Consider the following 72,089-nt stretch of genomic DNA (forward strand, 5'->3'; position numbering starts at 1 on the left):
TCAATCTAAGACTGCTTCATTTTCCTCAACTGTAAAAAAGTATGATAGTAGCACTTACCTAACAAGATTGTTATTGTGAGGATTGAATGAGATAATATTTGTAAAACATTAGCACAGTGCTAACACATAATAGACATTTATTAAGTATTTAGTCACTCTCCTCAAAAAATATTGTGGGAGAAGAGAGATGGAATTTACTCAAATATGGAGCATATTGTAGTGGTGACTTGCAAAAGTTTAGCCTAGTAAAATAGGCCAGAGGCTGAATATAGATAGGAAAAAAATTGCAAATTTGAGGAGAAATTGAGGAACATTTGAAAAATCTCAAAGTTGAGACAATTGTTCAGATTCTACTCTAGATCATTAAGGAAGTTTAAATAAAGAGAAATAAAAACTGTATGAAAGGATTGAGCAGGATTAAGAAGAATGACAAAGGATTAGGGAACAGTTTGAAAAAGTAGATTCAAAGAAGATAACTAAAAGTTGCTTCCAAAGAAAAAAAGCAGGACAAATAAGAATAAGTAGACCAATTAGAGGATTAAGCAAACTGACAGCAAGGACTGATGGATTAAGTAAATGAATGGTGGATGTACCTGTGACATTATTCAAATAAAGGGAAATAATTTGGTTTGGGATAATACCATTATGAAGAAGTGACAAATGCTGTAAAAGGTTTTGACAAAGTTACTAGAGTGGAGGTATAAATTTTCAAAAGTAATTTGGGGAAAATAAGGCAGTGTGGAAAATAGAGGGAATTGTTCAGTGACTCATTATGTGATATTTGTTGTTCTTTTACAGTCAAAAGACTGCAGTCTGCTTTCAGATGTCTCTTGAGCTTCCTCTGGAAGTTGAAGGGACTCAAGGAATACCTCTTCTCATTCCAGGTTGATAGGAAAAATAAAAAAGTTCTTAAAAGAAGCCAAAACAAACCTCAAAGGTATATAAAATAGAGAAGGGAAAAAATTTTACCACTCTCAGAACATTGAAATAGGACAGTGTTTTAAGAGGAAAAAGAGAAGGGGGGGAAAAAACACTATAAGTGGAGCTCAAAAACAAAATTGGAGCCCTTCCTGAAAAAGTAAGACCTGAATACTTTGAGGAAAATAAGAGGCATATCCTCTCAAGAATGACATAGTGGGCATCTGACTACAAGATAGAGTTGAGAAAGCACTCAGCTGAGCTCTCCCAACCTCCCTCTCAAAACAACTTTAAAATAATTCCTCAAATCAAATTCAGGAGTGGCTAAGACAACAAAAGGTCTAGGTGAACATTTTTCCAGTCCAAGATACCCAAGAAAACCAGAAGGTGAGGTCTAAGAAAGTACGGTGGAGGATGACATGCATTGTGGCAAAAACAATTGCTAGATTTGGAAGTAGTAGTAACAGGAATAGCAGCAGGAGCTTCAAGAGTTCACAGCCAAGAAACAGTAAGGGAATTGGCCAATTGGTCAGAAAGTGTTTACTGTAGATCTGTGCACTAAGCACAGTTCTTGGCACTGTTTGTCAAATTGATCGCCTATTTCCACTTTTGGGTCAAAGATGGCAGGATTAGTCATTTTAACTGTGAATGGGAATGGGATAAACTCTTCCATAAAATGGAAGCAGATAGCAGACTGGATTAAAAAACAGAATCCTACAATATGTTGCTTAGAAGAAACAAATTTAAAGCAGAGTGATACATTTAGCATAAAGGTAAAAGGCTGGAGCAGAATTGATTATGCTTCAGCTAAAGTAAAAAAAAAAAAAAAAAAAAAAAAAAGCAGGGGGTAACAATCCTAATCTTAGATAAAACAAAAACAAAAATAGATCTAATTAAAAGAGATAAGGGAAGAAACCATATCTTTCTAAAGATATTACCACAGATAATGAAGTCATATCAGTACATATAAACACCAAGTGGTATAGCATCCAAATTGTAGATGAGAAGTTAAGAGAGCTGCAAGAAGAAATAGACATCATAACTATACTAGCGAGGGTTCTCAACTTTGCTTTCTCAGAACTAGATAAATCAAATCATAAAATAAATAAGAAGTTAATGAGGTAAATAGAATTTTAGAAAAATTAGATATGATAGATCTTTGGAGAAAACTGAATGGAGACAGATGAATATACATTTTTCTTAGCAATCCATGGAACCTATACAAAAAATGACCTCATATTAGGGCATGAAGACCTCAAAATTAAAGGCAGAAAGGCAGAAATAGTAAATGCATTTTTCTCAGACCATGATGCAATTATATTGCATATGCATATTATATTATATGCAATAAAATATGCAATAAAAACCTAAGAGAAAATGGACCAAAATTAATTGGAAATGGAATAATCTAATCCTAAAAAATGAATAAATCAATAAATTTGATAATCTAAATGAAATGAAAGAATGCCTACAAAAAATATAGATTGCCCAGATTAACAGAAGAGGAAATAAAATAATTAAATAGTCCCATTTTAGAAAAAGAAATAAAACAAATTATTAATCAACTCTCTAAAATAATCTCTAGGGTGAGGTGGTTTTACATTTAAATTTTGCCAAACATTTAAGGAATAATTAATTCCAATACTATGAAAACTATTTGAAAAAATAGGGAAAGGAGGAGCTTTACCAAATTCCTTTTAGTATATTGAGAACCTAAACCAGGTAGGATGATAACAGAGAAAGAAAATTATAGACCAATTTCCTAATGAATATTGTTGCAAAAAAATTTAAATAAAATATTAGCAGAGATTACAGGAAAGTCATGGCCAGGATAATACACTATGACCAAGTAAGATTTACAATAGGAATGCAGGGTCAGTTCAATATTAGGAAAACTGTTAGCATAATTGATTATATCACTAACCAAACTAACAAAATATGAATATCTCAATTGATGCCAAAAAAGTATTTGATAAAACCCAACACTCATTCCTATTAAAAACACTGAAGAGTGTAAGAATAAATGGATTTTTCCTTAAAATGATCAGCAGCATCTCTTTAAAACCATTAGCAAGCATCATATGTAATTGTGGCAAACTAGAATCATTCCTAATATGATCAGGAGTGAAGCATGGTTGAACACTATCACTGTTACTATTCAATATTGTTAGCTTTGGCAATAAAAGAAGAAGAAAAGATTAAAGGAATTAGAGTAGGTAATAAGAAAACCAAATTATCACTCTTTGCAAATAATAGATGGTATACTTAGAGAATCCTAGAAATCAATTGAAAAACTACTCATAACTTTAACAAAGTTGTCATTTTTACATATTACCAACAAAGTCTAGCAGCAAGAATTACAAAGAGAAATTCAATTAAAAATAACTGTAGATAATATAAAATATTCAAGAGTCTATCTGCCAATACAAAGTCAGAAACTATATGAATACAATTACAAAACACTTTCCACACAAATAAAGCCAGAGCTAATCAAATGGAAAAATATCAAGTGCTCATGGGTATGCTGAGTGAATATAAAACTGACAATACTACCTAAATTAAATCTATATATTTAGTACTATACTAATTAAACACTCAAGAAATTATTTTACAGATTTAGAAAAAATAATATCTAAGTTCCTCTGGAAGAATAAAAAGTAAATAATATCAAAGGAATTAATGAAAAAATTCCAGTGGAGATAACCTAGCTGCCCCAGATCTAAAACTATATTACAAAGCAGCAGTCATCAAAAACCATTTGGTACTGGCTAAGAAATAAGAAATAAGAATCAGTGGAATAGATTAGGTTCACAGGACAAAATAGTCAATGACTGTAGTAAACTAGTATTTGTCAAACCCAAAGACTCCAGCTTTTGGGATAAGAATTCAGTATTTGACAAAAACTACTGGGAGAATTGGAAACTATTATGGGAGAAACTAGACATTAATCCACTTCTAACACCATATACCAAGATAAGGTCCAAATGGATTCATGATTTAGACATAAAGAGTGATATTATAAGCAAATTAGAAGAACATAGGATATTTATCATTCAGATCTGTGGAGAAGAAAGAAATTTGCGACCAAAGAAGAACTGGAGATCAATAGTGAACAAAAAATAGATAATTTTGATTATATTAAGTGAAAAAGTTTTTTGCAGACAAGATTAGAAGAGAAACAATAAACTAGGAAACTATTTTTATATTCAAGATTCTGATAAAGGCTTCATATATATTTTAGAGAGAGAGAGAATTGACTCGAATTTATAAGAATTCAATCCATTCTCCAATTGATAAATGATCAAAGGATATGAACAGAAAATTTTCAGATAAAGAAATTGAAAGCATTTCTAGTCATATGAAAAGGTGACCTAATTACTATTGATCAGAGAAATGTAAATTAAGATAACTCTGAGATACCACTACTCAGATTGGCTAAGATAACAGAAAAAGATAATTATGAATATTGCAGGGGATGTGGGAAAACTGGGACACTGATGCATTGTTGGTGGAGTTGTGAACAGATCCAACCATTCTGGAGAACAATTTGGAACTATGCTCAAAAAGTTATCAAACTGTGCATATCCTTTGATCCAGCAGTGTTACTACTGGGCTTATATCCCAAAGAGATCTTTAAAGGAGGGAAAGGGACCAACATGTGCCAGAGACCATGCTCTTCAAGACCATGTCCTTGAACAATGCCAGAGGCCATGTCCTTGGACACAGGAAACAAAGAGCTAAGAAGATTAGCAAACACCCTAAATTCCTGAAGATTAGATAATGTGTGTCCCAAGAAATCGGTCATCTCCGCCCAAGATCTAGATAACAGTATACTCTAGGATTTCCGCCACACCTATGGTCCGACATTCTTCTCATTGTAACCCCCCACTCAGAAATCCTATTTAATTAAACTCTCTTCATTCATTAAACAGAGACATTCACCATCTTAAATCTTGAGTTGCCTCTCTGTCTCTCCTATCCTGTCCCCAAGCCGTAGGCTTTACAGACTGATTGTCTTACAGCACCTTTGCTCTCCTTCGGCCCCAGCTCCACTCGATGACCCTCTGTTATTGTCCTGCCGGACAGGACAAACATGTGCAAAAATGTTTGTGGTAACCCTTATTACAGTGGCAAGAAACCGGAAATTGGAGAATGGCTTAATAAATTATGGTATATGAATGTTATGGAATGTTATTGTTCTAAAAGAAGCAATCAGCAGGATGATTTTTTGAGAGGTCTGGAGACATTAAAATGAATTGATGCTGAATGAAATGAGCAGAACCAGGAGATCATTGTACATGGCAACAACAAGATAATACAATGATCAACTCTGACGGACGTGGCTCTTTTCAGCAATGAGATGATTCAAACTAGTTCCAATTGTTCAGTGATAAAGAAAGCCATCTACACCCAGAGAGAGGACTGTGGGAACTGAGTAGGGATCACAACATAGCATTTTCACTCTTTTTGTTGTTGTTTGCTTGCATTTTATTTTCTTTCTCATTTTTTTCCTTTCTGATTTGATTTTTATTGTGCAATAAGATAATTGTATAAATATATATGCTTATATTGGATTTTCACATATATGTTTACCATGTTTCACATATTTTGGATTACTTGCCATCTAGGGGAGGAGGTGAGGGAAAGTGGGGAATTTGGAACACAATGTTTTTTGTTTTGTCTTTGTTTCTGGTGTTTTGTTTTGTTTTGTTTTGTTTTGCTTTTGCTGGAGCAGTTGAGGTTAAGTGATTTGCCCAAGGTCATACAGCTAGGAAATGTTATATGTCAGAATCCAGATTTGAACTTAGGTCCTCCTGACTTCAGGGTTGGTGTTCTCTCTAGCTAGCTGTCCCTGGAACACAATATTTTGCAAGAGTTAGTGTTGAAAAATTATCTGTGCATATGTTTTTTTTTTAATAACTAAACAGTAAAAAACAATAGTCAACTGGTAGAAAGAGAAACAAAATTTCATTGATGAAAATAATCTTTATAAAGAGAAAGTGTCCAAATAAAAAAATGATTTTTAATAATTCACCAAAGAAAATAATTCATTGAATGAGATGCCCATCAATTGGAAAATGGTTGGGTAAATTGTGGTATATGAATGTTATGGAATATTATTGTTCTGTAAGAAATGACCAGCAGGATGAATACAGAAAGGCTTGGAGAGACTTACATGAACTGATGCTAAGTGAAACGAGCAGAATCAGGAGATCATTATATATCTCAACAATGATCCTGTATGCGGTTGACAAAGAGATCTAACTCAGTTTCAATTGATCAATGATGGACAGAAGCAGTTATACCCAAACAAAGAACACTGGGAAATGAATGTAAACTGTTTGCATTTTTGTTTTTCTTCCTGGGTTATTTCTACCTTCTGAATCCAATTCTCCCTGTGCAACAAGAGAACTGTTTGGTTCTGCATACATATATTGTATCTAAGATATACTGTGACATATTTAACATGTATAGGACTGCTTGCCATCTGGGGGAGGGGGTAGAGGGAGGGAGGGGAAAAATCAGAACAGAAATGAGTGCAAGGGATAATGTTGTAAAAAATTACCCTAGCATGGGTTCTGTCAATAAAAAGTTATTTTAAAAAAGAAGAAGAAGAAAGCCACATCTGGTGCAGAACCATTATTAAAGATAAATCTGACCTAGAACTATTAAATGATTTATTTGGCACTTAAAAAAAAGTAAATAATTCATTAAAAATTAGAATTGAAGTAGTGGAAGATAATGATTCCATGAGACATCTAGAAAAAATAAAGTAACAATTGTGAAAAAAAAAAAAAACAGCAGAAAAAATGTGAAATATTTCATCCAACAACAACTAACCTGGAAAAGAGATCAAGGACTGATAATTTAAGAATGATTGGACTACAAGAAAGCAATGATCAAATGCAGAGTTAGACATCATTTTCCAAGACATCATAAAGGAAAATTATCCTAGAATCAAAGGGAAAATAGAAATCAAAAGAACTCACCAATCACATTCTGAAAGAGACCTCAAAATGAAAATCTGAAATATAGTCACATTCCAGAGCTTCCAAGTCAAAGAGAAAATATTTCAAACAGCCAAAAAGAAACCAAGTCATGCAAGATGTAGCAGCCACCATACTAAATAAATGGAAGATTTGGAATAGGATTTCCATGAGGCAAAAAAGCTAGAATTACAAAAAAACAACAACAATAACCAAAAAAAAAAAAACATATGGGGTGGCCTCTGCAAAATTTAGAACTCAAAATCTTATAAAAATGAATATTGAAAACCGTTAACATGTAATTGGGAGAAAAAAGTAAAATACTAATTTTTTTTTAAAATGTCACCACACTACACCCCCCCAAAAAAAAAAAAACAGACAGCCCCTCCCACATACAGAATCAAACAATACATTGTTTAGAAGAAAGACACTTGAATCAGAGAGTGATGCAAAGTTAAAATAAGGGGCTGGAGCTCAAATTGTTATATTTTAGTTGAAGTAAAAAAGAACAAGAATAGCAACCCTGATCTCAGATAAAACAAAATTAAAAAAAAAAAAGATCTAATTAAAAGAGATAGAGTGAAACTTCATTTTAGTGAAAAAGCTTTAGTAATATTGAACATATATATATATGCACTAAAAAAACATGACATCCAATTGCTTTAAAAATAGTTATATGTAACTTGTAAATAAAAAGCTATAATTTAAAAAATTTTAAAAAAGAAAAAAAGAAAAATTGTAAGATATAAAATAACCCCCCAAAATAATTATATGTGTTATAGAAGGAAATAGTAAAACTATACAAGTGGCAGACATCAACTTTATCCTCTTAGAGCTAGATAAATCTAATGATAAAATACATAAGAAATAATTAAGGAGAATAAAAAGAATTTTAAGAAAGCTAGATATGATAGACCTCTGTAGAAAATTGAATGTGAATATAAAGGGGTATATATGGCACCTTTATAAAAATTTACCAAGATTGGGACAAAAAACCTTACAAACAAATGCAGAAAAGAAGAAATATTAAATGCATCCTTTTTAGACCATAATTAATAAAATGCACATTCAACAAAGAGTCATGGAGTCAGATTAAATATTAATTTGAAAATAGCATAAAGAACAATCAAAAGAAATTATAGAAGCAATCAATAATTTTCTTAAAGAGAATGAAAATGAAACAACATACTAAAATTTGTGGGATGCAACCAAAGCAGTATTTAGGAGAAAATTTGTATCTCTAAATGTGTACATCAATAAAAGATAAAATGAGAAGATTATTAAACTGAATATGCAACTTTAAAAAAGAAAGAAGAAATTAAATCCCCCAATTAAATTAAAAAGAAGAGATTAATCAACTTGAGATTAAAAACAAATTGAACAAATACAAATTAGGAGTTGGTTTTTAAAAAAAAATTAATAAATAATTGTTCGGTTTGATTTTTTTTTAAATAAAGAAGAAAACCAAATTACCAATCTCAAAAATGAAAAGTGTGAATGAACCACCAATGGGTGGATAGAATGACCTTGCATAGTCTTTCCTCACTTAAATAAAATTTAATCCATTATCATAAGTTCAGAGAGGATTTGCAATATTAGAAAAATGATAAGAGCATGGATACAGTGGATAGAGCACTGGATTTGTAAGCAGGAAAACTAATCTTCCTGAGTTCAAATCAAGTCTCAAATCCTTGCTAGCTGTGTGACCATGGGCATGTCACTTAACCCCATTTATCTCAGTTTCCTCATTTGTAAAATGATCTATAGAAGGAAATAGCAAACCACTCCACTATTTGCTAAGAAAACCCCAAATAAGGTTGCCAGGAGTTAAATACAACTGAAATGATTAAATAGCAAGAGCATGAAGACTTGCCCTCATTGCAATGTGTTGCATATATTTGAACAAGTTACTTCTTTAGTCTTCCGTTTACTCTGCTTTTATTCTGTAGGGTGAAGGGGTTGGAATAGATGATGTTGAAGGTCACTTTTAACTCTAAATCTAAGTACATCAGAGATGATTTTCAAGGCCCTACAAGATTATTTGCACTAAAATCTTTTGAGTCCTAGCTTATGCCATCACTTACAAAAGACATTTTCTTATTCACTTACATTTTCTTGGTCTCCCTAAATATTATTTTGTATTTATTTTTATGTGTTTTACAGAGAGTTATCTTTGTTGCTGTCCAGTAGAAATTAAGCTGCTTGAGGGCTGGAATGGTTGCATTTATATTTCTGTGTCTCCAGTAGCTAACACATAGCTGACACATAATAGGTACTTAACATTGAATTTATTTGGAACTTTGGTGGATCAGGACTTTTTTGAGGGTTATGGATTCTATTAATTTGAATATTAATCCCTCTTTTGATTCCTAATCTTTGGTCTTGTCTATTTTTTCTGTACCTCTTTCATAAAGAGCCTAGTGGTTCTTTTCAAATTTTTGAATACTAATGTTGTCCTCAGACTATTTGTTTACCTTTTTTTCTCAAGTTAACTGATGTAATCCATACTCAGTCTTTATCTTCTTATATATCTATATTATTATTATTTTTTTAATACAGAGTGATGATGAACTGGGGAAGAGTTTCTGGACGAATCATTTTGCCACTATCTGCCTCAGTTTCCTTATCTGTAAATTGGGGATAATTTTACACCTACTTATACAATTGTTGTAAGGATGAAATGAGATAATATTTATAAATTATTTTGTAAATAAAATAAAAAGTTCTAAATAAATGCTAGTTATTAATAATTAAATTGATCCAAATGAAAGACTGTTACCTTATCAATGAGAACTTCAGGATTCAAGAACTTGTGAAGTAAAAGAAACAAGAACTATATGCTAATATATATATGTAAATTTCCTTCTTTATTTCCTTCCTTTGGTCTTGAAATTTGAACTTTCTGGTCAATGTAATTATCTGTGGCAATTAGAATTTGCTACTGAAATCAAATTTACTAATTACCATGGAAACATCTGGAATTGGAGGTAGCTATTATTTTCTTGGGAATATTGGACTTCTATCAGGGAGACTGGAACTGACTCCCTGTTTGCATGACTGAGATTTTGTACAGCAACATGTGACACATGAATTTTTTTCTTCCTGTCTCCTTCTCCCTTCCCCTCCCCCCCCAAAAAAAAACTTCACAGAACAAGTATGAGAAAGTTTTATGAAATGATTAGGCTAGTTGCTTCATGTAGAATTGTTTATTGCATTCCTCTTCATTTTTTTTCTATTAGAACATATAATCACATTGTATTAAATATCAGAATCCTGTTAATAAATGGACATCATGACCTAAGAAAAGAACATTTAGATATGACATAGAGACTCTACAACTATATATAGATTTTAGGTTTCAAATTTTGAAATATGTATGTTCAAATAGATTAAATTTTCTTTTTTTAAATTTTATTATAGCTTTTTATTTACAAGATATATGCATGGGTAATTGACAACTGCAACTTTTGTTCTAACTTTTCTCTTCCTTCCCCCTACCCCCTCTGCCAGATGGCAGGTTGACTAATACATGTTAAATATGTTAAAGTATAAGTTAAATACAATATATGTATACATGTCCATACAGTTATCAAATAGATTAAATTTTCATATGAATATCACCACTTGAAGTTAATGGCTCAGTCATGTCTTCTGCCTGCATGCTCCCTAATGGCAAATGGAAGTACTGCAATTTAAAAAAAAATCTTTTTTTTCTTTAGGAAAGTTATCCCATTCATTAGCCAGAGACTAGTGAGACCATTTAAGGTAAGGCTCAAGTAAAGAGTCATCATTGGACAACTAACATATGTCCTTATTTTTTATGTAATATAGTGGCACTCTCCCTTTAGTCTTGGGGATAGTGATCCATGCTTTGATTCACTTAGTGCTGCAAGTAACTGAGGTGTAACAAAGGCATTTACTTAAAAATTTTCAAAATGCTTTGTAATACAGCAATCTTTTGAGCTTCACAATAACCCTGAGAGGTAGGTACTACAGATAATAATATCCTTATGTCATATATGAGGACACAGAGATTGAAAGAGTTTAGATGGCTTGGCAGATAATTGGCAGTGTTTAGGATTACTACCAGAACTGCCTAACTTAAAGTCTAGCATTCCATTACTATGCTACCCTGTTTTAATAAATGAACAAACTCCATACATGTCACAGCCATACATGTTTTTTATGATCACTAGTTGTGGCCTGTGCTATGTTATATAATTCATTATATGTCCTTGAACCAAAATATGCATCATTGAGGTATTTCTTTCTTTAGAATGGAGCTTAACAATATTTCTGTTCACATATGATCTCTAGGCTTAATTATCCTGGGTTTGATTGTTTGGTTTATTTCCCACTGCCTAGCTCTACAAATATACCCATTATAAAGATTTAACTCAATTATCTGAGTTGAATAGGTAACAGAGAAGTATTTTAGATAATTAATAATTGGAGGCAGTTTTTTACAGGGGAGATAAGTGGAGGGAACTATATAGGAAACTTTCTAAGAAGATGGCACATAATGCATATGACTCCCCCAGCAGCTTTTCTTTTCATTTCCATAGGAAAACATCTCCCCACTGAGTATAAAGTAGTTATTCCCATCCAGAATTATACTGCTTGCTCTCTCATGCTAGATAAAACATTTGGATATAAAATGAAGTAAAACTGAGTAAGCAATGCATCATCAGAAATGTATTAAAGAGTGTTTATTGTTTTTTTATTGTTAGTTTCTTTCAAAAAACAGAACTTTGGAAGGAGTTCATGCCAATTTTAGGCATACCTCCATACACATATAGATATACATGCACAAATACATAGAGATATCTAGATATCAATCTACAAATATATATATATTATACATATAACATTTAGTAGTTACAATCATGTCTGACTCTTCATGACTTCTAAGTTTTCTTTAACAAAGATACTGGAATGGTTTGCACATTTCCTTCTTCCACTCACTTTACAAATGAAGAAACTGAAGCAAATAGAGTTAAGTAATTTGCTTAAGGTCACACAGCTAGTAAACCTCTGAGGCCATATCTGAGCTTAGGAAAAGGAGTTTTCCTGACTCCAGGCCTGGCACTCTATCCCTGTGTCACCAAGCTGCTCAATACACACACACACAAACACACACACACAATCAGTTCTCAACTTTCACAGGAGTATTATTCACAATATTCACAAAATAGCAAAAGTAAAAAATATAAATGTTGATAAATTGAATCAATGGGAAACAGGGATTAAATTCCTATAACTACCCCAAACTATAATCTTTCACTAAAGATTACAGGACATATATTTTTCTGCATATAATTCTTTATAACAAAACATAAAGTTTGATGACATGTACTTTTTCGAACATGTAACTATGAAATAGCCCATATAATGCAGTATACAAAATAAAATTGGTAACATGCAAAACATTTTTGTTGCTAGTAATTCCCTTAGAATTATGTGACCTTTTAAAGTGCTAATAACTCAATTAAAAACAAACACCTCTATCTACCAAAAAACATTGATTTGAGACAATATTTACTTTTCATAATTCATGAAATCTACAGTATCATATACCCTTAAGTTCCTAGCAGTAAACACATTTTTTTTTAACCTGAATCTTACGTTCTATTGTGTGAGATGGCAACATGAGGGTGTTGTACTACAAATTATATTGTTTTAAATCTTTCTACCTTGATTGCCTTTTGAAAACCAAAAGAGAGGTTTCAGGGACCTTAGTTACTATTTCTGAAAAATACAGACATCACCTCTGACACTGTCTTTCCTTCTTTTTTTTTTTTTAATACCTTTTAATCTTCAAAATACATGCAAAAATAGTTTTCAACATTCACTCTTGCAAAACCTTGTATCAATCTTTTTCTTTCTTCGTTCCCTCTACACCTCCCTTAGACAGCAAGTAATCCAATATATATTAAAAGTGCAATCCTTCTGTATATATTTTCACAATTATCATGTTGTGGAAGAAAAATCAAATCAAAAAAGGAAAAATTAGAAATAAAAAAAAATGAAAACAAATTACAAGCACAACAAAGATGAAAATACCATGTTATGATCCCCAGTCAGTACCCACAGTTCTCTTTCTGGATGCAGATGGCTCTCTCCATCACAAATCTATTGGAATTGGCCTGAATAAACTCATTGTTGAAAAGAGCCATGCCCATCAGAATTGATTGTTGCATAATTTTGTTCTTGCTATATACAATGTTCTCTTGGTTCTACTCACTTCATTCAGCATCAGGTTCCTGTAAGTCTCTCCAGGCCTTTCTGAAATCATCCTGCTGATCATTTTTTGTAGAACAATAATATTCTATACCATTCATATGCTATAATTTATTCAGCCATTCTCCAGCTGATGGGCATCCACTCAGTTTCCGGTTTCTTGCCATTATAAAAAAGTGTTGCCACAAATATTTTTGTGCATGTGGGTTTCTTATCCTCCTTTAAGATCCCTTTGAGGTATAAACCCAGTAGAAATACTGCAGTATTAAAAGATATATACACTTTGACAGTCTTTTGGGCATAGTGCCAAATTGCTCTCCAGAATGACTGGATCAGTCTACAACTTCACCAACAATGTATTAGTGTCCCAATTTTCTCACATGCCTTCTTATAGAGGGCCACAGATAGTGGGGAACTATGAGTAAAATATAAGACCCTTTAGTCCAGTAAAAGGAACCCTGCTGACAATGTCTGATTCTGAGAAGTCAAGTAGTGTGACAACCTGTGTTGCAATTAAAGCAGAGTTATACCAAGTGGCAAAGAGTCATCTACATACAATAGCAAATTGTTTATGTGGTCCTTCATGCCCAATATGTAGTTAGTGCATGCACAGTCTGCTATAGTTATGTCAAGGTATTAGGGTATATAAGGCTGAGAGAATTTGGAATAAGTGGATTCCATATTTGACCATCTTTGCGAATCCTACATCTTCACTCCTCTTCTGTGACCAAGGACTCCAGCTGATACCGAGATCCTCCAGAGAGCTAATCCAGACACTACACCTGCCAACATTTATCATTATTTTTCCTGTCATCTTAGCCAATCTTAGAGGTGTGACACTCTGTCTTTCATAGCTGGTGGATGGTGTTGAAGATAATGAAGACTATATCAGTTTGAAATAATCCTTTTGTAATGTCTGCTTCCTGTGATATTTGAGATCCTTGAGGATTTTGGAATATGGGAAAGTAACAGAGTTGCATTGATATTTAACCTTGAATCTTGGAGAGATAATGGGATAAGCAGGCTCAATGTCTTTAGCCAGCTGCTCGATTAGGCCAACTGCAGCTGCAGATATTTAGAAATAAAGTTTATTTAACACTTTCATTTTCTCACTAAGTCGCACCACTGACTTTGTACACTTGGGCTTAGAGCCCAAAGGACTTGCCCTACACTTTGGAAGTTTAATTGCAACTCAAAACTTCAGTTTTAAAAGCAAATAATTTAAAAAAATGAAGGCACAGGGAGCTTTTTATAATGGTAGGATGAACAAGATCATTGAAGTTCCTAGTAGGATACCAGCTGCTCTATAAATCTGGGTGCATCCTATCTTTTATTTTTTTTTCTCTATTGTGCATAGCTGTTAATGTGTGCAGTTGCCAATAGAAAAATAAAAATGAGGTTACTGATAAAATTACCTGAATACTTGAAATTTCTTTTTTTTATTATAGCTTTTTATTTACAAGATATATGCATGGGTAATTTTACAACATCGATAATTGCAAAAACTTTTGTTCCAACTTTTCCCCTCCCCCCCAATATGGCAAATTGACCAATACATGTTAAATATATTAAAGTATAAATTAAATACAATATTAGTATATATGTCTAAACGGTTATTTTGCTGTACAAAAAGAATTGGACTTTGAAATAGTGTACAATTAACCTGTGACGGAAATCAAAAATGCAGGCAGACAAAAAATAGAGGGATTGGGAATTCTATGTAGTGGTTCATAGTCATCTCCCAGAGTTCTTTCTCTGGCTGTAGCTGGTTCAATTCATTACTGCTCTATTGATTTGGTTCATCTCATTGTTGAAGAGGACCACATCCATCAGAATTGATTATCATATAATATTATTGTTGAGGTATATAATGATCTCCTGGTCCTACTCATTTCACTCAGCATCAGTTCATGTAAGTCTCTCCAGGCCTTTCTGAAATCATCCTGCTGGTCATTTCTTACAGAACAATAATATTCCATAATATTCATATACGACAATTTATTCAGTCATTCTCCAATTGATGGGTATCCATCCAGTTTCCAGTTTCTGGCCACTACAAAGAGGGCTGCCACAAACATTCTTGCACATACAGGTCTCTTTCCCTTTTTAAAAATCTCTTTGGGATAAAAGCCCAGTAGTAACACTGCTGGATCAAAGAGTATGCACAGTTTGATAACTTTTTGAGCATAGTTCCAAATTGTTCTCCAGAGTGGAGGACAGAATACTTGAAATTTCAAAAGTTAAAGATTGGTGATGATTAAATGTACATATGTATATCTATAGTTTTATATCTATTTAAGTTTTTCTGCATATATAAAATAAATTATATAAGCATATAGACACCTATATATGTAAAATATCTCTTTCCCTCCCTCCCTCCCCCCTTTCTCTCTCTCTCTCTCTCTCTCTCTCTCTCTCTCTCTCTCTCTTTCTCTCTCTCTTTCTCTCTCTTTCTCTCTCTCTTACTCTTTCTCTTTCTCTCTCTTTCTCTGTCATTCTCACTCTTTCTCTCAACACAGAGATACTTATGCATATTCCCTGGTCTCCAATCCCTTCACAGAATCACAGGATACTTCAGAGATCTTCTAATAAAATTCCATGCCAAAAAATTGTCACCCAGGCTGCATTTGAACTCCTAGGGAATTATAACTTCCTAAAAAAGCCTTCCACTTTAGATCAACTCTGATTTTTTTCCTATATATCAAGCTGAAATTTCTCTCTCCCAGAGGCAAAGAGAACAATTCAGAGGCTTCCTTAAAATATACTTGAAGGAAGTTATCAAATTTCCCCCCATGTTTTCTCTTCTTTGATCCAGATTAATGCTGTGGTGAATAGAATACTGAGACTGCAGTTAAGAAGATCTAAGTTCATATCCTGTCTTACACACTTAGTTGCATGTCCCTAATCAAGTCACTTATTCTCTGTCTCAGTTTCTTTATCTTTAAAAAAAAGGAAAACAATAGCACTTTCCTCCTCAGATAATTGTGAGGATTAAATGAAATAATAATTTTAAATATCAAACACAGTATATTACACATAGTATGATATATGGATATAGATAAATGTATTTATATTTGTATGTGTAGTTATTATTATTATTCATTATTATTATTTTCTCCAAGCTAAGTATAAATGATTCCTATAATTAATCTCTTTGTAGCACATTCTCCATTTTCCTTACCAACATGGTCACACTATATCGGATTCATTGCAGTTTAGGAATCAGCTTGCTTAGTTGTTTCCTTGCTTTGGTTGCAACCTAATTAGCCACTGATACATAATAATTACTTTCTAGCTGTTTGATGAGGATGGTAACATAATTATATTTTCTATTCCAATATAATTTCATCCAAAACAGGGATAAAAAAGTTTTTGAGAAAGTAGCACTGGATTGAATCTCAAAGGAGATATACACTAGAGATAAATAAGTACAAAATAATTAGTTTCAGAAGTACAGGATATGCTTTGATGTATTGATGCCTGAAAACAATCTAGGGGGTTTAGTGGGTTGCAGACTCCATATTAGTCAGCAGTGTGATATAGGAAACAAGTAAATAATACAGCCATCTTAAGTTATCTCAAAAAGGTCAAAGGCATGACTTCCAAGAATGAGGACACAATTTAAGAAGGACCCTGATAATCCAATGAGTGTGACAAGGAGGGCAACCAGGGTAGTGAAAGATCTCAAATTCATGTCATAATGAGGCATGAAATAAAATGGCCTGTTTAACCTTGGGAAAGGAGGATTTCAGGGAAGCATGATCACTGTGTTGAAGTATTTTAAAGTCTATCATGTGAAGAATTATTAGACATTTTTCTATTGGGCAGAAGTAGGAAGAATAATGGTTGAAAGTCTCTTGGTATCAGAAAATAATACCTAACAATTACAGCTATCCAAATTTTGAATGCTGCCTTACAGTTGGAGGTCTGCAAGGAAACTGGAATGATTACTTATTAAATATGCCATAGTAAGGATACTTTTGGGGTGTAAAGTAGACTAGATAAGCTGTGTGATTCCTTCTATTATTCTCTTTGTAAGTGTCAAAGAAGTGGGCAGCTGTGATGACCACATATTTAAAATCAGCCAGAGTCAGGAATTCAGGTTAAAGGAAAAATCTTCAATCTTTATTGAAGAGGTGCAGAAGGATTGTGATAGCAATATGGGCAGTTGCGACAGGAAGCCAGCTAGCAGAGGGGGATTGGAGATGAAGGGCAGTCACGATAGCAATGCGAACAGCTGTGTCAAGACGCCAGCCAGCAGTCTCTCTTTCCACTTCCCTTTCCACTCCCCTGCCTCCACCCACCAAAATCGTCATTTCCTATGCAACACATCAGGACTTGCACAAAGAGTGGGCGGGGGACCATTCCTTCTCCAAGCATATATATTAATAGAGTATGGTCCAATTACTATTTAGCCTCACGTGCTTGGGACCTCAGTGCATCAACTCCAGCCTCAGCCCATTACAGGCAGCAATGAAGACTATGACTTAATCTAGGTAGCAACTTTCTATTCTTTGATTCTTTTTAAAATAAAAAATAATTGGGGCAGGTAGGTGGCACAATGGATAGAGCACCAGCCATGAAATCAGGAGGACCTGAGTTCAAATCTGGTCTCAGACACTTAATACTTCTTAGCTGTGTGACCCTAAGCAAGTCACTTAACCCCAATTGCCTCAGCAATAAACAAATAAATAAGATTAAAAATAACTGTTGAAATTTCTTCAAATATATAAACTACATTTCTTCCTATATCTCTCTCCATGATAAAAAGAAAAGAAACCATCAAAATCAAAAAGGGAACTAACAAAATATGACATTTATGTGATTTTTCCATGCTTGTAGACCACTACTTCTACAAATGAGTTCTACAAAAGGGGGAGATGAAGAAGGTGCATATTCACATCTATTCTTTGGGGCCGGTTTTGGTTTTTATAGTTTTACAATTTGCTTTTTGAATGTTTTGTTTGTTGTTTTATTGTTGTTGTTTCTGCTCTTTCCAAAGTTGTAGTCATTGAGCATATTGTTTTACTTTTTCTGTTACTTTGCACCAATGCATTTATGTATTTCTATGATTCTCTGTATTCATCATTTTTATTATAATGAATGACTTACATTACATTTGTGTAATAACTTTCTGCTCTTAATGGGACTGAACTTATTTAATCTAACCTGATTGGATTGTGTGATGGACAGGACTCTACTGTAGCAGATTCATCTGTTATTCCCTTGAGAATTTTTTAGATGATTATAAGAGGTGGTCATTTCTATTTCAGCCTAATTGTACACTATTTCAAAGTCTGATTCTTTTTGTACAGCAAAATAACTGGACATATATACATATATTGTGTTTAATTTATACTTTAACATATTTAACATGTATTAGTCAGCCTGCCATCTGGGGGGAAGTGGGAGGGAAGGAGGGGAAAAATTGGAACAAAAGGTTTTGCAATTGTTAATGCTGAAATATTACCCATGCATATATCTTGTAAATAAAAAGCTATAATAATAATAATAAAGCAATGATCAGCAGAATGATTTCAGAAAGGCCTGGAGATACCTATGTGAACTAATGAATTAATGTTAAATGAAGTGTGTAGAACTAAGAGAACATTGTATACAGCAACAATGTTGTATTATGTGATAATCAACTCTGATAGACTTAGCTCTGTTTAATAATGAAGTGATTCAGGCCAGTTCCAATAGACTTGTGATGGAAAGAGCAATCTGCATTCAGAAAGAAGACTGTAATGACTGAGTGTAAATCACAACATAGTATTTTTACCTTTTTGTTGTTTGCTCGCTTTTATTTTTTCTCCTTTTTCCCTTCTTCATCTGATTTTTCTTGTGTAGCATGACATGTGGAAACATGTATAGAAGAATTGAATATATATAAAACATATATTGGTTTACTTGCTGACTAAGGTAGGGGTAGGGGAAAGAGAGGGAAAAAATTTTGGAATACAAGGTTTTACAAGGGTGAATTTTGAAAACTATCCTTGCATATATTTTGAAAATAAAAAGCTATTCTTTAATTTTTTAATTCATAAACTATTACAAAGCAGTATATCAAAAATGTATTTTATCGATTTGTATATTATTAGTACTGAGCTATTTTTTTTTTTTCTAAAAGCCCGGTATGCTTGACAATCCTTATGAAATATTCATCTGCTTTATTTAGTAGGGTTCAAAACAACCAAACAAGAGTCTGCTGGCAAAAGGGTCCCAAATGATTGATTGGAAAGGAGAGAACATAGATTTCCTAATCTCTTATCAAGGGAGTGGATTAATTTCTTGGATAAAATATAATCATGGACTTCTTATTAAATACTTGTTTTTCCCAAAAAGGAGTGATTGAAATTGAACACAGGACTCTTGATATTACATAACCAGGACAAAATAGATAAAGACTATAATCTGTCTTGTTCTATATTCTATATTTATTTTACACTATTAAACTGGCCAGTCAAGAAACATTTATTAAGTGCTTTCTATGCATCAGGCAAAAAAGTAGGAATACAAAGAAGCAAAAAACTGTCACTAACCTCAAAGAACTTACAATCCATTGGAGGAGAAAATAATCAAAGAAATATGTACAAATGAAGTATATGCAGGATAAAAAAGGAAATAATTAAAAGAAGGAAGGCACTAGAATTAAGGTTTGGGAAAGGGTTCCTGTAGAAGATGACCTAAGATCTTGTTATATTTTGGGGGCACAATGCCACACATCTTGTTGATTTTACTTCATTGATATATCTGACATTCTTTTTCTCTTTCCCTTTCCCATTGCTGACACTATAGTTTGAGACCACTTTGTCCGTAATTTATACCATTGTTCAAGAGTCAAAGGGCACTATATGCCAACAAACGTGACAATCTAATTGAAATGGATGAATTTTTACAAAAATATAAATTCCCCACATTAAAAGAGAAAATAAATTACTTAAATAACTCCATTTTAGAAAAAGAATTTGAACAAGCCCTCAATGAACTCCCTAAGAAAAAATCTCCAGGACAAGATGGTTTTACTAGTGAATCCTACCAAATATTTGAAGAACAATTAATCCCAATACTATGTAAACTATTTGGGAAAATAGATATAGAAGGAGTACTGCCAAATTCTTTCTATGATACAAATATGGTTCTGATACCTTAACTAGGAAGAGTCCAAACAGAGAAAGAAAATTAGAGAACAATCTCCCTAGTGAATATTGATGCAAAAATTTTAAATTAAATATTAGCGAAGAGATTACAAGAAGTTAGCAGTAAGATAATACACTATGAAAAAGTAGGACTACCAGGAATGCAGAGTTGGTTCAACATAAGGAAAACTATTAGCATAATTGGCCATATTAATAACAATAGTCAAATGACCCATCATTCTGCTTCTAGTCTCTCCCTTCTCCAATCCATCATTCACACATTTGATAAAATAGTCTTTTTATTGATCAGTTAAAATATTGGCACTCACTGCTTCAAAAATTAAAAAAATAAAAAAGATGAAGTCAATTTAAATGACTTCTAAGTCCCATCTGGTAATGATGATACTACCATATGAAATTCTACTAACTCCCCTTTATCTATAGAATAAAACACAAACTTAACTTAACAATTGGACTCAAACCTATATTTTTGGTCTTGCATCATTCTAATTTGCATTTAATCAATGTAATTTTCAGCCAAATTATAATAACAGCTCCCTACACTACTGAGTTGTTCTATCTCCATTCATTTACATAGATTACTCTTAACAAGAAAATATATACTTTACTTATTTTTTTTCATAATTATAACTTTTTATTGACAGAACCCATGCCTGGGTAATTTTTTTACACCATTATCCTTTGCACTCATTTCTGTTCCGACTTTTCCCCTCCTTCCCTCCATCCCCTTCCCCAGATGGCAAGCAGTCCTGTACATGTTAAATATGCCACAGTATATCCTAGATATGTGTGCAGAACCAAACACTTCTCTTGTTGCACAGGAAGAATTGGATTCAGAAGGTAAAAATAACCCAGGAAGAAAAACAAAAATGCAAACAGTTTACATTCATTTCCCAGTATTCTTTCTTTGGGTGTAGCTGCTTCTGTCCATCATTGATCAATTGAAACTGAGTTAGATCTCTTTGTCAAAGAAATCCACTTCCATCAGAATACATCCTCATACAGTATCATTGTTGAGGTATATAATCATCTCCTGGTTCTGCTCATTTCACTCAGCATCAGTTCATGTAAGTCTCTCCAAGCCTCTCTGTATTCATCCTGCTAGTCATTTCTTACATTCCATAACATTCATATTCCACAATTTACCCAACCATTCTCCAATTGATGGGCATCCATTCATTTTCCAGTTTCTAGCCACTACAAACAGGGCTGCCACAAACATTTTGCCACATACAGGTCTCTTCTTTAGTATCTCTTTAGGGTATAAGCCCAGAAGTAGCACTGCTGGATCAAAGGATATGCACAGTTTGATAACTTTTTGGGCATAATTCCAGATTACTCTCCAGAATGGCTGGATGTATTCACAATTCCATCAATAATGTATTAGTGTCTCTATTTTCCCACATCCCCTCCAACATTTTACTTATCTTTTCAATGAATTCTTGTTATTAAAAAAATAACTTGGAAGTTTTTCTTACAACATTCTAATTTGTATTATGTGTATCTGTGTAAGTGTAATTTTACTTATTAAGTTAAAAACTTCTTGAGGGCAGAGACTACATTGCTTTTTCTATCTTTGTATACAGTGTTTTGAAGCATGATATCCAGAACAAGGTAAGCATGAAATTCAGAACAGGTTCATTGTACTCCACTCTGGTATCACATAGGGAGTATTGTATTAGGTATTGGGCTTCACATTTTAGGGAGGATATGCACATATATATACATATCTATCTATATCTATATCCATCTCTCTATGTCTCTGTCTCTCTCTCTGTTTTTGTCCCTCTATTTCTGTCTTGTGTGTCTCTGTCTCTTTCTCTCTCCCTCTGTATGTCTCTCTGTGTGTGAGGGGTCTGTCTCTCTGTCTTTCTGTGGTTGTCTCTTTCTATTTTTGTCTCTCTCATCTATCTTTCTTTCTGTGTGTCTCTATATCTCTCTCTCTCTGTATCTCTCTGTCTCAATTTCTCTCTGTGTCTCTGTCTATATTTCTCTTTCTGTGTGCCTCTCTGTCTCTCTCTTTCTTTCTGGCTCTGTCTTTCTGTGTGTCTCTGTCTCTTTTTGTCTATATCTCTTTCTCCTCCCAAACCCTGTAGTAAAGCCAGAGAGCACGCCCAGGGTGAGGAAAAATGATGAGCAGGAAGGAAAGCTGGAATCAGAAATAATTAGGTCAAATCTGCTTGAGATACTTAGTAGCTATGTAGTCCTGGAGAAATCACTGAATTTTTATGATTATTGCTTTCCTAGTTTGTAAAATGGAAGAGAAAGCTAGTAAGCACAAGGATTTCTAATGTCTCTTCCATTTTTAAATCTATGATCATTTGTCATGCTGTAATATGCAGGGTCTGAAAACTGCCTGTCTAAGATGCGAAAAAAAAAAAAAAAAACAAAACAAAACAAAACAAAAAAAAAAAAAAAACTAGAGAACTTTATCCTGAAGAAGAAAAGATAGTGAAAAAAATAACTATATTCAACTTTATGAAGACTTTCTAGTCTTATCTGACCCCAGAGCTAGAAGTCATGGATGAGAAATATAATGAGGCAGAAGATAGATGACCTTTTGTCAAAGATATTGTAGAGAAGATAGCTATTTAAGTAGATTTAATTATCTATCCCTTTATGATCCTTTCAGCTCTGACACTGAAATTTCATGATTCTATGTAGATTTAGATGAGTTAGTGATTGACAGAGATGGTGCAGTGGATAGAGCACTGGGCTTGGAATCTGAAAAACTCTTCTTGAATTCAAATCCAGCTTCACAATTTGCTAGCTGTGTGTCTGGAAAAGTCACTTAACCCTATTGGCCTCCTTTCCCTCATCTCCAAAATCAACTAAAGAAGAAATGGCAAACTTTTCAGCATTTTTGCCAAGAAAACTTCAGAATAAGGTCACAAAGAATCAGGCACAACTGAAACAACCAAGAAACAGCTTTACATATGTACATACATATACATATGATGATATCTTCTTTATCTGTTTCTTTTCATTTACATCTATATAAAACTATAGATTTCTATAGATTATTATATATAAATAAACATGCATTCATATTGAAGAAAAATGTGTGCACACATATAAATGTATAGATATACAGTATATCCATATATATATATATATATATATATATATATATATTTGTATCTATACACACACATATATACACATTTGCATTTGTATAAACATACAAATATATATTTTATCATGACAACAACTATGGGAGGTAAGTTCTCCCACTTTATAGATAAGGAAACTGAGGAAGAGGTTAAACAACTTGCCCAAGGTCATTCAACTAATATGTATGTGAGATATAAAGGGGAAAAATCATAGAATCCTCCATGTAGAGCTGGCAGGAAGCAAGAAGCTATCTAATCCATTTATGTGAGGAAACCACCCAAAGAATGCTGCTTCAGACATTATATATGTGTGTGTGTTTGTATGAATATATATATTCATATATATGTGAAAAAAGGAGAGCAACAAAAAAGGATAGGACAAGCAGTTTCTTGGTGCCATTCATTATTGTAATTCTTAGGCCATACTTCCCCTTCTCAAAAAGGACTTCCTCTGTAAAAGGTACTACCCTTCTGAGTGGTCAGCATTCTGAGTGGTCAGAATGCTTTATTTGTAGTCTAGAATACTTGCATTTGAAACCCAGCCAAAAGTCTTATTAGCTGTGTAATCACAATCAGATCATTTTACCTCTTAGAGATGTTGTTTAAATAACTGTAAAATGGATACAAAAGCATTCCTATGACCTAGCTCAGAGGATTATTTTAAGGAAAATGCATTATAAACCTTAAAATGCCATAAACACATGTTGACCATAGTCAGAATACTAAAATCTTCCAGGAAAGTATTACATTGGTTAGTTTAAAGGTCATTCTGACTCCCATTTCTTTTGTGAGTTTTTATGTAATAACTACTCTCTCCAAAATATCAATTATCATGTCAGTGCTAATGATTTTTAAATCTACCTATGCAACCCTAACTTCTCTGCTCTCTACTGACCATCAGTCATAATTCCTATAGCTCAGTGGACTGGATAACTCATAAATATCTTAAGCCTGATATGTCCAAAACTGCTCTTGTGATCCTATCCTTTAAACTTTCTTCCCTTCTTAGCTTTCTTAAAAGCTATCATCTTTGAATTTTCACTGTGTCTTGCCCAGCATGTCAAATTTGTTGCCAAATCCTATTGTTTGCCCTTTGTAACATTTCTTCAGTAGCCTCCTTTTCTCTTTTGATACTGCCACCACTTAATGTAGGTTGTCACCACCCTTATTCTTGTATTATTGTAATAAGTCTGCTGATTGGTCTACCAGCCATAAGTCTCTCCCCATTCCAATCCATCTTCCACTCAGCTATAAAAGTAATTCTCATACTTATATTTATACTTAATAAACTTATCCCTTATACTTAATAAACTCTATTGCCTTCCTATTTACTCCACAAATGTAAAAACCTCTATTTAATGTTCAAAAAGCTATGCACCAGCTGCTTTTTCAGTATTCTCATACCTTATTTCCTCTTACATCCTCTGTGATCCAGTAGCAATGACTTAGTTCCTTGAATAAGTTTAAAATGCCATTGATGCTATGGAATTGAAGCTAGGGAGGGATAATAGGGATGATATTCAAATATGTGAGTCATCAGCATACGTTACTTAAAATGTACCATAAATCATGGATTAATTCTATTGTTATACCTACCCCAATAAGCATCCACTCTGGACATGACATTAATTGAGTTATACTGGCAAAGATGCTGTCCTTTAATTTAAACTTCCTTGGACATCCTCAGTCATCCAGTCATGATATAAGCCAAGATCATATTAATTGTGAGACCCTCTGAATGCCTCAATTGTGGAAATGGGATTGCCTCAGGAAATCAAGGACTGAAAAAGAGAAGGGCAAAATGATTCTTTAGAGTAGAAAGTACAGGTATTTGAGAAAGACAAACAGGAAGTGACATAGCTCTGAAGAATATGGTAACAGTCTTGTAAAGAGATAGTTTGTAGTATAAATTGGGAAGAATAACAGCAGAGTGGGGGAAGGGATATGGTATTAAGATGTATTGATGGGATCTTAAGACAAAATTTCAAATATTGACTTACAGAAGTCTACTTAATCTGAGAAGTAATGAGAATTTTAAGAATCTTTTAAAATACCTATAATCCAGAACTGTAGAGATAGCATAATTCATACTAGAAAATTTCAGAGGTAGATAATATACTAGACTTAGAGTCAGGAAGATCCAGGACTGTTATGAAGTTCAAATGTGCATATTTTTATTATTATTATTATTAGTAGTAGTAGTAGTAGTAGTAGTACTTTTAGACTACAATCAACATACCTCCAGCTTGATGATGACTTATTTCCTTAGCCTTCTACTGTAATGTTTTTGAGTTCAAGCAGTGTTTATAGATAGTGAGGTGTACTGATAGATGTTTTACTACAATATATGCATACATTCTTTCATATTTAACCTCTATTATTAACACTATTTTAAGTATAGACAATTAATAAAACAATAAATTAAGCCCTGCTTTGTTATGATTGACAATTTCTGAGATGTAAATTGTCACAGTGAAAATTTCACTGTTGGCAATCAGACTAGAGCTAGCTCCAAGTTATTCCTGAGAAGATATGAATTTGAATCCCACCTTAGATACTCATTAGTTGTATAATGTAAGGTTAGACAAATCATCCTTAATTTGTTCATCTATAGAATCAGGGGGAAAATAGCCCATATCTTACAGTGTAATTGGGATGATCAAAGTAATTATCATTAACATTAATTATTATTCCACCCAAAAACTCAGTAAGCCAACTAGCATTTGTTAATTGATAGCTATGTGTCAAGCATTATTCTAAAACCTGGGGTTATAAAGAAAGGGGGGAAGGAACTCCTTTTGCCTTTATATCTCGGGAAGTATAATAATTGACCCATAGGTGTTAAATGCTTATTGACTTGACTCAAAATTTTCCATAGATGCTTCTAGTCACAGAATCACATACAGCTTTCAAGAGGTTGTCATTGTAAACCCTTTACAAGTAGGCAACAAACTGTCTTTCAGAATTTGTTCTACATAATTCCAATTCTTTCTCTATATTCTACCCAAATTGGTGTGATTTCTAAATTCATGTTGCTATCATACTCCTTTGCAGCAGTGTACCCTATCTTGTGTCCTTAGACTACTTCCTCCCACTCCCATCTCTACCTGTAGAATTCCTCCTTGTTCTTCTGAGGGTCAGGTCACTTTTCTCACGAAGTCTCTTATCCTTCAAGTTTTAAGTGATCCCTCCCTTTGCTCTTCACATATGCTTAATTAAAATAATTGTGACTAACCTTTATTGAGTATCTATTATATGTAAAATATTATGCTGAGCCTTGAATATGATACATTTGAAGTACACACTTGTAAAGGAAGTACATACTTGAAAATGAAATATTTCCTGCCTACAAAGAGTTTACAGTCTACTGGAAAATTTCAAAATGGACAAAGAAAAGAAAGTATGGAATAAATTTAGAACAAAAGAATCCAAGGTTGGGCAAACTGGAGATTAGAGTTATCACATATTTAAAGCAAAGAAATAGCAATTAGTTTTTTAAAGTATGGTTCATGGAGAAAAGTGAGGGGAATATAAAACTGTTTATAGAAGAACATAAATCAGATTGATTACTTCATATTTTATTCTAGATACAATAGGGATTCATTGAAGTTTATTGAAATGAATTGAACTAAATTGAATTGAATTTAAATTAAATGTTTTTATAAGAAACCATGAGCACATTTCTGTGCCTTAGTTATGCAATTTTCACAGCTGTATGGAAGAAGAATAAAAAAGAGAAGAGATTGATAGCACAGATATCAATTAGGAGGCTATTATAATAGAACAGGTAAGGTAATGAAGGCTTTAAGTAAGTCCCTGACCATCTCTTAGATACAGAAAGGGAATAAGAGTGAGAAATCAAGATTATACATGGCTACTGAAGTAATCTTAAATCACAAGTCTGATTATGACAATCAATTGTTCAATGAACTTCAGAGTTTTCCCATTTCCTCTGGAAAGCAAATAAAAAGTCCTTTTGGGGGAATTAAAAACCCTTCAAAATCTGGGCCAAAACTCTTTTTCTCCCATATACAAAGCATCACTCATGTTTTGAATATTCTCCTTTCTCACCTTCTGCCTTTTAACATTGTTAGTTAATTGATTCAAAGATCAACTCAAATGCTACTTCCCATAGGAGATCTTTCCTCTTCTTCTCAGCTTCTAATGTTACTTTCAAAAAATTTTGTACTTATTTTTGTATCTACTTATTTCTCTGCTATTAGAAGTAGAGGCTGTACAGTGGACAGAGCATTGGTCCTTGGATCAGGAATAACTGAGATCAAATTCAACCTCATGCACTTATTAAATGTGTGATCCCGGGCAAGTCATCTAACCCTCCCAAAGCTCTGTTATTGTCTTTCTTTTCTTCTTGTTGGTTTCAACAGGTGTCATGAATTCAGTTATCATATTTATGAAGATTATTTTCAGATCCATTCATCTTGTCAGCCTCTAAAATCCCACCTTCTACAAGAAGCCTTTCTGAATTCCTCTTAATGTTAGTAGTGTGTTCCCTCTGTTGATAACTTCCAAAATACTACATACATACATACATATATATATATATGCTTATTCATACATAATTCTTAGTTTGTTGTCTCCATTATTAGACTGTGAGTTCCTTAAATTCAGGGGATTTTTTTCCCTTGCTTTTCTCTGTAACCCAGCAATTATGGTAGCATTTGACAAATAGTAAGAATTATGCAAATAATCTTTGATATTATTTTTCTCACAAATTCTTCTAAGGTAGAGATTGTTTTATTCTTATCTTTATTTTTTTTCTGGGACTACCATAGTTCCTGGTACAAGAGGGCCAAGGGGATTGACAAATGTTTGTGTACAACTGACTGGTTGATACATAACTTCTAGACAAGACATCAGGGTAACTTGGAGAGATTCTAGGTTACTGATGGAAACAGAGAAAATTGCATGAGAAGTAGATGGAGAAGGGAAAGGGGAAGGAAATATGCATTTATTAAAAATCTACTATGTGCCATATATACTATGCTAATCACCTTGAATTTATTATCTTTTATTTGATAATAATTTCTACTTTGTATATATTCTTTGAGATGCCAGGAAAAAATCTAGCTGAAGATATGAGAGAAATGATTGTTAAATCGCTAATTATCAATATTGGGGGAAATCAGGATTTTTCCCTTCCTAGATCCTCATTCTCTACTAGGTCAAGTGAGCATCTGAAGAACACTGTTGAAGGATGAAATCTCTTGGGTACATACTTTTTGATCATGATTGAGAGAAACTTAAAAACTAATTCAATCTAAGGTAAATTCCAGTCAATTGTGTTCTACACTGGCAGGTTTGAGTGGGACATAAGAGACTGAGTAGAAGATGTATATCCTTATGTCTAGATTACCATAGAAAGGGTGATATGTCTCTTTAATCAAGACTAAGCAATCAGAGTCATATCCCCACGCCCTTCATTAAGACATGATCATCTTTCATTAATCCTTCTCTTTCTTCTCATTAATTGTCAACCAATCAAAGTCAATTGCCATATTCCCAAGGGCATATAAGTGTTGAGTAGGTTCTGTGGAGGTCTTTGACATTCAAGTGTGCCATTGACCTCTTTTATAAATTATTGCTCGTATTATTAATAAAATGATTAATTACTCAGAAACTATATCTCTTGAACTTTTTTATGTCATAGATGTTTATTTAGTAAGTAATTGGTAATTCAGAACTGAACTTCAGCAGGATGGTGAAAGCTGTATGTGCAAATTTGAAAGTCATGCACATGAAGGTGATAATTGAACAAATAGGAAATAATGAGACCACCAAGATGAGAAAGAAAGCATGTAAAGCAGATAAGTGATCCCAGAACATTGTCTTGAGGATGAAACACACAGGAGAAAGATGATGATCCAGGAAATTACAATATGAAATATCAACTGGACAAACAAGAGGAGAACAAGAAGTGTCATGGAATCCAGTGGAGAAGAGAATAGCTAAAAACAGAAAGTCATCAAAAGTGCTTAAAAAAAAAACCCTCCAGGAAAGTAGAGAACAAAAAACAAAAAAGAGCACTGGAATTAATAGTTTAAAGATTTTTGGTAACATTAGAAAAGAGTTTCAATAGACCAGTTGTAGGGCTTGAGAAGGAAACAGGGGATGATAAAGTGGAGGCCATTGCCTTTCTTTATAATATTTCAAGGAGCCTAATAAAATGGAATAAAGGCTTAAGATAATTTGAGAGGATGGCAGGGTTACGACTTTAGTAGTAGAATTTAGTAGTAGATTTAGTAGTATGACATAGGTATGTTTGTTGGCATTGGGTAAGGTGACAGTAGAAGGAGAGAGATTGAAAATAAGAGAGAGGATGAGATTGATTACTGGGGCAAGTTCTTAGACGAGAAGGAAGGGGATTAAATAAAAGAAATAGAGGAAGAAAAGCAAGAGACTTACCGAAGAAGAAGTATATGGAAAAAATGTGAAGAAGATTTTACTTGTGAATTAGGGGACATAAAGAAACCCCTCTACTGAGAAAGAAATGTTTTCAAAAGGTGTAGGTAGCTAGTGGAGAAGATTTAAACAGCTGCTCTCAGGGAACGTAATAGTCGATTTGAGAATACAAGGATTTCTAAGTAGCATCAAGGACAAGTAACAGGAAATAACATAAAGTTGTAACATGCATATTTCTTATTTTTGCCTTTGGAAATGATAATTTTATTATACTATAAAATCCCATTCAGTGAGACCTCATTAATCTATTATGTATGATCATCTTCAAAAACATAATTCCTATGACTGGGGAAATAAAAATATTTTTTTCTTTTTTTTCTTTTTTATTTACAACTTTTTATTTACAAAACATATGCCTGGGTAATTTTTCAACATTGACCCTTGCAAAACTTTTTGTTCCAAAATTTCCTCTCCTTCCCCCAATCCCATCCCCTAGATGGCAAGTAGTCCAATACATGTTAAATATTACATGCATATTTCTCATAATTACATTTTTCCCACAGAGAATTTAGTAACACCAAAGTAGAAACTGTGGGTGGTAAAGATAACCTAGGATAAAGAATTGGCCCAGCATGAATTCTACTAGGAAAAGTGGAAAAGGATTTGAAGCTACAAGACAGTGTCTCAGTGAACCTGTTGTATTCGAGACTATGGCAAAAGGGAAATGAAGTCAGTGCATGCAAGTTGATATGGGAAAACATGTATGGCTGGAAATATTAGATTGTTGAGTTCAAATAATGAGCTTAGAATTAAGACAAAGGTAGATAATTAAGAACAAAGGTTTATGGTAAAAAAAGAAATTTAAGAGTTTAAGGTCATAGGAGAGATAGTTAAAAAAGTTAGTGAGAGTTATGGTATGCTCCTACTTGAGATGATTGAAGCAGAATGAAGAAATCAATTCATAACTGAAATGGCAGGCCAGAATATTTGAAGGGGAAGCAACGTGCATTTAAATTGCCAAATGTGAAATAAGGGTTGGAGTGGAGAGAATGGCTTGGACCTTGGGAGTGAAATAATTTAGAATGGAGAGAGTCTATAAGATAACAGTGAAAAGGATCTATACAAAGCAATATATTTTGAAGGAATGAAATTCAAAAGAGGAGAGGTTAAAAGTTTGTGTCAGTAGTGGGAATTATTTAGGTGACAGGGAAGAGGAAGGAGTAAGCTAACTTCTCTGGGCCCAAAGTATTTAGCAGCATGAGAGAAAGAACAATTTGTACCTCATAACTCTTAAAGCTGATATTTATCCTCTCCATAATCTTCATTCTTTCCATGCCCTATTTCTCTCTTACTCATTATGCCTCTTCTGGCATCCGTTTCCTCCCTTTCTAATCTTGACTATAATTTAATCCATCAGATGTAATTTTTTTCTTACTTAAGAATTCTAAAAAGTAGTAACTATGAAAAGTATTGACTTGCTAATGTGAAAATAATGATCAAACATTTAATATTATCTAGTTGTCTAGTGTTAATAGACATAAAATAGATTTTAAACTCTTGCTATATAGTCATATAGAGTCAAAATTGAGAGCTACCCAAAACAAAGCTTATTTTGCACCTGTGCTAAATGCTGCCATCTAAGGTCAAGAAAAAATAAGGAAAAGGACAGTCATAACTTAGTCACATTCATAAATTTTTCATAGAAAAATGTAAATATATTCTCTTGAGTTATAACCCCCCCCAAAAAAAATCATTAGAATACCCAGTATGCACCATAAATCCCAGCTCAATTCCTTTAAAATAATGAACTTTTTTCCTCAAAGTCATAAGGTGCAATCATCTATCTCAAAAACATTTTCTACATTTAACATCCCATCCTCATCCCAATAATTATATCTTATAGTTCTTTATCCTGATTTCATGGAAGTTTTTTGAATGTCATGGAGTTTTTTTATGTTTTTGCATAGTCCAAATCATTTCAGTCATTATCAACCAACTTTAACCTTAGTCATTTATTTTTCCTTTGTAATCCCATTGGTTTAGATAAATTACTTTCAAAAATATTATCACCTCTTCTAGTGACATTTGCTTTTCTATTCCTATTTCTCTTTTTTTTTGTTTTTATTTTATCACTATAGGCAGTGTCTGAATCACTTTCTGTTTCCAAATTTGAGTCACATTTAGGATTAGTGTTTGAACTAGTTGTTACTTCAGAATCTTTCAAAATTTTTGATTCAGAACATTTCCTATTTGTCCCCTTTTCAGTCTGTGTTGTGTCTTACAAATTATGATGAACATCTTCTATTCTGAAAGGAATCTTTTGACAAGTTTTCCTTCTGGTTCTTCTACCTGTCCATTTTCCAACCCCTGAGTCATTTCCTCTTCAACACTATTCTCTGAAGTAGAATTCTGCACCAAGTTGACCAGTAAGGAACTTTCCACCTATTATCATCTTCTGCATTATGGCTTTTTGAATATTCATTTGAAGATTTGGTCAGGGGATTTTATTGTATTTTATTGTATGAGATGCAAAAATAGTAGATTTGAGACAATTGATGTCATTTCTGATGCCTTTCTAAGTCTGTCTCTGTTTATGGACTCACTAACATTTTTCCTACTACTATCAGAATCAGTTTCAGGTCATTGATTTTCAGAGATACATTGTTCATTTAACGCTATTTCACTCTTTAAATTTCTATTTTCCTCAGAATCACACTATGCATTGCATCAGATGTATTCTTTCCAATATTCTTGAAAAATTTTTTTCCCTCATCCTATTGCCTTTCATGTCTTAAGTCATAGTAGTAGGTACATCACAAATTTGCTATCAGGTCACAATTGGGTTTGAACTATCTTTTAAAGTACTCTTTTTAGTTGATTCTCTATTTCAATCCTTGTAAGGAATATTCCAAGTCACATGTCTCTTAAAGAGCAACAGTAACTGTATATTTAAAAGAATGCTGAAATTGATCTCGAATCCAAGTTCAAATCCTAATTCTGTCATTTACTAGCTCTATAATTTAGGCAAGATCCTTAAAATCTTTCGGTCTTAATTTCCTCACGTAAAATATGGAAATTATTCTAAATGTTATGTAAAATTCTTTTATATTGACAATGCTAGGGGAGGAGCCAAAATGGTGGAAAGTAGACATTACTTTGAAGTCTTCCTGCCTTTCCTCAAAATCAACACTAGATCAAGCCTCTGAATGGAATCAAAAATTTTGAAAGATTCTGAAGTAACAACTAGTTCAAACACTAATCCTAAATGTGACTCAAATTTGGAAACAGAAAGTGATTCAGACACTGCCTATAGTGATAAAATAAAAACAAAAAAAAAAAGAGAAATAGGAATAGAAAAGCAAATGTCACTAGAAGAGGTGATAATATTTTTGAAAGTAATTTATCTAAACCAATGGGATTACGAAGGAAAAATAAATGACTAAGGTTAAAGTTGGTTGATAATGACTCATAAATATTTGAAGTATAACAAATTTCCAGTAGGTGATGTATTGGAAGAACTTTAGGAAAGTCTGTCTCAATTGAGCAGGGGACTTGACCCCTATGCAGGTGCAGCACCGGGAGTCCTCAGGAAAGAGAAACCCCATATAATGGGAGGCTTAGCCAAAATACAACATTGGCTACTCTGTCCTGGTTCAGAAGGCCAGTAGATCAGCAGACTAGCCATGAGCCCTCCAACACAACTAAAGAGGGCAAATAAAATCAAAATGGGTACATGATTTGGGCATAAAGGTACATAATAACATAAGCAAATTAAGAGAGCAAGGGATAGTTTATCTATCAGATCTTTGGAGAAGGGAGAAATTTAAGACCAAAGAAGAACTAGAGAATAATTTAAAAAGCAAAATGAACAACTTTAATTACATTAAATTAAAAAGGGTTTGCACAAACAAAACTAACAGAAACAAGATTTAAAAGGAAGTAAGGGGCAGCTATATGGCACAGTGGACAGAGCACTAGCCCTGAATTCAGGAGTGCGTAAATTCAAGTCTAGCCTCAGACACTTAACACTTTCTAATTGTGTGACCCTAGGCAAGTAGCTTAATCCCAATTGCCTCAGCAAAAAACAAAAACAAAACAAATAACAACAACAACAACAAAAAGAAGTACAAAGCTAAATGGAAAAGTTTTACAGCCATTGTTTCTGATAAAGGTTTCCTCTCAAAAATATATAAAGAACTCTGTCAAATTTATAAGTCATTTCCTAATAAATAAATGGTCAAAGAACACAAACACACAATTTTCAGGTGACAAAATTAAAGCCATTTATAGTCATATAAAAATGCTCTGATTCACTCTTGATTAGAGAAATTAAAATTAAAACAACTCTAAAATTAAAACAACCTCACATATCTTAGATTGGCTAAAATGACAGGAAAAGAGAGTGATATATGTTGGAATGGATGTAGGAGAACTGGGAAAAATGCATAAATGATGGAGTTGTGAAAAGATCCAACCATTCTAGAGAGCAATTTGGAACTATTTCCAAAGGGATTTAATACTGTGCATACTCTTTGACCCAGCAGTGTTATTACTGGGTCTGTATTCCAAGGAAATCATAAAAGAGAGAAAAGGACCCACATATGCAAAAATATTTATAGCAGTTCTTTTGTAGTATGAAAGAATTGAAAAATGAGTAGATGCTCATCAATTGGGAAATAGTTGAATAAGTTATGGTATATAAAGGTAATGGAATATTATTGTTCTATAAAGATTGATGAACAACTGACTTTGGAAAGGCCTGGAAAGGTTTACATGAACTGATGCTGAGGGAAACCAGAATACATTGCCCCAGTAACAACAAGAATGTGTGATTATCAACTATGAAAGATTTGGTTGCTCTCCATTGATTCAAAGCAATCCCAATAGCCTTTGGATAGAAAATGTCATCTGTATCCAGAAAATGAACTATGGAAATTGAATATAAATCATATTCAATGTTCATTTTCTTCTGTTTTTTTTTTAAATCTCTCCCATGATTTTTTCCTTTTGTTCTGATTTTTCTCTCCCAATATGATTCATAAAGCAATGAGTATTAAAAATAAATTAATTAATTTTTTTAAAATGAAAAAGAGAGAGTTGGAAGAAAAATAAGGAAAGAAAATGAGAGTTTTGCAGGAAAGTTCAGAAAAGGAAATACAGAAATTGACTGAGAAAAGCAACTCCTTAAAAGAGCACATTTGATGAAATGAAAAAATATATATGTGAAAATACCTTCTTAGAAAAACATATTTAGTGAAATGGAAAAAAGAAAATTATTCCTTGAAAAATAGAACTGGTGAAATGGGGGAAAAAACCCAATGAACAAAACAACTGCTTTAAAAGTACAATTCACCGGGGCAGAACCAAGATGATGGAGAGTTGGTAGATTGTTGTCTGAGCTCTTCTATACTCCCTCAGATCAGCATCAGATCAAGCCTCTGAATGGGTTTTAGAGTGACAGAACTCATAAATATTTGGAGTGTAAAAAATTTCCAGCAGAAGATATTTTGGAAGAACTTTAGGAAAGGTCTGTCTCAATACAGCACTGGGGAGACTCATTTGCAGGCCAGTCCAAGCATAATGCAATAGAGTGCAGTATAGAGATATCCAGAATACAGAGGCTTTTGTGCTCTGGGGGAATACAAGAGAGGCTCAAAGCCAAAATACAGATGTGTTTGCTACTCCATCTTGATTCAGAAGCCAGTGGATCAGAAGACTAACTGGGAGAACTCCAATGCAACTACAGAAGGCAAATAGTGAGGTCCTGAATACCAGCAAAATGTGGGACTTGGCCATGCCCACCCAGCACAGGAAGGAAGTCAGAAGCACCAACACCAGGGCAGTATGAAGCTGCTGTCATCTGTACAGGAAGCAACTTTCCTTTGTCCTAAAAGCAGACCTCAAGCTTTAAAAATGAGCAAAAGTGAAAAAAAAAAAAAAAAGATCACTGATCATAGATAAATAGCTATTAGGGAGACAGGAAGAATAGACCTCAAACTCTGAGGACACTAAAGGCAAAACATCTCCAGATGAAGCCTCAAAGAATGATATAAATTGGTCTTCATCTTATAATGCTTCTTAGAAAAATTTTAAAAGGATCTTAAAAGAGAATTAGAAAAAAAATGGGGAAAGGAAATGAAAACTTTCCAAGAGAGTTTGAAAAAGAAAACAGAAGTTATCTGAAAAAAAGTCATTCCTTAAATAATAGTTTTGGTGAAATGGAGAAAGAATTTCTGAAATGGAAAAAATCCAGTGAACAAAGCAACTCATTTAACAGTTCAATTGGCCAAATGCAAAAGGATATAAAAAGCTAATTGAAGAAAACAATTCATTAAAAATCAAAAGTAAGCAAATGGAAGCAAATGAGTCAATGAGACATCAAAAATCAATCAAACAAAATTTTAAACATGAAAAAAATAGAAGAAAATGTAAAATACCTTATCAGAAAAACAACTGACTTAGAAAATAGATTCAGGAGAAACAATCTAAGAATTGTTTGACTACCTGAAAACCATGATGAAAACAGAGTTTAGGCAACATCTTTCAAGAAATCATCAAGGAAAACTGCCCTGATGTCCTATAACTAGAGGGTAAAATAGCCATTAAAGGAATTCACCAAACATCTCCTGAAACAGACCTCAAAATAAAAATACCAGGGAATATTGTAGGTAGATTTCAAAATATTAGAGCAAGGAGAAAATACACAAGCAGCCAGGGGAAAAAAATCAAATATCAAGATGCCACAATTAGTATTATCCAGGACCTAGCAGCTTCCATTTTAAAAGATATAAGGTATTGAAATAGGATATTCCAGAGGGCAAGAAACTTGAACTGCAGCCAAGAATCAACTATCCAGAAAAATTAAGCATTATGTTTCAGGGGGAAATATGGACATTCAATGAAATAGGGGATTTTTGTTTATTTTTGATGAAAAGACCAGAGCTGAACAGAATATTTACTCTTCAAATCGAGAGGTGAAAAGAAGCATAAAAAAGAAAAAAGGGAAGGCAAAAAAAAAAAAAAAACCTTGTTTTTTTCAAGATTAAAATGTTTCCATCCATCCTTATATGGTAATATGACATGTTTAACTCTTGAGAACTGTATCATTAGGAGTATATTTAGAGAGTATAGGTATAATTTGACTATTGTGATAATATAAAAAAGAAAATTGGGGTAGAGAAGGGGTTGTACTGGGAGAAGAGGGAAGGAAAGGTAAAATGGGTTAATTATATCACATGGAGAGGCAAAAAAAAAAAAAAAAACCTATTACAATTGAGAGAAAGAAGAGAAGGTCATGAACATTGCATGAACTTTAATCTCATCAGATTTTGTTCAGAAAGAATATTAGACATATTTGGTTTAATATAGAAACTTATCTTATCCTATAGGAAAGTAGACAGAGAAAGGAGAAAGAAAAGGGGGAGACAATAGAAGGGAGAACAGAAGTAGAAGGAAGAAGGTATAAGAAATGGGGGAGGGATTGTAAAAGGGAAGGGCAGATGGAGGGAGGAGTTGGTCAGTAGCAAAACATTGGGGAGCTCAACCTCCCTGTATAATATCTAGATAAACTTAGCAACAAAATAAACCAGAAAGAAGTTAAAGAGCTAAATAAAATTTTGCAAAAGTTGCATATATTAGTGTAATGGGCTGAAACTGAGCAGATGCATTGAGGTCCAAGCACTTAAGGTTAATTACCCATTGGACAATACTGTATTATCATTTGCTTGGAAAATGGCCTACCCCACCATTTGGTGCTGGCTTGATCTGTTGGCCTATAAAAAGATTTGGAGAAGGGAAAAGAGGGTGGAGTGAGAAAGCCATAGTGATTCCTGTCCTGATTCATGTTGTGATCTCTCTCACTTTGTGTGAGCATTTGGTTCATGTCCACAAAGAATAAAGGTCAAAGACTTTTGCTTATCCTGACTCCGGCTGATTCTAAAGTATCCTGGATGCTAACGTGGTCATCACATGTTAGCCCTTTGGAGAAAATTGAATGGGGGCAAAAAGGAATATTTTTTTTTTTTTGGTGATACATGAAACCTACACAAAAACTGACCATGTATCAGGGTATAAAAACTTCACACTCATGTTGTATGAAAGGAGAAAATGTTAGCACTCCCCTTGATAAGGATGGAAGAGGTCCTAGCAGCCTTTACAACACATATACGATTAACACATTGCCACCTATTCTGTGGCACCTAACCATGTTTTATTAAAAAGTTTTTATACAAACAAAACTAATGCAGACAAGATTAGAAGGAAAGCAATAAACCAGGAAAACATTCTTACACTTAAAGGTTCTGATAAAGGCCTGGTTTCCAAAATATATAGAGAATTGGCTCAAATTTATAAGAAATCAAGCCATTCTCCAATTGATAAATGGTCAAAGGATATGTACAAACTATTTTCAGATGAAGAAATTGAAACTATTTCTAGTCATATGAAAAGGTGCTTCAAAACACTATTAATCAGAGGAATTATGACAACTCAGATACTATACACCTCTCAGATTGGCTAAAATGACAGGAAAAGATAATGATGAATTTTGGAGAGGATGTGGGAAAATTGGGACACTGATATATTGTTGGTGGAATGTGAATGAATGCAACCATTTTGGAGAGCAATTTGGAACTATGCTCAAAAAGTTATCAAACTGTGCATACCATTTAATTCAGCAGTGATACTACTGAGTTATATCCCAGAGAGATCTTAAAGAAGGGAAAGGGACCCACATGGGCAAAAATGTTTGTGGCAGCCCTTTTCATAGTGGCTAGAAACTGGAAAGTGAATGGATGCCCATCAATTGGAAAATGGCTGAATAAATTATACTATATGAATATTATGGAATACTATTGTTCTGTAAGAAATGACCAACAGGATGATTTCAGAGAGGCGTGGAGAGACTTACATGAACTGATGCTAAGTGAAATAAGCAGGATCGTTGTATTGGCAACAACAATACTATACAATAATCAATTCTGATATATGTGGCTCTCCTCAACAATGAATTGATTCAGACCAATTCCAATTGTTCAGCAATGAAAAGAGCCATCTAGGGAGAGGACTGTGGGAACTGAGAGTGGACCACAACATAGTATTTTCACTCTTTCTGTTGTTGTTTACTTACATTTTTGTTTTCCTTCTCAGGTTTTTTTTTTCCCTTTCTAGATTTGATTTTTCTTGTGCAGCAAGATAACTGTATGAATATGTATACACATATTGTATTTAAGATATATTTTAACATGTATTGGAATACCTGCCATTTAGGGGAGGGAGTAGAGGGAAAAAGAGGAAAATTTGGAACACAAGATTTTGCAAGGGTCAGTGCTGAAAAATTACCCATGCATATGTTTTGTAAATAAAAAGCTATTAAAACAAACACAATCAAATGCAAAAAGCCAGAAATAGTAAATGCATCCTTTTCAGATCATTATGCAATAAAATTTACATGTAATAAAGGTCGATGGAAAAATAGACAAAAACAATTGGAAACTAAGTAATCTAATTCCAAGGAATGAGTGGATGAAACGACAATGCTAAGCTTCTCACCTGTTTCTCTATTACTCTTCAATAGAGGACTTTGCCTCATACTTTATTAAGAAAATTAAGTTATTTGCGATGAATAACCTAGTTTCCTCTATTGACTATTCTCAAACCTTTTGACATTGTCCATTATTTTCTTTTTCTTTGATCCTGTGTCTGATGAAAAGAAGCCACTTTTACTCACCAAGGCCTTTTATGTCATGCTTTCTTATCTCCTCCAGCAACTTACTTTTACAATTAACCCCAACTACATATATAGTATATAATTTTTACTTTTTCTCTATTTGTTCTTTCCTTGTTTCTTACACATGTAGTCCAATCACTGCCATCCTTATAGCAACCTTTCTTTTTATATAGTATCCCTTCAAATTGTTATCCTATAATTCTACTTCTTAACTCAAACAACTTGCTAGAAAAAGCTGGGCCTAACTACTGAGCTCAAAGTCAGGAAGACTCATTTTCTTGGATTCAAATTTAACTTCAGACACTTATTAGATATGTGGTACCCAACAAGTCATTTAATCTTATTTGACTCAGTTTTCTCATCTGTAAAATAAGCTAGAGAAAAAAAATGGCAAACTACTCCAGTATCTTTGCCAAGAAAACATGAAATGAGGTCATGAGGAGTTGGGCAGTACTGAAAAACAATGGAACTGATGGCATCTTTTCATATCCAACTATATTAAAAGATTAAACACTCATCATATTTCAAGATGAAAATATAACATCTTTATTTCTCACCTGATATATATATATATATATTACTTCGGCTCAAGTTATTGCTGCACTATTGACTTGTTTCTCTCCTCCTTCCCACTTTAATGACAACAGCTTATTGGAAAAGCTCAGGTAAGAGTTTGAGACAAGACAGAAAGAAATTGCTTATTTAAGCTCTTAGCCAGAGAATGCATCATACCAAAAGTATAAGACATTCCAGAACTGCATTTCAAGATTGGTTACTAAGATAAGTCATGGCTGAAATAACATTTCAAAATCAAACTTAGATAAGTAGATAAGGGATGGATAGTAACTTTTGAAATAAGACTATCCCCTCCCAACCATGGCAAATGATCATATTTAATGGACAGACATAATTTTGCAACAAAGAATATCCAAAGCAAATCAACATCAGAAAAGGGTTAAAGATTGAATTCAATAAAATTTATACTTCTGACTCATTCAGTTCTAGTCTTATTAACTTTCATTTTCACCTAAATCAAAACTTACCAACATGAATTAAGAGAAATTTTTTAGAGAAATAATAATAATAATAATAGTTACCACTTATAAATCACATTAAAATTTGCAAAGTATTTTACAGAAATCATATGGTTTTATCTTTATAATTCTAGAATGTAGTACTTTTAATATCTCCATGTTACAGATAAGGAAACTGAGGTAGCTATCAAATATAATTTTTGAACTCAGATATTCCTGATTTCAGGTCCAGTGATCTAAATTCTCTACTACCTAGATTCATTACTCCTTCCAAAAAAGCTTTTTGGTTACTGATGTAAAGTTATTATAATGTCTCATTCTGATAGGATTATGATCCTAGGTCTTTAAAAGGTCAGGGTAATACGATTTTTAATTTTTTTTTAAATTCTAACCAAGTTCCTAAGACTATATCTGCTATCAGCCAAATCAAAAATAGTGAGCTAAAAACAAAGCCTTGGTTACATGATGACAAAATATTAAATAATGATCATATAGAAATTCCCTTCTCTGAGGGGAAACCCTAAAGTCCAAGCCCTTCATTTCATATCTGAGGAAATGGAGATTCAAAAAAGTTATACAGATTACCAATGTTTACAAAGAGGGTAGATGGAAATAGAATCCAAATCTATTCCCTCCCCCTGAAAATTCACCACACTTTTCACTCAATAAAGATCCTTCCATGAGTATAGTCCAGTTATAAAATAGCCCTCCATTGTTGTTACACTGATGGTATGTCTCACCCATTTGGAGCAAAGTTTGGGCGAATGGCACACAGCAACACAAGGATATGTCAGAATGGTTAATTGATAGACAGACTGGTGGTAATTCACTCAAAGGCAGAAAATTCTGCCTTTCTCCACCATCCAATTCAGTTGCAGGAGTGGTGGTGGCCTGAATATGCCCAAAGACTATGAATTCTACTGAAAATATGCAGAGCTTCCAGTATCTGCCTCTAATATTAGAGTTATAATTTTTTAAAAAGTTATTTCAGGAATAGCAATTTGTTCCAGGATCATTTCTTCTGAATTCCATCAGAAAAGATGAGAGCAAAATGATGATGATAAACCAAAAGAACATCTTATACAGCAACAAGATTATGTGATGATCAACTGTGGTAGACTTGGATCTTTTCAACAATGAAGTGATTTGGGCCAAATCCAATAGACTTGTGATAATGCCATCTTTATCCAAAGAGGATTATGGGGACTGAATGGGGATCATAACATAATATCTTCATCTTTTTTGTTGTTGTTTGTTTGGTTTTTTCTTTCTTTCTTGTTTTCCCCCTTTTTGATCTGATTTTTTTGGTGGGCATGATAAATGTAAAAATATGTTTAGAAGAATTGCATATGAATAATGTATATTGGATTACTTGCTGTCTAGGGGAAAAGGATGGAAAAAGGAGGGAGAAAATTATGGAGCATAAGGTTTTGCAAGGGTAAATGTTGAAAACTATCTTTGCATATATTTAAAAAAATAAAAAGCTATTACAAAAGAAAAAAGTGATGGTGATGTCAATGTCATCTAGAGTAATGTAGAGTAGGGCTTCTATGTGCCCTGAGATCAAAACGGTAGCTATGAAGACCTGGCCCCTGAAATCCTGACAAAATCTCTGAATCTGTGTTCTGATGAGGAGGAAGGAGTTAACATTTGTATCACTTTGACTAAATGCCAGACCCTATGCAAAATAAATAATTCTAAAAAATAGACAAACTAAAACATAAAAAACCGAGAAATTTGACTTTTAAACATGTTGTTTGTTCTCCATTCAAAGAGGAATTAATTGTTTATCTGGAAATCTGAATAACTGTTAAAAGTATGAGAGCAATATTGAGTCCAATCATTTTCTAGTAAAATTTCAAACTATTGTCATTGCTTCCTTTCATCATAATATCCAGTAACCTATAATATTCCTCTCAATAAAAGTCTTGTATACATTAGTTTTTAGCGTGGGCTATTGTTTACTTCTTAGGTGAGGCCAATGACATCATAAAATCACCCATTTACAAAGTACTTACAGTTAAATAAGCGGGAAAAATGGAGAGGAGAGATGAAAATCTTTCTTCCTACTTTCTTTCAATAAACCTTTTAATTATCAGTCATTCAGTTGTATCTGACTCTTCATACTCCCACAGAATATGGCATGCCAAGCTTCGCTATCTTGTGCTATCTTTCAAAGATTCTCCAAATTAATTTTTATTGTCTCCTTGATACCATTTATCCATCTCATCCTCTGCTATTTCCTTTTCCTTTGCAATCAATCTTTCCCAACATGAGGGGCTTTTCCAATCAATCCCAAGTTCTCATCACAAGACCAAAGTACTTGAGCTTAAGCTTCAATAGTTGACTTTTCAATGAATAGTCTGAATTAAGTATTGACTGATTTAATCTTTTTGCTGTCTAAAGAACTGTCAAAAGTCATCTCCAGTTCTATAAGCTTTGAAACTAAGACAAATAGTAACAGAAATAGGAATATTTAATAATTACACTCCACAGAATCAACACTTGTGCCTGAAATTTGATTTCACTGAAACAATTCTTCACAGTAATAAATTATATTGAAATGTGACTTTTCATAGAACAAGTGTATTTTATTGTTTTTTCTTTAAAAAAAATAATCTATTACTTTCATTTTTCATATTCTATTGCACAAATTAAAAAAAAAAAAAAGAGAGAGCCCTTAACACATAGCTGCATAGGCCAACAAAACAAATTCCCACATTGTCCATGTCTAAAAATGTATATTTCTTTTTCCATTTTAAGTTCATCACCTTTGTTATAAACTGTATAGCATGATTCAACTTCATTTTTTGGGATTTCTGTTTGATTAGAGTTCTAAAATCATTCAAAGTTGTTTTTCTCTATATTTTTAAATTATTCAAATTCTGCTCTCTTAGATGTGTGTCAGTTCATGGAGATTGTCTAAGATTTCTTTGAAACTATCCCTTCTATCATTTTTATGATATTTTAATACATATATCTTAGACATCAGACCTTCATCACAGATTTTTGATCTGAAGATTCCCCTCTCCTCCAATTGATCATTTCCTTTTTTAGCCTGATCAAACTGGTTTTTTTTAATATATTATTTTCAATTTCCTGTAGTGAGAGTAATCTTGTTTATCTTTTGTGATCATCTGTTTCTTTTGTTTGGTTAAGAATTGGACCATGCCCCCATCCATCACTGGTATGAAAGTTACCCCTCATTCAAAAGATTCCTCCATCAACTTCTAGTGATCATAAAATGAATGCAAGAACAAAACTCAAAGTATTGTTAAGTACTCCTATTTGGAACCATTTTCCCCAAGCCATTTCTCAATTTGCCTTTAACTTCCCTTATCACCCAAATCTTTAGATATGATTTAGTCACTATTCGGCCACAAACAGCCAGGGTTTGCAGAAAATGAATAGTTAGAGAGTTATGAGACTGGGTCCTCAGCTTTAGATCTTCTATGACATGAGGAAAAGCAGAATATGATTCTTCCTTGTTCATCACTGTTTGTTTCTTAAGAGCTGCCATAGTTGGGATGTATGGAAGTGGGAGGGAAGGGATTAAATTTATATATGGTGCCTACTAAATACCAGCCATTGTGGTAAGTGCTTAAAAATTTAGTCTTTTTTCCCAATCTCATTCCTCTCTCTGTTTGGGTCTCTGCTTGTCACAGCATTTGGAATTCAAAGTAATCAAAATTTTTAAGCCTGGATCCACCCAGGCCAAACACCCATGTGGCAATGAGGGAGTCTGAATCTCCAGAGCAGAGGGAAGAAGTGTCCACCAGCATCTGGCTCTCTTTCCCTCTCAGCTCAATCCTACCTCCTGCCTACCATCAGCTCACATTTCCTAAGACTCCCAGTGAGGGGGTAAAGGCAATTGGCTTTTCGTGTGCACATCTGTTAAAAGGTACTTTTCCGGTTACTCTTTCTCACTGAATCATCCTAACTTCTGGGCCAAGAGAAAAAATAATAATTCAGAGCAATAAGAGAATGAAATGAGCACAGGTTATATCAATCAATATCCTCAATCCTTTCATAACCCACTCCTGTGGCATTTTGGCCGTTGGCCTTCCAGCCTGCTGTTTCCATTCATGACAAGTTCTATTATGATACCCTATGTGACTTTGTTGACCTGTATTTAGTGACCTGGCTTATATTCCTGGCCATACTCATTCCAATTTGCTTGACATGACCTGAGAAACAATCGCTTTCTTTTCCTTCCCGATTCTACCCAGATCTGACCTAAATAAAAGAAGCCATGTCCTTTCCATTCCCCTCCTCCCTTGCCTTAGTCCAGATATAAATGCATTTGTTTTTCTTTGGACAGATTAGCAGCTTCAGAAAAATAACATGTCTCTTACCATCAGCTATCTGGCCCCCAAGGAGATCTTCAATGATCCTGAATATAAAGGAACTAATATTCTAGGAAAAGCTCATGTTTTGAAATGTTTTATGGTATTTTATTATTCAGCCATATTACTCACATCTGACTCTTTCTGATTCCATTTGGTTTTTTTGTTTTGTTTTTGTTTGTTTGTTTGTTTAGTTGTTTGTTTTTTGGTGTTTGGGTTTTTTTGTTTTTGTTTTCTTGGCGAAGATCCTGAAGTGACTTGTCATTTCCTTCTCTACATCATTTTACAGATGAGTAAACTGAGGCAAATGAGATTAAGTGACTTATCCAGGATTACACAGTTAGAAAGTATCTGAGGTAGGTTTTGAACTCAGGTCATCCTGAGCTGAGCACTCTTACTCATTTTTCATCACTGTCATCCTCATTTTCATCATCGCCACCATCATTTAAGTTCTCTTCCAGTTCTACATCCTATAATTGTACATTGCTAATAAGTGATAGAGTCTGTTCTCAGAATATTCTTTTGTCATCATGTCTAGTGCTTTTTCCATTATGTCAATTTATTCAACCTTCAGGATCTTTCTTCCCAATTATTAGGTTAGACCCCACCCTGTTGCAGCCTCATTTGTATATGTGTTTTTCTTAAATGTATTAAAGAATTCATTTGCTAGATTTAATATTATTTCTCATAAGCACCTGTGAATTCTATTCTGTTGGGAGGTAGCATAAGGTAGTCAGACAGTAGAGAAAGAAAAACTTTTCCTAAGTCAGAGCTGTGAGCCTAATCTCCATTCCATTAAGTGACTTACCCACAGTCATACTTATGACATACATAAGTGTGTCAGATCAAATTTGAACTCAAGAGCATATAGCCCCAGCACCTTATCCATTGTGTTGTTGTGCCACAGTTCTCTTTTAATGTCCTGATCTAGTTTCCCTAATTGTCCTATTCAGTTACTCTGCCTCAGGTTATAACCATCCCCTCTTAATATTTGATAGGATAAAGGTCTTTATCCATTTTAGATGTCATTAGAATATCAGGAGCCTTTCCAGTATCTCCCATTATATCATCCCAGGTGTCTCCCCCCATTATGTTATCTCAGGTGCCTCCCTCCATTAGGTCATCCCCTCTAGGTACCTCCCCCAACATGTCATTGTTCTTGTTACCCTATAAAACAATCTTTTATCTGACATTCACGGCTGGATTCTTTGAGATGATAGTTTCATTCAGCCCTGGGACCAAACCATGGATCCATTTGGTCCCAGAAAAATCTTTCCATTAAATAAATTGTTAAATTGCTCTTTAATCTCTATCTTGCTCAGTTTCTCCTGCATTACATTTTGGAACAACCTAGCGAGATGTTAGAAAATGAGCAGGATTAGAGATAAGAGACTTTCCGGTCTCTGCCTTGGACCTCAGGGTGGCTGCGGATCTGAATTCTTGGTCTGGAGAAGCCGGGACCCCCCTGAATTTTTTTCCCAGAGCCTCTGGGAAGGAGAGCAGTTTCCAGCCACAACAGCCTGATGGTAGACACCCCCATTTCAGCCACAGGAGATTAAGTCTGTCTGGGTATCTTTTAGGGTAAATCTTAAAGAGTTCTGTTCTGTTCTGTATGCTAACATCTGGATTCCCAGAATTATGAAATGCTGACTGGCATAAATTCTGGGAGTAGGATCTTCTGGATTCAGAGGACTCTACCTGGGTGTCTAAGACACATCTGTGTGCCAGTTGGCACAACTCTGGGCATTCCAGAATATAAATCTGGGTATCTTTTTTTTGAAGACACTATCTGGCTTAAAAAAAAAAGGGGGGGGGAGCTCTGTTTGAATTATGGGAGGGAAAGAGGGAAGACTGGAGCTGACAATTTCCCTCAGAACTATTCTTTCCAGATAGCCTCTGGTCTGTGTTAAATGTTTTGACTGCACAGTCTATGTGTATTCTGTGTGTTCTGTGTTCTGTGTGATTTGTCTGTTAATTTAAGAGCTCTGTTAAGTTTAAGAACAATGATCAAGAAATTTGGGAATTGGTTATTTCAATGTTGCAACTGTACTTAGTATAATTACTTCTAAACTCCAGCTGGAGAAAACATTTGACTAGGAATTTTAGGATGATCCTAAATTTGGGAAATAATTTTTACTGTTGCCTTTGAATGCCAGATTTGTTCTGAGTATTCTTTTGGTCAGTTTTAAAATTGTGGGAAATAATCTTACTGTTCCCTATGCTGCCTAGATTTAGTTATCTTTAAGTATAAGATCTTAAAAGAACAATGGCTTGTTAAAGTGAAGTTTTGTTAACTTGCCTGAAACAAGTTATGTAGCAAAAAGGATCTGACTTTTCTGAAGGCCTCAACTCTGCCCAAGTTGGAGATTAGGAGAAGTCCATTGGGAATAATGGTCACATGGGGCCAGAGGGAGAGAAACAAAAGAACTATGCTATTTCATTATTTGAAATGAGATAGGAAAAGCAGTTTTATATTATTGGGAATTTAAAACTGTAATTGATTGGATTTTAAGTTAAAATATAGGTTATTAAAACAAAATGCCAGTAGCTTACCTTGGAAGTTATGCTTTAAATCATGTGGGTTTTATGGAAACTCCCCTCCACCCCACCACCCCCCCTCCACTGATTTCTGCTACTTTAAAAGTTGGGTGGGGTAGAGAGGTTTTGTTTTCAAAGGTGAAAATTTAAACTCATCCCCCACTGCTCTCTGCTACTCCCATCTAGTTAGCCTGGGCTGCAGTTTAGTTTGCCTTCCTACCACCTCTTTGGAGGTGGAGTGAAGGGAAGGGCAGCTATGTGGAATCCTCTCTTTCTCCCCTCCCTCTAAACTGTTCCAGACAGTTTTTTTTTTTTTTTATCAAGTTGTACCCACCTGGTTCTTGGATAAAAGGAGCAAACTGGTTTGTATAAATAAAAGGTTATGGTAAATATCTGTTTAGGATTTATCCCAGAAATGGTTAATGGGATTTGTTTTGGGAGGTAAAATTTCTTGGGTTTGTAGTTAATATGTCCCTGCATTTTTTCCTCTTGTAACTGATTTCTATAATCAGAGCAATGGTCAATATAAACTGTTAATGCAATTCAATTATGTCATACCTTGCTGTTCCCAATCTGGTTACCTGTAATCATTATACCCTAAATACTTGAGCAAATAAGTATTTAGTCTGGTCATTTAACTGTTACTAGATATTGTGTCTGGATATTTAAGTTTTTTTTTTTGTTTTTTTTTTTTAAGGTTTTGAACTAATGAGAGGCCACATCTTGTAGCAATCCTTGTGGACCAGTCTTTCTATCCCAGACTGTTCTAACTTTGTTAGATTTGTTTTTGTTTCTAGATTTGGTCAAATTACAGATATATTGACTTGCTTCTGGGACCTAGATCAAGCTTTGATTGTCAGCACACCACACCACACCCATCCCCCTCCCTGGACTGAGCATGTTCCCCCATCTTCAGCAGGAAGCAGCTTTTGAGAAAACCATCACCCCCTCTCCTGATGTAATTTGGACTGATACGAGGGAGTGGGAAAGTGATTGGATTGTTAAAAATTTTAACTGTATTACTGTGTTTAAGGCTTGGGATGGAAATTTTTAAACTTGTGTAACTATTGCTGCTATGTTTTTAGTCTGTTATGTATATGTGTATGAATTTTGATTCACTCTTATGATTATTTGATAATTCCTTTCCGTGAGAAAAAAAAAGGGGGCTGAAGACATAGGAAATTGGGGAAACTGGTATTTTTTTTAGGCACTTCTGCCCTACCCCCTATCTTACTAGTTCAGATTTAATTGGAAGTTCTTTAAATAGTCTTTTTCATTTTTTACTGCTTAAATTTACTCAATTTGCTGATTATTCTTTTTTTAAAATGACTTTTTATTGATAGAACTCATGCCGGTGTAATTTTTTACAGCATTATCCCTTGCATTCACTTCTGTTCCAATTTTTCCCCTCCCTCCCTCCACCCCCTCTCCTAGATGGCAAGCAATCCTTTACATGTTGAATAGGTTACAGTATATCCTGGATACAATATATGTGTGCAGAACTGAACAGTTTTCTTATTGCACAGGAAGAATTGAATTCAGAAGGTATAAATAATCCGGGAAGAAAAACAAAAATGCAAGCAGTTTATATTCATTTCCCAGTGTTCTTTCTTTGGGTGTAGCTGCTTCTGCCCATCTTTGATCAATTGAAACTGAATTAGCACTCTTTATCAAAGAGATCCACTTCCATCAGAATACATCCTCAAACAGTATCATTGTTGAGGTATATAATGATCTCCTGGTTCTGCTCATTTCACTTAGCATCAGTTCATGTAAGTCTCGCCAGTCCTCTCTGTATTCATCCTGCTGGTCATTCCTTACAGAACAATAATATTCCATAACATTCATATACCACAATTTACTCAACCATTCTCCAATTGATGGGCATCCATTCATTTTCCAGCTTCTAGCCACTACAAACAGGGCTGCCACAAACATTTTGGCACATACAGGTCCCTTTCCCTTCTTTAGTATCTCTTTGGGGTATAAGCCCAGTAGAAACACTGCTGAATCAAAAGGTATGCACAGTTTGAGAACTTTTTCAGCATAGTTCCAAATTGCTCTCCAGAATGGCTGGATGTGTTCACAATTCCACCAACAATGTATCAATGTCCCTGTTTTCCCACATCCCCTCCAACATTCCCCATTATCTTTCCCTGTCATTCTAGCCAATCTGACAGGTGTGTAGTGGTATCTCAGAGTTGTGTTAATTTGCATTTCTCTGATTAATAATGATTTGGAGCATATTTTCATATGTCTATAAATAGTTTCAATTTCTTCGTTTGAGAATTGTCTGTTCATATCCTTTGACCATTTATCAATTGGAGAATGGTTTGATTTCTTATAGAGTCAATTCTCTATATATTTTGGAAATGAGGCCTTTATCAGAACCTTTGATTGTAAAAATGTTTTCCCAGTTTATTGTTTCCCTTCTAATCTTGTCTGCATTTGTTTTGTTTGTACAAAAACTTTTTAATTTGATATAATCAAAATTTTCTATTTTGTGGTCAATAGTGATCTATAGTTCTTCTTTGGTCATAAATTCCTCCCTCTTCCACAGGTCTGAGAGGTAAACTATCCTATGCTCTTCCAATTTATTTATAATCTCATTCTTTATGCCTAGGTCATGGACCCATTTTGACCTTATCTTGGTGTATGGTGTTAAGTGTGGGTCAATGCCTAGTTTCTGCCATGCTAATTTCCAATTTTCCCAGCAAGTTTTGTCAAATAGTGCATTCTTATCCCAGAAATGGGGGTCTTTGGGTTTGTCAAACACTATATTATTAAAGTTATTGGCTGTTTTGTCCTTTGAACCTAACCTATTCCATTGATCAACTAGTCTATTTCTTAGCCAATACCAGATGGTTTTAGTAACTGCTGCTTTATAATATAATTTTAGATCTGGTACAGCTAGGCCACCTTCATTTGATTTTTTTTTTCATTAATTCCCTTGAAATTCTTGACCTTTTGTTTTTCCATATGAACTTTGTTGTTATTTTTTCTAGTTCATCAAAGTAGTTTTTGGGGAGTCTGATTGGTATAGCGCTAAATAAATAGATTAATTTAGGTAGTACTGTCATCTTTATTATATTTGCTTGCCCAATCCAAGAGCATTTAATATTTTTCCAGTTGGTTAGATCAGACTTAATTTGTGTGGAAAGTGTTTTGTAGTTTTGCTCATAAAGTTTCTGATTTTCCCTTGGCAGATAGATTCCTAAATATTTTATACAATCAGTAGTTACTTTAAATGGAATTTCTTTTTGTATCTCTAACTGTTGGGTTTTATTAGTGATATATAAGAATGCTAATGACTTATGTGGGTTTATTTTATACCCTGCAACTTTGCTGAAGGTGTGGATTGTTTCTAATAACTTTTTAGTAGAGTCTCTGGGGTTCTCTAAGTATACCATCATATCATCAGCGAAGAGTGATAATTTGGTTTCCTCATTGCCTATTCTTATTCCTTTAATCTCTTTCTCAACTCTTATTGCCAAAGATAGCATTTCTTTCTTTTTTTTTTTTTAATAATTTTTTATTGATAGAACGCATGCCAGGGTAATTTTTTACAGCATTATCGCTTGCATTCATTTCTGTTCCAATTTTTCCCCTCCCTCCCTCCACCCCTTCCCCCCAGATGGCAAGAGTCCTTTACATGTTCAATGGGTTGCAGTATATCCTAGATACAATATATGTGTGCAGAACCAGTTTTCTTGTTGCACAGGGAGAATTGAATTCAGAAGGTATAAATAACCCGGGAGGAAAAACATAAATGCAAGCAGTTTATATTCATTTCCAGTGTTCTTTCTCTGGGTGTAGCTGCTTCTGTCCATCTTTGATCAATTAAGGCTCTCAAAGATAGCATTTCTAATACAATATTAAATAGTAATGGTGATAGTGGGCAACCTTGTTTCACTCCTGATCTTATTGGGAATGGTTGTAGTTTGTCCCCGTTACATATGATGCTTACTGTTGGTTTTAAATAGATGCTATTGATTATTTTAAGGAAAAGTCCATTTATTCCTATGCTCTCAAGAGTTTTTTATAGGAATGGATGTTGGATTTTATCAAATGCTTTCTCTGCATCTATTGAGATGATCATATGGTTTTTGTTAATTTGATTATTAATATGGCCAATTATACTGATAGTTTTCCTAATATTGAACCAGCCCTGCATTCCTGTATAAATCCTATTTGATCGTGGTGTATTATTCTGGGGATGATTTTCTGTAGTTGTTTTGCTAATATCTTATTTAAGATTTTAGCATCAATATTCATTAGGGAGATTGGTCTATAATTTTCTTTATTTGTTTTCAACCTATCTGGTTTAGGTATCAGTACCATGTCTGTGTCATAAAAGGAATTTGTTAGGACTCCTTCATTCCCTATTTTTTCAAATAGTTTATAAAGCATTGGGACTAATTGTTCTTTGAATGTTTGGTAGAATTCACATGTAAATCCATCTGGTCCCAGGGATTTTTTTTTAGGGAGTTGATTAATAGCTTGTTCTATTTCTTTTTCTGAAATGGGACTATTTAAGCAATTTACTTCCTCCTCTGCTAATCTGGGAAGCCTATATTTTTGGAGGTAGTCATCCATTTCGCTTAGGTTATCAAATTTATTGTCATAAAATTGGGCAAAGTAACCCCTTATTATTTCTTTAATTTCCTCTTCATCAGTGGAAAGTTCTCCTTTTTCATTTTTAAGACTAACAATTTGATTTCCCTCTCTCCTTTTTCTAATCAGATTTACCAAAGGTTTATCGATTTTATTGGTTTTTTCATAAAACCAACTCTTGGTTTTATTTATTAGTTCAATAGTATTTTTACTTTCTATATTATTAATTTCTCCTTTTAATTTTAGAATTTCAAGTTTAGTAATTGATTGGGGGTTTTTAATTTGGTCTTTTTCTAACTTTTTAAGTTGCAGGCCCAATTCATTGATCTTCTCTTTTTCTATTTTATTCAAGTAAGCCTCTAAGGATATAAATTTTTTCCTTATTACTGCTTTGGCTGCATCCCATAAATTTTGATATGATGTCTCATCGTTGTCATTATCTTGAGTGAAATTATTAATTGTGTCTATAATTTGCTGTTTCACCCAATCATTCTTTAAGATAAGATTATTTAGTTTCCAATTACTTTTTGGTCTATTTACACCTAACTTTTTGTTGAATGTAGTTTTTATTGCATTGTGATCTGAAAAGAAAGCATTTACTATTTCTGCCTTCCTGCATTTAATTTTGAGGTCTTTATGTCCTAATATATGGTCAATTTTTGTGTAGGTTCCATGAATTGCTGAGAAAAAAGTATACTCCTTTCTGTCACCATTCAGTTTTCTCCAGAGATCTATCATACCTAATTTTTCTAATATTCTATTTACCTCTTTAATTTCTTTCTTATTTGTTTTGTGATTTGATTTATCTAAATCTGAGAGTGCAAGATTGAGATCTCCACTATTATAGTTTTGCTGTCTATTTCTTCTCGCAACTCTCTTAACTTCTCTTTAAGGAAGTTAGATGCTATACCACTTGGTGCATATATGTTTAATACTGATATTGCTTCATTGTCTTTAGTACCCTTAAGCAAGATACAGTTTCCTTCCTTATCTCTTTTAATTAAATCAATCTTTGCTTTTGCTTGATCTGAGATAAGGATGGCTACCCCTGCTTTTTTGACTTCACCTGAAGCATAATAGATTCTACTCCAGCCTTTTACCTTTACTCTGTATGTATCTCCCTGTTTTAAATGTATTTCCTGTAAACAACAGATTGTAGGGTTCTGACTTTTGATCCAGTCTGCTATCCGCCTCCTCTTTATGGGAGAGTTCATCCCATTCACATTTACGGTTAAAATAACCAATTCTGTATTTCCTGCCATCCTAATATCCCAAGATTATACTTTTCTTTTTCTTGCCCTCCTTCCCTTCTTCCCTAGTATTAAACTTATTGATCCCACTAATGTCACGCAGCTCTCCCTCTTTAGTATCCCTCCCACCTCCCTTTGAATCCCTTCCCCTTTCTTGTGCCCTTCCATTATTACTCTTTTTCCTTCTCCCTTTTCCTCTCCCACTTTTTAATGAAATGAGAGAAGAATCTCTGTAAAACAAAATGTAAATTGTTTCCTCTTTGAGCCAACTCTGATGAGATTAGGATTCATACAATGTTCCTCCCCCTCTCTAAGTTCCCTCATATATGATAGGTTTCCTTTGCCTCACTGTCACATGTAGTTTCCCTCTTTTTATCTCCCTTCTTCCTTTTTTCTGACACTATCCCCTTTCCATTTCTACTTCCCTTTTTTATGTTATATCGGTAAAATCAAATTATACATATGGTTTTTATGTATATCCACAACAGAAATACAGTTCTCAAGAGTTCCTTTTACCTTTTTCTACTTCTCTTGATTCCTGTTGTTGGAGATCAATTTTTTTGTTTAAGTCTGGTTTTTTTCCTTAGAAACAGATGGAATTCCTCTATTTCATTAAATGTCCATCTTCTTCCAGGGGAAAAAATACTCAGCTTAGCTGGATAGTTTATTCTTGGCTGCATTCCAAGTTCTTTTGCCTTGTGGAATATCGGATTCCAGGCCCTTCAATCCTTTAATGTTGAGGCAGCCAGATCTTGCGTGACCCTTATTGTGGCATCTCGGTATTTGAACGGTTTTTTTCCTGGCTGCTTGTAAAATTTTTTCTTTAGTCTGAAAATTCTGAAGTTTGGCCATAATATTCCTTGGAGTCTTTATTTTAGGGTCTTTTTCAGAAGGTGTTCGATGAATTTTTTCAACGCCTATTTTCCCTTCCAGTTCTATTACTTCTGGGCAGTTCTCTTTGATGATTTCCTGTAAAATAGTATCTAGGCTCTTTGTTTCATCATAATTTTCTGGTAGTCCAATTATCCTCAGGTTATCTCTCCTAGCTCTATTTTCCAGGTCTGCTGTTTTTCCAAGTAAATATTTGACATTTTTTTCCAATCTTTCATTTTTTTGGTTTTGCTTGACTGATTCTTGATGTCTCAATGAATCAGTCATTTCTATTTGTTCAGTTCTGATTTTTAGTGAGTTATTTTCTTCATTAGCTTTTTTTTTTTACTTCTTTTTGTATATGTCCAATTGAGTTGTTTGGCTCTATGGAATTTTTTTCCATTTCACTAATTTTTTTTTTTTTTTTTTTTAGTGAGTTATTTTCTTTTTCCAATTTGCAAACTCTGTTTCCCTGCACTTCTTGGGAGTTTTTTTCCTTTTCCAATTCACATTTCAGGAAGTTGTTTTCTTTTTCCACTTTATCAAATTTTTCTTTTAGTGAGTTATGTGCCTTTCCCCATTTCTCTTCTAACTCTCTTTTAAGGTTTTTAATAGTCTCTTCTAGGAGAGCCTTTTGTATTGGAGACCAACAATCATCTGGAGACTGTCTGCTATTAGTCTCTTCAGGGTTGAAAAGCTGTTCTCTTTCTGTGTAGAAACTATCAATCATTCTTTTGATTTTTTTACTCATTTTGTTAAATCCTGTAAGGTCTATCTTCAGAGCCAGGAGGTTACCAGCTTCCTCTGCAGAGCAGTGAAAGGCATATGGATGGATAGCTGTCCTACCAACCGGCTACAAAAAGCAGCGAGGTACTGAAGTGCTCTGCGAAAGAGTTCCCCACCCAAAAGTAACCCAGGCCTTCAGGGCTGAGCTGGGAAAGTGCCCTTCAAAGAACCCCAGCTGTGTGAGATAACGACTGCCCTGGGGCTAGATGATGAGCAGTGAGAGTTTCACTTCCCAAGCCAAATCCTATCCTGGGGCTGTAGGTGTTAGCAGCAGAGCAGTGAATGGATTTGCAGGGACAGGAAGTGTTTGCCCCGGGAAGCGCAGTCAGCTGGGGAGGTTCTATTGCCCCAGGCCGAGCCCCCCACTCTTACAATCAGAGGCTGCCCAGGCTGTGCCCCTCCCTGCCGTGCAAATTAGTAACTGCCCCTGCAAAAGCCCCGAACTGCAGGATGTGGCCGCAGGGCTGCAGTAAAGTCTGCCTGAGTCACTTCCGGGTTTGAGGGGTTACAGCCAGATCTCATTAGGTTCTGGCGTTTTTTAGAGGACCCTCTGTTTTAGGCTTTAATTTCTCTGCCAGTTTACTGCTTTGTAATCAAGGCAGAGCAGTTAGCGTCTCTATAACTTCCTTAGCCACAGAGATCACCCCCGCCCCTGGTCTGCTCAGGACGCTAGCCTATAGCTGCCTGTGCTAGTCTGTTCCTAGCCCCTCAGGACAAATCTTTCCTGGCGAGCTTCCAGATTGACTTAGGCTGGTAAATTGTAGTGCTTCTAATCTTCATGAATTTAAGTAGTGAAGAGTTATTTTTGAGGCTGCATTAAATAGTTGGTTATGAGGGGAATGAGAGGACCTTAGAGAGTCATGTGTGCTTGCTCTGCCATTTTGGCTCCACCCCCGGAAGTCTCTGGTTATTCTTTAACTTTGAAACCCCTTATTCTGTTGGAATTGGCCTGGCAGACTCAGTTTTGGGGATTATTTTTTTTAGAAACAACCAGAAATCAGATACCTGTCCTGGATTGGCAGTCTCTCTGATCTGTTTCTCCACTCCTCTTACCCCAGGTCCTTAATTAGTATTTCAGCATACTTAAAAGTTTGGGGTTTGCCTGCCTTGGTCTAATTGCATAATCTGCTTACAAATCTGATCCTTTCTGCAGCCCTGTCTGCTCCACTGTCTTGAGCCCTGCTGCCCTATAAGCAGAGGCTGAGTCAAATGCACAAATGGCCACAGACCTAACTCATAGTGAGCTATCCATATGTTCCCCAACTGCAGAAGACCTAACATGATTGCAATGAGGAGATTTGTATATTGATGATTAACTCTGGGGTTATCAGGTAGAGATTTGTCCTTGTCATAAGTCCTTGCATTGTTTTAGCTTTATTTTGGTTTTTATTTGATCTATTTACTTCACATAGGGTTGCTCAAAATTATGGTGCTAAGACCTTCTAGAGGAAGGTAATTCAAAGATTTGAATAGTTCGAAAAGAGAGAGTATGGAATGTTGTGCCATAGTTCCCTTTTAATGTCTTGACCCAGTTTCCCTAATTGTCCTATTCAGTTACTCTGCCTCAGGTTATAACCATTCCCTCTTAATGTTTAATAGGATATAGGTCTTCTGTCTTAGACTTCAGGCTATAATCATTCCCTCTTAATGTTTGATGGGATAAATGTCTTTATCCATTTTAGATAACAGTAGAATATCAGAAGCCTCTCCAATACCTCCCATTGTGTCATCCTAGGTGCCTCCCCCCATTAGGTCATCCCCATCCAGGTATCTCCCCCATTATGTCATTGTTCTTATTACCCTACAAAAGAATTTTGTATCTGACATTCCTGGCTGGATTCTTTGAGAAGATAGTCTCATTCAGCCCTGGGACCAAACTATGGATCCATTTGGTCTTAGTAAATCTCTCCATTAAATAAATTATTAAATACTCTCTAATCTCTATCTTGCTCAGTTTCTCCAACATTATAATATCACCTAGGTATCCCAAACTACCATAAAGTAGGTGTTTAATGAATGATTATTGAGTTGAATTAAACTTCTCTACAGCATCTTTTCTTATAACACATTCCCAAGGTTGAAAAGAAGAAATATTTCAGATTCTTAGAACAGCTTACATCCCAAAGCTAGAAAATACCACCCAGAGACTAGGGGACACAGTTAGCTTTCCTTAGAATTCCATATCAGTCTTATGGCATTGGGCAAAGAGTACTAATTTGGAGATTAGAAGACTTGAGCTCTAAACCAAGCTCTAAAATAAATATTTCACATAATATTATGCAAATCATGTCAACAATTATTTCTTTTTTCTTATCCATATAAAATGTGATTATTAATATTTGTGCCTGCTTTTATAATATAGTTTAATGCAGTATTTTTCAAATGTGAAGTGAGAAATCCAAAGGGTCTCAACCAAAAGTGTGCTCATCCAGTCACTTGTTAAATTAGTGTGAGCAAGTATTTATATACCTTAAAAATCAGCAAATACTATAAACTAGCATTTAATTTTCCCTTCAATATTTAAACTTTAAAAATCACTAGAAAAAATATTAAAAATGCAAATTAAATTTAGTAATATATCTCGCATATTTTTAAACTGCTTGCAGAGCTGATTGTTAAACATTTGCCAAAAACTCTTTCTTATGACTCGCATTCTCAAAACATTTTTTATAATAATAGTAAGACATAATTTGCCCATACAAGTATTCCTTTCTTTTCTAGCTACTTATGTAAGGCCAAGTTTTCTTTATATATTTCAACCCCAAATAATATGTCAAAATAGACTGAAGCAGAGATGAAAAATCAAATTTCTATTCAGGCAGAATTTACAAGATTTATAAAATATATGTAAAAGAAGGTCACTTTTTCATTTTTATGTTTTGAAAACACCTAATTTTCACAAAATGGTATTTATATTAACATATAATGGGTTTGTTCCTATTGTGTTTAAAATAATTAATTAATAAAAGTTTTTTATTTTATTTTCAATGTGATTAAATCAGAATAGATATAATTTGATACAGTTACCCAAAACAAAAGCTCTTTGGGGTCTTTAATAACATTAAGAGTACATAAGAGTCCTGACTGATACAAACTGGCTGTGTGACCATTATAGCAAGTCATTTAATCTCTCTGGAAACTCTCTAATGCTATAAATTACAAAAAAAAAAAAAAAAAAATTCAAGCTAATCTGCTTTAATGGACGATTTCCATAATGGAATTTTTTTTATTCTGATGAATTTGGTGATTTAGTTGCCCCTTTTCCCTGTCTCTGTCCCATAACCAGAAAAAAAAATAATGACTACAATTAAACTGTGGACTCCTTGAGAGCTGGAGAGAGACCCAGCACTTAGCACAGTTTCTGTTGTTTTGAATCGAATTTTTCTCTTCATGAATCCTTTTGGGGGAACTTTCTTGGCAAAGATACTGGAGTAGTTTACCATTTCATGCTCCAGCTCATTTTACTTATAAAGAAACGGAGGCATACAGGGTGGAGTGACTTGCACAGCTGGAAAGTATCAGAAGACAGATTTGAACTCAGGTAATTCTATCCTTTGCACTACATAACTGCCCTAGCTCCAGCACATAGTAAATGCTTAATCAATATTTACCTATTATTTGACTGATTTTACAGAATTATCATGAAAGTGATTAAAAAACTTAAAGGGCTATAGAATTGTGAAATGTTGGGCTGAGGAAAAGGAAGACATATCTTTGAAATAACAGGTTCATATACTGCTTTATGAATACTATTTTATTTAATGCTCACATGAGTAAGTGTCTGAGGCAGGATCTGAATTCTGTCTTCTTGCCTCTTAAGTTTACGTTCATATTTATTGTACCGTCTGGCAGATTTATAAAAGAATAATTTTAGAGTTTATTCATTGAAGAGGTTCCTAGGCTGCTAAGAATTTCTTCACAAGTGCTAAAATATATGTTTTGCTATTTGTTTTACTAGTTTTATGTAAAAACTAAGAGAGTACCTATCCTCAAGAAACTTACATTCTGATGTAGGTGACAATATGGAAAAAAAGAGTAGTGAACAGGAAAAAGGAGTCATTTTGAGAATTCCTTAGAAATTGTGAACAGAACAATAGCGCACTCTAGCAACACATTCTTTCCTGGTATTTGAATGATAGCACTGATTTGATTATAATTGTCAGAGAAAAAAAGGTAGAAGCTGAAAAGGACAAGGGATCTGATGAAGTTCCAAGGAGAGCAACAAACATTATCTCATTTAATCCCCAGAAAAATAAATGAAATTATTATGCTTTTGGGCAGCTAGTTGGTACAATGGATAGAGAGAAATAGGTCTGAAGTCAGGAAGACCAATCTTTCTCAGTTAAATACAACATCAGAACAGGTGTATGACCCTGGGCAAATCACTTAATCCAATTTGCCTCAGTTTCCTCATTTGTAAAATGAGCTAAAGAAGGAAATGGTGAACACTCCAGTATTTTTGCCAAGAAAACCCCAAATAAGGGCACACAGTTAGGTAAGTATCTAAGGTCACCTTTTAAAGTCATTCTGTCTCTAAGCCCATAATTCCATCACCTAGACCACTTGCCTAGCCTGGTGTAATATAATGCAATTTGGAGGGAACAGAAACCTTAGCAATAAGAAGAGTAAGTTGAAAATGGCTGTTGTAAATATGTTTTCACAGAATCGCAGATAGTCCTACCAACTGACATGAGCAGAAATATTTTCTATAGTGTTCTATACAAATGCTCACTCTTTTTTGGAGGAACTTCTGGGATGGATTAATCACGACTTAATAAAGCAGACAATTCTTTGGGTCAGAAAGAGGGAATGGAGGTGCTAATGGAAGTAGAAAGTATATCAGATTCATAACTAGAAGAATGGGCTTCAAATATTGTTTACAACTCTTGATGAAACCCATAAAATATCTCACCCCTGTGGGATTTATACACTCCTGTGGGAGCCAACTATAAAATGATGAGGATGAGTAAAATTGTTTTCCATCTATAAAATGGTTAATAGTAGCATTGATGGGGCCTCCATTATATTAGATATTATAACTTACTTGGGATTAGGCACAATATAACTTACAGATGTGATCACCATATGAAAAAGACTGGAGATCTTCCATCAAGGCAAACCCTTTAAATATGAACTATATTGGGGCAGCTAGGGGGCACAGTAGATAGAGCATCAGGCCTGAAGTCAGGAGGACCTGAGTTCAAATATGAACTCAGACACTTAACACGCCCTAGCTTTGTGACCGAGGGCAAGTCAATCAAACCCAATGTGTCTCAGCAAAAAAAAAAAAAAAAAAAAAAAAAATCTGAGCTATATTCCCCAGATACTGAGATAGCAAAGATTATGACTCCACTGTTGAGGAGAGAGCAACATTCCTTAATTCAATTCTTGCTATATCTATACAGTGATTTTTTTTTCATAGCTACATTATCTTAATTGGAATAAGAGCTTATCAGTGGGGGTGGGAAGACCACACTAAAATGGAAGTTTGAGCTCATAGCATTAAAGAAAGTAATTCTTCAGTGCGTAAACCTAAAATCCTGAAAGTAGCATATAGCCACTTTCTGAGTACCAGTAGCATTAATAGGAATTGGTATAAGTACCTCAGTATCTCACAATACAAGTTTGAATTAATATTCAGGAAATTTTAAAAAGAAAATATAGGAAGGGGTCATGCTGTGTCATCGCAAATGAAAGAAAGTACAATTGTATAATAATTATCTGGACAATTTAAATTAAGTCATATGTGAGATATGTCAAGACATCCACATTTTCCAACACCCACCTTTTCCCAAATTGGTCAAAGTCACAGTAAAAGAACCATCCCAAGATGGGGTAAATGGATTTCAGCAAAAGATCACCTCCCTGGTAGCAATCCAGTATTTGAGTGGGCCATGGTGAGGAGTAAATATCTCCTGCAGACAGGAGATGTCCTGTGGTGATATCCACAGTTATCTCATAAGCTTTGGTAGCTAAACTATAGATACCAACTACTGAGGCTGTCTTGTATAAATAGTATAACCATGACCACCAGTTGATTTATTGATGCACACAATTAATATAGTTAGCATACCTTGTTCTGGGTCCTTTTCTCTGGTTAATTGTTTTTTTTTTTAAATTGTGAGTTCTTTAGAAACTTTTCCCACTTGCCAAGCATCACAGTAAAGCTTATTCTCTTGATAATTTGGACACTAAATTCATTTTGGATGACTTCTCATCTTTGCAACCTCTTGGACCTCATCACGAAGAGATACAAAGCCTTCCTTCATTGCCTATCTTGGGGAAGTAAGGAAAAGAGAGAGTGAAGAATTGGGACTTGGAAAGGAAAAGAACAGTAAACACAGTGCCCCAGGAATGGGCATTACTCTCTGCAATCTGTTATTGAAAATGTTTGTTCATTAACAATCTGGAATCATGAATGGCTATTTTAAGACTGAAGAAGAGAACACATGAGACTTTGGGATATTTCCAGGAACTCAATTGCTTATGCTTATCTTAAGAACTTTTGGGGTACCACTCTGTGGAATTTGTTTTAAGGAAAAATATGAATTAAATCTTATAAAAGTTTTAAAAAGTAATTGGCAAGATTAATAGTTTCATTGCTCTAGGGCAAAAAAAGAAAGCTAGGTTGGTAGTATTCTAGAGGGCAAGAAAGTGAAAAAAAATTAGGTAAATGATTCATACCTAATAGCAACCTCTTATTCCAAACTGGACGTTTCAGTTTTTATCCTATTCTGTTAATAATTTTAATCACCTATATCTAAATAGATTAAACCATTCCTGATTGGTTTTGAGTTCCCTTTTGAGAAATAGAAGTGGAATATGTGTGTGTGAAGACATACATATATAGATATGTGTATACATAGAGAAGAAAGGGGATAAATAAAATAAAAAGTGCACAGCAGAGAATCAAAAAAAAAAACTTATAAGGAAACAAAGAAAAAATGGATAGCTTGGATCACAATGTATAGTATTTATTATAATACTGGATTGAATGGAAATTTATTGTTTTACATTTTAAATCATCATCTATGATTTGATGTACACATGACAATATAAATTGTTCAATAGTTTCAGTTTTGTCTGGATCTTCATGATCCCATTTTGGGTATTGTTGGTAAAAATAGTGAAAGGTTTTTTTGGGTTGTTTTTTTTTTTTTTTTTTTTTTTTGCAGATGAGGAACTAAGGCAAATAGGGGCTAAGTGACTCATTTTTTTTTCTTTTTTATTATTATTATAGCTTTTTATTTACAAGATATATGCATAAATAATTTTTCAGCATTGACAGTTGCAAATCTTTTTGTTCCAACTTTCTCCCTCCTTTCCTCCATCCCTTCCCCCAGATGGCAGATTGACCAATACATGTTAAATATTTTAAGGTATAAGTTAAACACAGTATATGTATACATGAACAGATAGTTATGTTGTCGGACTTTGAAATAGTGTACAATTAGCCTATAAAGGAAATAAAAAATGCAGGTGAACAAAAATAGAGGGATTGGGAATTCTATGTAGTGGTTCATAGGCATCTCCCAGAGTTCTTTCCCTGGGTGTAGCTGGTTCAGTTCATTACTTTGGATATAGGCCTAACAGTGGTAGATTTGTATCAAAAAGTACACATTATTTATTAACATCTTATGTGTAATTCTGATTTTTTTCCCCAAAATTATTTCACCTATTCACAAATCCAATAGGAGGAAATACATCTATGTGCTTCTTTTCCCACAATTGCTACCAAATTTATGATTTTCTTTTTTTGTTCTTCTTGTCACTCTGATGGGTGTGAAGTGGAATCAAAATTTTGCTTTAATTTGTCTCCGTCTATTTAGTTAACAACTTGGAGCATTTCTTCTTATCACTATAGCTTGAGTTTCTTCCCTTAAGAACAGTCTTTAAACCACTTATCAAGTGGGAAATGGATCTTTTCTCTATAAATTTGAATCATTTCCTTTTTATATCTTAGAGATGAAAGCTTTATCAGAGAAATTTGATAAATTTATTTTTCTCAGTTAATACTTTTCCTTTTAATCTGAGCTTTATTAGATTTTGAGTGCAAGTTTTTCAAATTTTATGTAATCAAACTTATTTATTTTACCCTCTGTGAAATTCTACTTTTAATTTAATCATAAACTTTTTTCACTTATCTACAGTTTTGATTTTTAATTATTCCATGATTCTCTAATATGTTTTTACATCTAAGTCACATGTCCACATGCCCACTGGAATCTTTGTTAGTATAAGGTATGAGATGTTGGTCAAAATCTTATTTCTTATACCATCATCCAATTTTGCCAGGAGTTTTTTTGTCAAATAGTGTGTTATTAAAAACATTAAAAATAAATTGAAGAGTAAAGAATTTAATTCTACAGGATTGTTGAGTCAAAAAGCAAACCATGGCAACAATAGCTAATTTCCTTAAAGATAATGACAACCATGAAACAAAACACCAAAATTTGGGGGATGCAGCCAAAGCAGTCCTTAAGGAAAATTTTGTATTTCCAAATACTTTTACTAACACCAAGGGCAAAGAACATATCAATAAACATAGGCTGCATCTAAGAATGCTAGGAAACTAATCCATTAGGGAGAAAAACAATTAAACAGCTAAGTAGGTATCTTAGAAATTTTTTTTAAAAGGACAAAAAATTTTTCTGAATTAACAAAAAACTGGGAGCTTTTTTAAAGAGATAAACTGTTAGCTATTTTGATTAAAGAAAAAGAGAAAACAAATTAATAGTATTAAAATTTAAAATAAGAATAAATATTGAATTTAAGCAATCCAATTTCAGAAGAAATTGAACAATATAGAAATGAACCTCCAGAAGAAAAAAAAATTACAGGACCAGATGGATTCACAAGTGAATTCTATCAAATAATCAAAAGTAATGAATATTATATAAACATTTATATAAAAATATATAAATATATATGTAACTATATATATAAATAAATATATTTATATTTACAAATATATATATTTATAAATATATAAGTATATAAAACATATATAAGTATATAAGAAGAAATCTTGCTTTCGCTGACACAGATAAGATTTGTGAAATCATAACCAGGGTGAATCAAAATATTAATAAGAAAACTACAAAACTACAAATGTCCTTAATAAATAGAGATGCAAAAATATTAAATAAAATATAAGCAAAGAGCTTAAAACAACATACTGCAGAAATGATATATCCAGGAATATAGGGTTAGTTTAATTTTGGGAAAACTAGAAATTTAATTAAATATATTAATGATAAAAATCAACAAAATAATATTATTTTATCAATAGATATAGAAAAAAGCTTTTCAAACCTCCATATCCTCTAAAAATACTAGAAAACACAGGAATAAATGAACTTTTTCTTAAAATGATACATACTATATATCGGACACCAAAAGCTGCTATTATTTGTAACAAAGATAAAATAGAATCCATTCAAGGAAGTCAGGGGAGGAAAATAAGGGAGGCTCATTGTCACAACTTCTATTTGACTTAGTACTAGAAATCCTAGCTTTAGTAATAAAACAAGAAAAAAAGAAATTGAAGGAATAAGTATAAGTAAATAATAAAAATAACCATTTTTGCATATGACATAATGGTGTACTTAAAGAACCCTAAAGTATCAAGTAAAAAAAAAAATAAATTACTTCAAGAAAGGTTAAATGAGTTGTTCACAGTCACACGGCTATTAGTTTAAATTTGTTGTTCATTCACTCATTGTTGATTCATCATGACTACATGGACCAGATCCTTCAATACTCCACTATATCCTGAATTCTGTCCAAAATTATGTTTGTTGCTTCCACGTCACTATCTCATCCTCTGCTGTCCCCTTCTCTTTTGACTTTCAATCTTTCCCAATACCAATTTGTTTTAGTTTATATCAGGCTTTATGCACAGTGATTATATTCCAAGGGTCATTCCAAATGACCGGTAGGTTATTTGACCCATGATTTTAAGGAGTCCCAGTTTTACATTTAGGAGGCCTTGATTCTAAGCATGGTTCTCCTACTTAGTATCTACATGACTTTCATAAATAGTAAATATTAGTTATTATTGCTATCCCTCCTTGCCAATATGGGGTTGAGGAAATCCATGCAAGAAAAGTTATTCTCAATTTTTCTACTCCTTTTACTATTTCTGCAAATAAACAAACAACACACACATATAAATGGTAGGCATAACAGAAATGATACCCCCATAATTGTTATTTTAGTACTATTTCCTGTATGCAGAAAGCCAAATCTTCCATATTTTCATTTTTCAATGGGATTCTAAAGCAATCTCTCTGGTTTTGTTGCCAGCTGAGATACCAACAAAAAAACAAGCATTAAAATAACCTTGTAAATAGATGATGTAAATATTATCTCTTACATAAGTGAGAAAATCATTTCAGGGAGCTAAAGTGACTTGTTCATTGTCATGAGACCAGTACTGTTGAAAACTGAAATTGAACACATATCCTAGCTCCAGTTTTCCTACTCTGTCCATTGTATAAGGTTGAAATACTTACTGTCCTCACAAGTGGGTCATTGGATTCATTAGATAAAGTTATTGCAAATGAAAAAGCAGTACTTTAAGTGACGATCATTATTCTAACATTGCTGTTATATTCTCATGATTGAGCTTCCAGAAAATGAGTCTTGCACCTTCATTAATTTAATGGGCATGGAACAGCAAGTGTCATCCACAGATAGTTTTCTAAGGAATGTTCTTGAAAGTAAAGACATTTCAAAGCACAACAACGTAATCAGAAGATTGCCTAGTGTGATTATATTCTAAAGTTCCTCAGCTCTTTTTCTCCCTTCTTCCTATTCTACTACCCATGATCCTTTATTACACAGCCATAATAATGAGAAACCACATTTGTATGACACCTTAATATTTGAAAAAAATCCACTTCATATAACCACCAAGGCAGCCTTGCATGATCACCTAGTGTGAACTTAAACTTTGTAAATTACATAGACCATCTAGTATAATTCACGTACAAACAGGTACTTTACAAAAACACAGTAAATGTTCATTTAGTTTTTGCTTTAAAATAACTGATAATGAAGGGAAACTCAAATATCCCATTTAACTTTAGGTTAAGTCAAATTCTTAAAAATAAATTTCCTAACATGGAGCCAAAAGACCGCTCTCTGAAATTCTGACCCATTTCTCAAAGTTCTCTCCAGGGTCAAAAAGAATAAGTCCAATCAATCAAGTGACAGACTGTCAGATACTTCAAGAAAGCCATTTAAGTCATACCAGATAGATCGTATAACGGATAGAATACCCTCTGACACTAGACCCAGAGTCAGAAAGATTTAAGTTCCAATATTGGAACTAGCTGTATACCCTGGGCAAATCAATTAATCTCTTCTTGTATGTTTCCTCATATGAAAATTAGAGATAAAAATAAGATCTATGTTCCTTGGTTGTTATGAGTATCAAATAAGATAATATTTATAAAATATTTAGCAGGGTACCTGGCATATAGTAGGAACTATATAAAGTTTAGCTATTAATAATATTAGGCTAAACATATCCAGTACCTTCAATCAGTATTTATATTAATAGACTCTTCTTTTCACACCTTGCACACCTTGCAAACCTGTCAAGCCACATGTACATTCATATATGGAAACATACAAGGCATATATGCATATTGTGTGTATATATACACACATACATACGTGTGTGTGTGTGTGTGTGTGTGTGTGGTTATGTGAGGAAAGTAAGAGATAAGCAAAAGCTAGTCCATCTCTGTTGATATTCTTAGAATGTCAGGAGAATTCTAAGAAGTGCTTCAATCTCTGTCCCAGAATGTTAGGAGAGATCCCCATGTTGAATTTTTTGGAAGAACTGAATGACAACCTAAAAGCATGAAACTGCATAGATAAATTGAGATAATACCAAATATATATATATAATATATATATATATATATATATATATATATATATATATATATATATATATACACACACATATACACACATATGTGTTATTTGAGTGGTACAGGGTAAAGAAGAATTCTCATTTCCCACATGTTATTCTTATTGTACTCTTTTAAAGCAATATTTTTAATTATCACATCAGATTGTTATATGTGTGTGTGTGTGTGTGTGTGTGTGCGTACGTGTGTGTATGTATGTCTATAATCATTCATAAATAATCATGAGTCCATATGTGATATAACAAAGGTAGAAAAAAACTATTACTTCCCAAATTCTGTACATTGCATCCCTCTTAAACCAGGTTTTTTTTTTTTAACATATCAGAATTTTTATTCAAAATGAGCTAACAATTCAGTAAGAAATGACCAACAGGATGATTTCAGAAAGGCCTAGAGAGACTTACACGAACTGATGCTGAGTGAAACGAGCAGGGCCAGGAGATCATTATATATACTTCAACAACAATACTATATGATGATCAATTCTGATGGACCTGGCCATCCTCAGCAATGAGATGAACTAAATCAGTTCCAATGGAGCAGTAATGAACTGAACCAGCTATGCCCAGCGAAAGAATTCTGGGAGATGACTAAGAACCATTACATTGAATTCCCAATCCCTATATTTTTGCCTGCCTGCATTTTAGATTTCCTTCACAGGCTAATTGTACAATATTTCAGAGTCCGATTCTTTTTGTATAGCAAAATAACAGTTTGGTCATGTATACTTATTGTGTATCTAATTTATACTTTAATATATTTAACATCGACTGGTCATCCTGCCATCTAGGGGATAGGGTGGAGGGAAGGTAGGGGAAAATTGGAACAAAAGACTTGGCAATTGTTAATGCTGTAAAATTACCCATACATATAACTTGTAAATGAAAAGCTATTAAAAACAACAACAACAACAACAACAACAACAACAACAACAACAACAACAAATGAGCTAACATTTAAAAAAAAAAGATGTTTCAAAGACTCACTACCATCTAGTTTCACCATTGCCATCTTGTGCATGTCAAAGTGATTTTTCTGAACCCAAGTGTAAAACTTTATATTTATCCCTTATCAAATTTCAGGATTAGGCTTGGTACAAAATTCAAGGCTGTTGTGATATTTTCTGAATTCTGACTTATTAATTCAAGGTATTGGCTATTTTTGCTAGCACTATGTCATCTGAAAATTTGGTAGACACACAATCTGTTATTTTATCCAAGTAATTAAAATAAATTTTAATAGCACAGGCTATTCCCAAACCATTCTATTATCAGTTTTTTTCTAAGATGACATGGAATCAATAAAGACTATTCTTTGAGGGGTAAAGCCAAAGATGGCAGAGAAAAGATAGGAAACTACCTGAACTTTCCCAAGTTCCATTCAGAGCCAATGTTAACTTACATCTCTAAATGTATTCAGGAGTAACAAAACACATTAAAAGATGGAGTGAAACAATTATTCAGCTTGAGTTAACTTAAAAGGACTCTAGGAAAGATCTGTCTTTCTAGGGTAAAAGGGAAGTACAGCCCAGTGCAGGCAGGGTGTGAGCAAGGCAGCAGGAGGCTCTTATTGTACCACTGTACTGTACCACAGTAAGCAAGTGAGGGACTAAGAGGACTCAGCACAGCAGGCTAGCTGTAAGGCTTCCAGCCATCAGCACAAAAGGTAAATTACCAGGCTCAGAACACTAGGAGCGACTAGGAAGGTCCACTTCAGTGTAGTAGACAAATCATCAGTATTTTAGGGTACAATGTGGAAAACCTTTAATCAGGCCCCAAGCCACCAGCACAAGAAACTTGGGATAATGCCTATATGTGAAAAACAGAACTCAAGTTCTATTTAATTTTACTTTGCTGAGGCAATTAAGATTAAGTGACTTGCTCAGGGTCACACAGCTAAGAAGTGTTAACTGTCTGAGACCAGATTTGAACTCAGGTCCTTCTGACTTCAGGGCTGGTGCTTTACCCACTGTGCCACCCAGCTGCCCCCAGAACTCAACTTTTTAAAATGATAAAAAAAAAAAAAGTCTTGACCCTAAAATTCTACTTGGCTAGTGCCAAAATCAAAATGTCCTCTTTAGTACTAGTAATATAAGAAAATTGGGAAAAGAAATGAGAGATATTCAGGAGAAATATGGAGGGAGGAAGCCAACAGCTTGGCAAAGAAAGTACAAAAATTGTCTAAAGAAAGCATTTTCTTAAAATATAGAATTGACCAAATGGGAAAAAAAATTCAGTAAAGAAAACAACTTTGTTTAAAAGGCCCAATAGAGGGCTTATACCCCAAAGAGATACTAAAGAAAGGAAAAGGACCTGTATGTGCCAAAATGTTTGTGGCAGCCCTGTTTGTAGTGGCTAGAAGCTGGAAAATGAAAGGATGTCCATCAATTGGAGAATGGTTGAGTAAACTGTGGTATATGAATGTTATGGAATATTATTGTTCTGTAAGGAATGACCAGCAGGATGAATACAGAGAGGACTGGCGAGACTTACATGAACTGATGCTGAGTGAAATGAGCAGAACCAGGAGATCGTTATATACCTCAACAACAATACTGTTTGAGGATGTATTCTGATGGAAGTGGATCTATTCGATAAAGAGAGCCTTAATTGATCAAAGATGGACAGAAGCAGCTACACCCAGAGAAAAAACACTGGGAAATGAATATAAACTGCTTGCATTTTTGTTTTTCTTCCCGGGTTATTAATACCTTCTGAATTCAATTCTCCCTGTGCAACAAGAAAACTGTTCGGTTCTGCACACATTTTTGTATTTAGGATATACTGTAACCCAAAAGGACTGCTTGCCATCTGGGGGAAGGGGTGGAGGGAGGGAGGGGAAAAATCGGAACAGAAGTGAATGCAAGGGATAATGCTGTAAAAAATTATCCTGACATGCGTTCTATCAATAAAAAGTTATTTAAAAAAAATAAAAGGCCCAATAGAAAAGGAGGTACAAAATTTAACTGAAGAAAATAATTCCTTAACAATTAGAATTGGGCAAGTGGAAGCTAAGAGACATCAAGAATCAGTGAAAGAAAAACAAGTGATCAAGTAAAAAAATTCAGCAGAGATAATTTAAGAATTATTAGATTAACTGAAAGCTATGATGATAAGAAGAAAGAAGAAAAGTAGAAGAAGAAAGAGGAGGAGGAGGAGAAGGTGGAAGAGGAAGAGGAGCAGAAGGAGGAGGAGAAAGAGGAAAGCATCTTTCCAAAAAATTATCAAGGAAAATTACCCTGATATCCTATAGCCAGTAGTCAATGTAAGTAGTCAATGAAAGAATCCACCAGTCACTTCTAAAAGGGATGTCAAAATGAAAACTCCAATTATAGGATCAAGAAGAAAATATTTCTAGCACCCAGAAAGAAACAATCCAAATACAAGGAGCCACAGTCAGGATTATACAGGAGTTATCCCTTTCAATATTAAAGTAATGAAGGCCTTGGAAAATGATATTATGGAAGGCAAAGGAGCTTGAATTATAACTTGGAATCAATTAATCAGACCACCAGCCCTGAACCCAGTCAATCAATTTGAGCATAATCTTTCAGGGGGAAAAGATGGATATTCAATGAAATAGGGACTTTCAAGCTTTCATGATGAAAAGACCAGGAGTTGAAGACAAAATTTGTTCTGCAACCACAAGACTCAAGAGAAGCATAAAAAAGGAAACAGGAAAGAAAAACAATCAGTAAGATTAAAATGTTTACATTCCTATATGGGAAGATGACAATTGTAATGAGAATTTTATCTCCATTAGGGCAGTTAAAGGGAATATTCATCAGCATAGAGTGGATATAAATTGACTTTGATGTGATAATATAGATAAATTAAGGGGTGAAAAAAAGAAATGTATTGGAAGAAGAGTAAGATTGGAGGCAGATTATGATAAATTATATTACATGAACATTATATAACAGGACCCAAAAGACCTATTACAATAAAGGGAAAGAAGGGAGGAAACAAGCATTGTTTGAATCTTACTCTCATAGGAAACAATATATACACTCAGTTGAGTATAGAAATTTATTTTGCCCTATCAGGAAATAGGAGAGAAAAGCAGAAAGAAGACTAAGGGAAATCTGATACAAAGGAAGAAAAAAGGAAAGGCAAAAGTAGGAGAGGAAAGGAAAAAAGGGGAAAAAAAGGAAAGAAGGGAGAGCAGATTTGGAAATGTGGGATCAGAAGCAAAACACTGGTAAGGAGGGAACAGGATGAAAGCAGAAAAAAAAAGCCTAAATAGGGGAACAATAGACTAGAGAGAACACAGTTATTAATCATAATTGTAAATTGAATGGGATGAATTTTTGCATAGAACAGAAGGGGACAGCACAATAGATTAAAAAACATAATTCTACAATATGATGTTTACAAGAAACACATGTGAAGCACAGAGATAGATACAAAATAAAGATAAATATTTAAAGCAAAATATATTGTGCTTCAGTTGAAGTTAAAAAAAAAAAACCAGGGGTAGAAAATCTGATTTCAGAAAAAGAAAAAGGAAAAATAGATCTAATTAAAAGAGATAATGATGCATATCCTTTGACCCCAGCAGGGGCATTACTGGGTCATCAAGGATATCATAAAGGAGAGAAAATGACCCATATGTGCAAAAATGTTTTCAGTAGCTCTTTTTGTGATAACAAAGAATTGGAAAAGGTATGGATGTCCATCAACTGGTGAATGGCTGAATAAATTGTGGTATATGAAGATAATAGAATATTATTTTTCTACCAAAAAAAAAAAAAAAAAAAGATGAACAAGCTGATTTTAGAAGGGCCTGGAAAGATTTACATGAACTGATGCTGAGGGAAACAAGCAGAACTAGGAATACATTGTACACAATGCCAACAAGAATGTGCAATGATCAACTATGACAGACTTGGTTCTTCTCATTGGTTCAGTGATCCAAAGCAATCCCAATAGACTTTGGAAAAAAGAATGCCATCTGCATCCAGAAAAAGAGCTATAGAAATTGAATGTAAATTAACACACAGTATGCTCACGTTTTTTCTTCTTTTTCTCTCCCTTTTGATCTGATTTTTCTCTCCCAACATGATTCATAAAGCAATGTGCATAAAAAATAAATGTTTTAAAATAAAATGAAATAGAAAACAAAAAAGAGACAAGGAA

General features: G+C 33.9%; 1 non-coding gene across 1 annotated transcript; it reads left to right on the top strand.

Moving 5' to 3' along the window:
* Positions 1-37,924: 37,924 nt before the first annotated feature.
* On the top strand, positions 37,925-38,052 carry LOC127546125 (U6atac minor spliceosomal RNA). The gene has a single exon (XR_007949985.1). It is a non-coding gene; the product is annotated as a U6atac minor spliceosomal RNA (small nuclear RNA).
* Positions 38,053-72,089: the final 34,037 nt, after the last annotated feature.

The sequence above is a fragment of the Antechinus flavipes genome, chromosome 1 (assembly GCF_016432865.1).
Source record: "Antechinus flavipes isolate AdamAnt ecotype Samford, QLD, Australia chromosome 1, AdamAnt_v2, whole genome shotgun sequence".
NCBI classification, from domain to species: Eukaryota; Metazoa; Chordata; class Mammalia; order Dasyuromorphia; family Dasyuridae; genus Antechinus; species Antechinus flavipes.